This window comes from Telmatherina bonti, assembly GCF_933228915.1.
Source record: "Telmatherina bonti genome assembly, chromosome: 18".
Lineage (NCBI taxonomy): Eukaryota > Metazoa > Chordata > Actinopteri > Atheriniformes > Telmatherinidae > Telmatherina > Telmatherina bonti.
Genome location: NC_136616.1, coordinates 17,925,402 through 17,997,490, shown reverse-complemented (window position 1 = coordinate 17,997,490; position 72,089 = coordinate 17,925,402). Strand labels below are relative to the sequence as shown.

The following is a 72,089-nucleotide window of genomic DNA, read 5'->3' as shown; positions in this document are numbered from 1 at the left end:
GTGTCTCTATGTTGGTCCTGAGATGGGCTGGTGACCTTGCCAGGGTGTACCCCGCCTCTCCACTGTTAATTGCTGGGATAGGCTCCAGCTCCGCCGTGACCCTGAACTGGAATAAGCTGTATAGAAAAGGAATGAATGAATGAACATGTCTGGTCCAAAAGAGTCTTAAATACAACCTTAGATGAACAACAGCCCTTCACATAATATACTCTTGATATTAATTAAACAAAATATAAATAAATAATAATCTTCATTTTCTGCACAACCTTATCTGTGTCTCATGATGTGGGGGATTTTGTCCCACTCTTTACAGTGTTGCTGCGAGGTTTGCAGCATTGTTTTCTGCACAGCTCTCGAAAGGTGCTGTTTACAGAATTTATGCCTTAGACCTTTTCCAGACACTTGCTACTTAAACCTGTTGCTTCGCTGCAGGTCCCAGATTCAGTCAAGTTTTAGTTGTCAGACAGATGGACTCATGTTTGACTCAGGAATACTTTGATATACAGAGCAGGTCCGTCGAGCCGATTACTGTAAACTGTGGATGGAAAACTAAAGTCCCAGTTCTCCACCACCATGCTTGACATCTGGTCTGCAGTAACTTCTTTTTTAAAAAAACGTATTTAATTTCATTCAATAAATCAAAACATATTTAAAAATCCAAACATATCTTCAAGTTAAACTTGGCTGAAAGAAGGAGCAGCAGAAGTAAATTGCCAATCTTCACTGTTTGCCACGTTCTTTGTGAAAAAGAAGACTTTTTTTCTTGAAATCTTTCCACACAAGTCATAATTGTTCAAGCTTTTCCTAAGTGAATTGTCATATATTTGAGCATTTAACATATCACGTATTGTGCAGTTTCTTTGAGCAGCACACTTTCTGAACTTGAGGGAACTTTTGGGAAATAAACTACTGGGAAGATTGGTGACCATCAAGAATGTTTTAGTTGTAAGATGACTTTCCTGCTTGGCTTTTAGTTTACACACTGATGCAGACCAGAAAACTACCAAAACCTTTCCTTTCATTGGGGTGAACAGATTTGCTAATGATGCATAACTTGAGTGTGTGTGATTAGCATTATCTGGCTGCTTCCTTTTCTTTTCTCTTTAGTAAGTAACCAAAACAGACTGAGTCGTGATAAATATTAGTAGACGGTTACTAAATCTAAGCGTATAAAGCAACCCATGCATGCCACGTGCTTTTTGCTGTTTTTGTCATAATACATTGGTTTACACTGTCAGATCACAGCAAGAAGGTTTCTGGTACAAACCTTAACTGCGGTCTTTCTGGTTGAATAGTGAAGGGGCATGTGTTACTTCTCTGCGACTATTACGTGCAGACAGGCTTCCTTTTGTTTTACTGTTTAAAACCAAATGAATAAACATGTAAATTAGGTTAAATTAGGTTGATTCTAAATCAACTGTGGGTCTTATTGGTGGTAGTGTTGGGTTTGTGACAGACTAGTAACCCAACTATGGAGTATCCCACCTTTTGCTTCATAGTTACAACCTGGAGTCGGATTAAATTACCATCGAAAATAGATGGATAAATGATATGCAGTAATTGCCATTCTTTCTCTTTCTCACTCTCTGTGTTTCCATTACATGTAGAATTGCGCAAAAACTAAATATTGCAATAAAAAAATCGCTAATGGAAACACCTATATTTGGGAAAAAATTCTCAAATATCGCTAAAAAGTTTTTGCGCTCTCATGAGGTGGTTTTTCCAGACATTTTGATATAGAAACGTCATTACACAAAGTGTAATGGAAACACTTTCTATTGCATTTGCAAGTCCTCGGACGTGACGGGGCGGGGGGGGGGGGGGGGGGGGGGGGGGGGGGGTCGCGACCAATTCATTTACGGTAAAGATAGCGCTGTGTGGAACAAACAACAGCGAATTTCAGAGTTTTAGAAAAGAAAATGTGGGAGAAAAGCTTAGAAAATCCATCGCAAATTCTTTGCAGCAAATAGAAAACCCCAAAATAATGCTACGTGGCTACTTCGCATTAGCCCCAGTTTACAAAGTTTACTGGGGGGCCTCAGAAATTCAGAGCCAACATGGAAATGGTAAACATTTTCATGTTCTACTGGGTTCCATCAGCCTCAAGTCTTGTAAAATCTCATCAACTGGATGAGATTTTACGAGACTTGAGGCTGATGCGCTAAACTCTGTTCAATGGAAACACCAGCAAATCACAATTGTTGTTTGTCAAAACTTACAAAAACTGCTTTTATTTTGAAAAAAAAAAAAAAAAAATCAATAGGAAGACAGTTTTTTGATTTCTCTTGACACAAACATCAGGTAAGGATAGATCATCGTGGAACATTTTAATGAGCATTTTATTAAATCAGTCAAAGATCTGGGCAAAGTTTTCCAAAGTAAACATAATCATCAAACTCCTGCAGATAAAGAAACGTCTCCCAGTCTTGGACCAATAAATGAGTTACAACAAAGTTCTCTTGTCCATATTTCTAGAGACAAGGATTTCCATGGACTTGATTCCATATTCCTCTGAAAATATATTCAAGAGTGCCAATCATGGTGATAATAATTAGATCATTCCAGGAAAATACTTTCCCCAGGATCCTAAAACAAGCCATTGTACAAGTCAGGAGATAAACAAGTCATTAGCAACTTGGGACCAGTAAGTATCCCTGCTGGCTCGATGCTTGTGGAGAAAGTTGGAGTTTGTAAAAGATCATGTCTGAAAGGCCCTCCTGCATCTCATGCAGTTTGGCTTCAGAACAAATCATTCCACGGAGGCGGCCTGCTGCTTTTTCCTGCAGTCCTGAAAATCCAGTTTAGACAAAGGAGTAATGTCAATAACCTACAAATAACTTACTGTTTTACTGTATTTTAATGTGAAATGTACCTTCCTACTCATGTTTTTATATGTAATGCATCTCTATGTGTTTTAAGGGCTGCAGATGGAAATAAGCTCAGCGCTGCAGTCTGGTATGAAACGTTTTTTTCCTTTGTGATCAGTGCGGCTGTACATGATCCCTGTTCAATAAACCAAACAAACAAATCTAACCGTAAATACAAGCAGCACAACCAGCTTTTCTCTGTGTCAGACTGGTGATTCACATGTTTCGGCCGCGGAGGGGAGTTAAACGAAGAAAGAGAAAACCAGAAACTGTGCTGGAAATGTCTGTCCTGTTTTAAGTCTTGTGTAAGTGAACATCAGATCAGTTCCACTTCAGCTGTTTGTTGTTCCCTCCTTTTTCTTCCCCTTGCTCTCCTTCCACCATCCCTCTGTCCAAACTCATCCGACCCCCCCCCTTCCTCCTCCTTTTGCCGTCTCCTCCCAGAAAGCAGCTCAGCGGCCCATCAGGGGGGCCTCTCTACTAATTAGGCTCACTAATTGGAGGTCGACCAGGGCAGAGACCCCTCCACACCTGCATGGTCATGTGACTATCAAAGAGGTGCGCGGGGTTAAAGGTCATGCAGTTGTGGTGGTGGAGGGGGTGTTGGATTAGTTTAACTGAGCAGATGATAAGAAGGGCTGCAGGGACACAGCGGGCAGCAATTGGAAGAAAAAAACGGTCAAAACTGACTCGCTGTTTGGATTTTGCAATGAATTACTTGACGGAGGCTTTCAGAGAAAAGAAAAACAAAAATACAGAACTGAGATGTAAACAGGAAATATGTTTAACTAACAGATTAATGTTCTTGCCACTGGTGACCCCCCCCCCCCCCCCCCCCCTCCCTCCGATTAACAGGTGTCTGTCGCAATCTGCTCCACAAGCTGCATCAAAACGAAAGCGTTCTGTGCACTAACTTAAAAAGGGTGTAGACGAAGACACATTGAGGAATCAGGGTCTGGTCAAAGGTTAATTGCCAGGTGACCTCAAGGGCAGAGAGCTCAGTGGAGGCCCCAAGCCCGCCTGCCTCTCTCAGCTCTCATGGACTAAGTGACGTCTCCGTATTTTGACACAATTCACACAAGAGTTGGGCCTAAGCTCGTCCGAAAGGTTCACAGCTACATTCCTGAGAATCATGGTGACCCAAAAACCCGGCTGGGAGAGGAGGAGAGACGGGGACGGAAGAGCAACTAAAATGTGTGTGCGCGTGTTGTTTTACTTCTCGTTGAAAGGCAGATGGTTGGTTTTTACAGCCAAGACTCTTCTCAGATGAGACGTTTTATGGCTGTAACGGCGCAGAAGTGATTACATACATGAATCATAGCAGATTATCAGCTGCTCAGCGTCCCGGTGTGTGATGGCTCGTTGTCACACAACGTGTAGCACATCCAGAATTATCTCAGAACCACCTGTGCTTAACCTGCTATCTGATAGATAATTATATTTTTTATGTTATTTTGCAACGTTCAGTCTCTTTTTGTTTTTAAATGGATTTTTTTACTGTCAACACTGGTGACACCCATTACTGGTTATTTTTTAATGTATATTTTAGTAATTCTAATTATGTTTTTTTCATCCTAAAGTTTTTTTTTAAAAATTAATTTTGTTAGTTTTGTGTGTCATTCTGTTTTAATGTCTGTTTTTACAGATACATTTTGTGTCTCATTTGGTAATTTTATTCCCTGTGATCATCTCTCTTTATTATGGATCTCTGGTTGTGGTTTTGTGGTTGTCTAACATTCTGGTCAGTGCTCTCTGCTGCCATTTGTTGTCTCATTTTTGGCCATTTAATATCTCATGGTTGCCATTTTCTCCCATTGTTTCCATTTTACAGCCCGGTATGTATCTCTGTTTTGTGTCTCATGTTATCTATCTTTTTCTGAGGTAATTTTTTATTATGGTGCAAAGGGAAAACCTTGGCCCTGTGACACGTTGTGCTTGGCCATTTCAGTAGAGAAACCTGCCTTTATACGTCGTTTTACTGTAGTAGTAATAAAAAGAAATACATAGTAACATGGTGATAATCAATTATGGTTCTTAAACACAAGGCCTTAAAGCTCTGAGCAATTTTTTTGGATTGCTGAGGAAATAAATTCTGCTTAAAATCTTGTGGTTGTGCAACAGACTCGGCACTATACTATGCTGACCTCTATGTGGGCTTTTTAAAAAAAAAATATATATATGCAAAACAAATCATCTACAAAGAACAATTTCACAGTTTCATTGTGGCTTAACAGTACTCACTTGAATTGAATCTGGAGTTTGATTTAACACAGATTCACTTTATGTCTGTAAAGTAACAGGATAGTAAGCTCACTACAGAAACCAACAGCTGTCGTAATCCTCCGAGAGCAAAGAGTTTTATCGTCAGTATATTAAAGATACCGTTTCAAAAAGCCAGTTTCACAAACTACGAAGGACTTGCTGCACATCGGTGTCATTGCAACAAAAAATTTGGAGTCTAAACACAAGATTCAAGGACTGAGACTATACAGATGAACAACCGAAAGTAGCACAGCAGAAAGTACTTGAAGTTGCAAGAGTGAGAAAAAATGTCTTTCAGTAAAAGAAAAAGACATTTTTCTTCAACTCAAGTTTTAATCCAAAGGTTGGTGAATTGTACAAGGACCCTCCTTGGATACATTGGAAAGACGAACTTGGTAGATAAAGAGTCTCTACAGAAGCCTGAACTGTTATGTATCATAGCAGACAGTAATTTCACATGAGGTCGCTGCTCACAGTGTCAACGCGCAGCTAAGTGGCAAACCTTTTAGCCAACAAATACAGGGGGAAAAAAAAGCTAAATCAGTCTGCAGTGAAAAGCGTCAGCAAAGACAGTCCGATTGCTCTTCATTTAGCGTGTCTCAAACATCATCTGGCCTCATATTTGAACACAGGAAGCGAGAAGGTCCATTTTTTCTTGACTTAGAGGTAACCGGAACGAGATCTGCATAAAATGTGACGAATTTTAGGGTCGCCGAACTGAACACATTCAAACTTTAGGAAATGAATAAAAACTTAAAACTTAGAAAAGTATTTTTATTCAAAGCCATGCTTAGATTTTCTCCTGTGTCAAATCTTTAAACTTATTGCTACAGCTCTTATCAGCACGCAATCAATCAGGTTTTTTCTATAGCACCTTACAAGCACGCAAGCTGACCAAGACGCTTAACATCATAAAACATATCAATGCAAATTCCCATTAAAACAAAAGAAATATCAAGTAAAAGCAAAAAATTGATCATTACTAATAGTTAACACAGAAAGTACTAGAAGTATAAAACACAATAAACAAAATGCTATAAGCTAAAAGCCCTTTTTGAATAAATAAGTCTAAAGTTCGGTTTTGAACAGTTCCTCGTGGGGAAGAGGTTTCTGAAATACTGCACCTGCCACGAAAAAGATCGATCCCTTCCCATCGCTTGCACCTGTAGTGAAGCACCTCAAACTGATTTAAACCAGCAGAAAGTAAAGCTCTGCTTGGCTTCATGAACAAGCAGTAACACTTTATATCCTGTACTGAACCGGATGCCAGTGCAGAGCGAATAGGACAGAGAGTGTGTGCTGGTTAGGAGACGAGCAGTAGAATTTTATACAAGCTGTAATCAGGAGATGGAAGATTTTCTCTTTATCTTCTAACATTTTCATCTAAAGTCTGAACACAATGTTTTTCTTGGATGCGTTTAGTCATTTTGTAATTTATGGGTGGGATAAATGTTGTAAATGTAATCACTTCACACTGATTTGTTTTTGTGAATAAAGCCTCAACTGTTTCAAATGAACCAGTGTAAAGGTAAAAGTATGTCTGGAAATGGTCTATTTATCTTTCAGTGAATATTTGAGTAAATACAGATGGACTGCTTCAAATTAAACCTCGACAATTATGTAGTTTACAATACAGAAACACCACCGTAATGTGTTGAGTCCCACAATTATTTACTTAGTATTTCTTTCCAAATAAAAATCTCAGAGTATTTTCACTGTGAATAAAATGCACTTTTTCATAATCACAGATGGCCAAATCAAATTACCCGTCAAGAAAGCACTGACACAAATTACAAATAATGACGCCACTTCTTTTGTCTAAGTTTCTGCTGCTAGTTTTAATGAAAGTCTTTTTCTATTGTAATTGAAGAAGAACACTTACTAAGACTGTTCATTTTTGCATTTTCCACTCTAAATGAAGAGGAGTGAAAAAAAACACCATCATCATTTCACTCTCCAACAAAACTAGCAATCTGAGAGGGGCGGCGGGTGTCTTTGATATTCAGCTGAACACATTCAGCCGTGTTTTAATGACTGCAGACTTTGCTGCGCATTTGCGGCTTCGTTCACATGCAAAAACAGTTATTGAGCGGTGAAAATTATCCCTGCACAAAACTTTTTCCTGGGTGAAGATTTTCACCCACTCTGACTGAGACATTTATGGACCTACTGGAAAGCTTGCTGCATCAGATCGCCATGTTTAAATCTTCCCAAATGGGTGCTGCTCAGCCCTCTTCGTGGAAATGGTGAACTTTACCAAGACAGCTCTCGAGCTGAACGTACAAAGTGTTTGAACATGAATGTGTGGTTACAAACGGATTATATTTTGGAATAATTCATGGAGGACATTGGTACATGTCATGAGGTTATGTTTTCCTATGTCCTTTGTTCCTGGTTTACTGTTTTATTTGTTCCTGATTTGCCTTGATCTGTGTTCGGTAGTTCACCTTGGTTCATTCAGTTCATTTGTTTCACCTGAGTCTCGTTGTCTTCTGTGTATTTATACCCCTCAGTTTTTGTCTTGAGTTGCTGGATCATTGTGTTTGAGTAGTTTCCTGTGTTAGTCCCTGGAGTTCCTTTGGTTGGAATAAATCCCTCCTAAACCTGCATCCCTGGTTGCTTGTCTCTGCATTTGAGTCCACACCACATCCTCACTGCCACCCTTACAGTACATAAAACAACATTTCTATGTGACTGGATGCTCATAGACTGGGTCAGATGACTGGTTCAGATTGTCACCAGACAGAGGGATGCCTCTCATCGAGGGGCAAATCACCACTGAAACTTTTATGGTTTTCGTGTGGTATTTAGTTCAAGTTTCCTGTTTTATTTAGACGTTTTTCTCCCTTTTGTATTTGGCTTAGCTTCCACTTCCTATTCATTAGTTTATCTGGTTTAATTTAGTCTACCTGTGTCTTATGTTTTCTGTGTATATATACTGCCTGGTTTTAGTTTTCTTTCACTGGTTCATTGTTTGTTCGCAGTTTCCCCGTTGTTTCATCCTCGTTACTTTTTATTAAACTTCTCCGTTAATCCTTCCTCATGGTCTGTGTTTGGGTCCTCACCACCTTTTAATGAAAGAAACATGTCAACTTTAACTCCACCATGCTTCATATAATTGCCTAGGTTGTTTTTTTTTTTTTTGTGTGTGTGTATTTATTTATTTATTTTTAACAGAATAACCAAATTATTAGATGCCAAAAAAATGGAATGAAAAATAACAAAAACAGAGATGCTAAATGATAAAACATAAACCAAAGTGACAAAAAAACCCAAAGATGTGCCACAAATTAAAGATGTGAACAAACCGAAACGAGTCATAAAATTGCCAAAGTGGCATGAAATCAATAAAGAAAAATAAAAGAGAGATAAGCTGATGTAAAACAGCTGAAAGATACGCTACTTAAGACACAAAACAGCCACAAATCATACATATGTTTAGGGTTGTTTGGTTTGCTGTTCAATTTAAGCTGTTAGTCCGCGGTGGAGTCAGGGTTTTCACAAATAAAAGGGGCTTTAATTAAATTCTGGTACATTAAATATGAAAGAGTACATCGCCTTTACAGATCCATTCGTGTTAAACACAACTCAATACTTGGAATAAATGATTATACCCACAAAAATGCTGCTTTCACATTGCCGCATTTTTTTCAATCCACTCTTTGAAGGTTGATTGACGAATTACTGTGCAAAATCAAATAAACACATTTTTACTGAGGGTAAAAGTATTTCATCTGCAGATACTGGAATCAGGGCTTAATGCAGGTTGAAATGTGGAAAAACAGACATTTATGCCGAAGAATACTGGGTGACCCATCATATTTGTATTTTGTGGCATTGTAACATACTTGCACTCTCACACACATAGGGTCCATCACTGCTATGTTACTCTTTCCATTCCAATTTGTCAACCTTTCACAGAGCTGAATGAATCTCCCCCCCTGCATACAAAAAGGGTGCTGAAGATGACTTGAAAAGTTGAGACTAATCATTGTGTTTTGCCCTCCTGCACAATAAACCTCAGCTTAGGTATGACTGGGAGAGAGAGAGGGAGAAAAAAAGGTAATTCCTGCCCACTCTTTTCACCTGTATGATTATTTATTTATTTCTCAAAAGTTAATGTTTTGGTTACAAAAGCCTTTATCAGGTCCTGGGAGAATCTTCCATTTACACTCGCTGCCATGCTAATGCAGGATTCAAGGTTGCTTCCCCCCAATTTCTCCTTTTTATCCATGCACCAAAACACACGGGCAGGCCACATTTTTGCATCACCTCCTCCCCTCTGCTTTTACTTCTCTGATCATTTAGCGTGTATTCAGATAGCCCGACTGTGATCTGATGCGAAACAAGATGTCTGTAACATGGAGACTATTCCAGACGTGTTTTGATACGCTCTTCAAATCATTGAACGGAGCTCAACACTGACTTGATAGATTTAACTCGAGAGTAAAGAACCTTTTTTTTTTAAAAGAAGCAAGTCCTTTGTTTATCTTGTTCTGTTGGGTCAGTGAATTTTAAGAAAGCTATTACACCTCAAGGACACAACACGATTTCCTTCATTTCTTTCCCAGGTGCACAACATACCCAGCATGTGCAGCAGCAAAATCCAACCAAGAAAACCTGAAAAATTCTGCCATTAAATTCACAGTGAAGACTTTCACTTTCCTTCTTTATCTTTAGCCTCCGTGTAACCAGAATAATGCAGCAGAGTGCTTCTGTATCTGGTAAATGCATGTGTTGTGCATAAGGTTATTATATTCTATTATCATGTACTTCAAGACTCAGTCCACTGACGAAGCATTCAAGGAAAACCAATAGTAACAAATTAGGTACTCGGCTGTGCTCTGAAGGAACAAATCACTTTAAATTCAAGGACAGGGAGAGCTTCTAGAAATAATAAGTGAACTGATCATAAACAGAGTAAAGTCTGTGGTGAAAATGCAGCACTTAGCTTAAAAGAAAGAGTAGAACAAAGACAGGATTTAAGGTTGTACACACGGTAGTCTGAAGTAAATATGTACATGTCCTTGTATGACTTTGCGTCTGTCACACATTGACACACTGGACTCACATTCCTTTGAAAGCTGGAGGACATTGATTGAATGTGTGTAAAGTTTTATGTGCATACTACTGTATTTCTCCGTCTATTGAGCAGATAGTAACTTTTCACTAGTTGACTTGTGACCCCATGGTGAGGAACTAAATCTGTTTTCTATTTGTAAGGTGTTAAATGAGTTGCGCGCGCTATTGTAATGTGACTTTATGTTCTGTCCGTATTAACTGTTGCTCCGTGGTAGATATTTTCCAGGAAATATGCTTTTTTTCTGGTAATGTTGCAATGCCTGCGAAGCAGAGTCCTGTGGTGAAGCAGAGGTTTAAATAGATCGAACTGGTGCATTTATCTGTCATTCACACATCAAATGAAGAAGTTTTGTAACAGTGTGGCCTAAATCTGCACTGAGTATTCGTGATGTAGTCCACACTACATTTAGTTTACATGTACGAATACAGTCCGAGAAAACTAATATTCCACAGTTGTACTTTTATTATTGTCTGAACACCAAATAACCAAACACAGACTGGTCTCATTTGCCATTTTAATTAGGATTTATTCACCATACCAGTCACCATACAAAATGGTGACTGGAAAAAGTAAAAGGAAAAAAAAAAGCACGTCCAGTGTGCAAAACAAAAGCAAACAAACAAACAATAACTTTACTTGTGGTGGTTTTTATTGTCTTCAAAGAGGCTTAATGCTTATTAAGGTAAATTAAAACATTTTAAATGCTCGGTGCAGATGTTGGATACAGATGGACATCATGCTGCATCGGTGACGCCTGTAATTTGCTGCGTTTACAAGGGGCTTAGCTAAAACTGAGCAATACCAGTGGAAACTGCAAGGACAGTGTTGATTCACAATCAGTGAAAGGAAAAAACAAAACAAAACACAAATAAAATCCAGGAAAATTTAAGTAAAAAAACCCCAAAACTTTGTGATTTGATTGTACTTTTTCTTCTGGTGTTTTCGGACAGTTGTAAATGACTTTATAGTGATGTATTACCGCTATCAACCGGTGTCAAAATGTAGATGGGAACTCCTAACTCATTAGTGCCCACTGGTAATTGAACTGACTTGACAACTGTGGGAAGATGTTAGATGCATGGAAGTATGAAGGGAGCGATTTGTGAATTGGAGGTCCACATTTACGTCCGTTAAAGCTGGGGTAGATATCATCACTTAGAGACATTTTTATACTTTGGGTAAAGTGGTTCCTTGTCCTGAGAGCAGTCTATACATTTAGTAATCACAAACAATAAGAAATATAGTTAGACCCCTCAGTTTACTGTAAATCTCTAAAAACTCACTGTTACGTCTCCTGGGAGGGGCGCAACCTGACAACCACAGAGGGAGACAAGACAAGTATAGAGGGTTGACACGTTTTTTTACAGGTCTCGGATATGGCAGGATTATGGAACCTGTGGGAGAGGATGGGACAGTTAGGCTGTGCCAAAATCAAAGAAAACAATAAAACAAAACGGGGCCTAACTCAGACTGTATCTGTGAACCAAATGAAAACCAAATAAACTCCTATCTAACTGATCTAATAACCAGCTTGACCAAAACGTTTACAAGGGGTGGCAACAGCCTCTAGCCCTAGTGTGTCTATACAATGTTTTCTACATGTGGAAAATGTAAAGGGCGCCCCAACTTACCTGGTCCTCATGCCTCCCCACATACCTGTTCCATCATGCCATTAACAATCACAAGCAAAAACAAAGAAGAGCCTGATGGCACTCCAGGTGCTGCTCTTTTAAAGGGTGATCTTTAGTGCTGATTGGAGCATCTGAATTTGAACCAGCCAATAGATCCCAGGCTAGGCAGATCTCCACTTCAGCTACTTGGAACCACCTGGAGACAACAGGGATGACAAGTTTGATGATGCACGTAACACTCACCAATCAAAATGTTCGGGCCTGTTTTGGCTCCTCCCCATTGGGCCAGAGGGTGAGGAGCCAAAACGGGGTGCAGTCTAATCTCCCCAACATTACCAAGCGGCAACCTTCGGCGGTTAAAAGTGACGCCAATGCGTAAATGCAGAAAACTGCAGTTCCCCCCTCATCCACTAGGGGCTGGCTCCAATACAGAGCAAATCCCCATAGAGTCCCATGTTAAAAAGACCAACTTCATGGCAGAAATAAACATGTTTACAGCCTGGTTCAAAAATCCATATTTGGTAATAGGTCAGGTTTACCTTCATAACAACTGTGGGGGAAGTGAATTTTTTTCTAACTTGCCCGTTTAAAAGTAATTTAATCTCGAAGTTCGGCATATTTAGGGGCGTGTCCTTTTGATTGACAGGTACCAATCTCCAGCTTCAAGTAAGAAGAATGTAGAACAACCGCGGTTTTTAGCTGGTGAAAAACGTAACTTAGCTTTAGCCCGCTTTCGTCCATTTGCTGGTTAGCTCCTGTTATCTCTGGGTTAGCTCGGTTAGCTCTTAGTTACAGAAAGCTTGTCGTTTGGACGATGTCAATCATCCACCATGATGCTCACAGCCCGCCATTCTGCTCCACCTCTTTGCCCATATTTGTGTTTTCCGGGCGAGACGACATGCATGCCCCTGCCAAGATGGCGATGGTAGGACCCGCCCACTGAGCTTCAATTCAGCTCTTCAGAAACCTATGGATGACGTCCATCTTTTCATATACAGTCTATGAACATTACCTACCCCAGGTTTAAGGGGCCTTAATGTTTGACCTGATATACTGTCCACCAATTGCTTCCTTTCTGAAAAAGGTAAACTCAATGTCCCATATATGATAACTTCATGTATTAAACTAATTTCTTAAGAATATCTCCGGTTGCCTCTCGTGGAAGTCGACTGCATTGCTGACTTTTTCTTTTATGACTTTTATTTTTGCTAACAACTTATCCTGCATTACGTCCCTTAACAGCATAGTCTATACTGCCACCCACGATGCCACATAGTTTATTTGCTTCAAACAAAGGAAATTGGTTTGTAACACATTTATCATTTATCATTTTAAATATATTTTGAAAAGAAATGGAAACTCAGCTATTGTTGAGGAGGGAAAAGTAAGATTTGTGATCATAGCATCTCTCCACAACTTCTGCCTCAAACACTCCTGAGTTTACATGTGGGAAGAAGCGTTGCTATAATTACTGATTATAATTACTGTCTCGATAAAAAAGGTACTTTGTGACAGTTTATGCCTTGATTTCATGTGTCATATTCTGTGAAGTGGAGAAGGTCATGACGACTGTTCACTTTTAACACTTCTTAGCCTGTAACTGTGTGATCCAACCTTTTAGTCCCAGCTGGCCTTGTTTTGCTCTATGCACTGTTTGGTACCATGACAACCAAGGTTGTGTCTCAGGGCAGTATTAATACAGTGGTTTGCCTTAATGATTTCTCTAGTTTCTTTTTATTGTGAAACCTTGATGGCTTCAGAGACCCTTGCTTTGTTAGGGCTGGCTGTACTAAACACACAATAAGATGACTGTTGGATTTCCAGTCTCACTTTATTCAGCACCTCTAAGGAGTTATTTTTTTATTTGCACACTTCTTTTTTTCCCTCCACATCCATTTTAATATTTGTTAAATAATTTTTTTCATACTAAATTTCAACAGTGTGTGATATTGTCACTTCCTGTACTGCTGTGAAGCTGAAAATGAAGTATAAGCTAAAAAGGGAAATGATAATAATAAAAAAGTGAAACATATGCGGAGAACATAATGTTTCCCATACTGAAAGTGATGCTACAACTCGTAGATACTGCAGCTATAATAATTTCTGGCAAATCAGTCAATAAGTATAATCAAAATGCGCATGGCTGGATATGTGGTTTTTTGATAATATTAACAATGTTTAAACCATAAATGAGACCTTTCATACAACACAATAATAATTAAAAAGTAAATTTCTGCCTTCCCTGAGCCGGGTTCTGCCAGAGGTTTTCTTCCTGTTAGGGGGAGTTTTTTCCTTCCCACTGTTGCCGCGTGCATGCTCAGGATGGGGGATCGGATCGAAGTCACGATTCAATGCAATCAGTTGGTTTCTATTATAGGATATATATGAATTGGCTTGAAATGATATGTATGTAATGTCCCCTGAGACAACATTGTTGGGAAGTGGCGATATACAAAAAAAGTTGAATTGAATTAAAGTTACAGAGAAGTTTTTGTTTTCAGTCCCTTTTAGTTTAATGATAACCAAAAACTTTCTAACTGCACTGCTATATATCTCCCCCCCCCCCCCCCCCATTAGTTCTTTAATACGATTGAACCTGTTGCTAAGTAATATAATCTTTTTAAATTGTGTCCACAATGATGTAAAACTTAGCACAGTGACCATCTTTAGTCTTTAAGTGATTTTTTTTTCACATTTGACATTTATGCTCATCAGAGGAGGTAGCATTATTGATGGAGCCATCCCATTACGTGTCCCAGAAAGTCTTGACATTGAACGGCTCCATACAAAAGCCGGATCTTACCCCTTAAAGTATCTAACAAGTTAAAAAAAAGGGCTTTATGAACACTAATAATGCGTCAAAGTGCAGTATGTTCTGATTATTTTCATTTAGTTGGCATCCATTTTTAAAACAGCCCATAATTTATTTCCAAATAACTTCGCTCTGACCGTCAAAGAGAGGTGGCTTGATTCTCTGTATCCCAGGGGTCACTGCGGCTTGCCCTCATTAGTACGAAGGGGTCTCGACCCAGTCCATCACCCTATGTGTGTTCTTCCTAATAAAGCCAATTCGACTGCACATGAACCGAGGTCCCTACCCCGATCGTAACCCATAACCTCAATAACTCTATTTCTGTGCCTCCATTCACACTTCATTCACTTGAGCCCGAGAAATCCGTTTAGTCTGTGAAAAGGAAAAAGACACACATGGACACAAGGGATCACTTCCTCGTTCCGTCCTTTAGTGCAAACCTGGGACACCCACACACAAACAAACACACTTCTGCGTTTTCCAGTGTCCGCGCAGTGCTCTTTTCAGGGCTGGGCCAAAAACAGAGGGAGCTAGAGAGAGAGGGAACAGACTGGGATTATTGGGAATAGAGGAAGAGGAGGAGGAGGGGGTCATAGGGAGAGGAAGGGGCCCCTCTCTGCTTTTCAACGGACGTGTGAACAAAGGCCTGGTCAAACTGTCAGGGCCGCAGCCTAGAGTGTTTAATGCTCTTGTATCTATAACCAACAAATCAAAGATGGCCCCCTCACCACCACTACCACCAAAGTTCAACTCCCCCCGATGCCCTTTTTCTCTTGAGCTGCCTGCCTGGCTTTATTGGGAACAGCAAATTAAGCAACCATCCATCTGGGTGTGATCACCAATTACGGAGGGAAGCTGTCAGCATGCATTAGGGGCTGCAGGGAAGCGGGCGCGTTCGGGCGGCTTCTACGCAAAAAGGCAAGGCAGCAAGTTAAGCAGTGGGAAGTCGTTTAAAAAAGAGATTCAAAAATCAAAACAACTTTTTAAACAAGTTTTTTCCCCCCTTAAAGCCATGCAGGCCATTCTTGTGTCTTGTTTTACGCATCTCAGTTACATTAAGTGCTCCCATAAGTTGCTGTTTGGCTACTCCATATTGTTTCATTAGCACAAATGGAAAAGACTGAATGCACAATCTGACATAACACGTAAGCGATATAAATATGAAAAAAAAAAAAAAATTGGCACAGCTGAATGTCGGCCCCCTTTTGTCGCTGCTCACTGGCTCAGGCGGTGATTCCCTGTAACACTTCTCCTCCGGCCAGCTTTCTCACAAAAACAATAGGGGCGTCATTAACTTTTTGCTCCATCGGAATGCTGAAAGACCTCAACATCCAAACACCCCTTTTCCCTCCCCTTGCTCCTCCGTGCATCCCGCTTTTCTCTCCGCTCACTGGTTTTCCAGGGCTCTAATTTGTGAAGGCCAGGTGTGCACAGCCCCACAGAACAAGGGGGGAGGCGAGGGGTGAGAATGAGTGAGCAAAGGGACGAGAAGGCGGAGGAACTGGTGGGCGGCACACAAAAGGAAATGAGAAATAAGGGGGAATGGGTGCAACTATACCGTTAAGTTTTATTGGTTGAATTCATGTGCTCAATCAGTGGTTCCAAAATTAGTGGTCACAACCTTCACAAGGGGCCTCAAGATGAACCTGAAGGGTCATGAGATGATTAATTGTGACAACAGGAAGAGAACAGTGTTTCATACGATGAATGTTCAGACTTTCTTTTTCCTCAACCACTTAGCTGGATGATCTGGGTTGATTGTGCATGCGACTGCAGAGTTTACTGCTGTTACATAAGAGTCACCTGGCAGATGTGCTCCTTGCAGCCTACACATCCTCTTTCTGTGCTGCTTTAAGTCTCCACAAATCCACCGTAGCTGCTTGAAGCAGTGGAAATCTGACATGCCTGTTAATTGTTTTTAAACATTTTTTATAGCAGAATTATTCAGACCGTACAGATAATTGAAATCTTTGTAAACTCAATTTCAGCCAGTTCTGCAGAATTCTGCACATCCTTGCAGTTTCTTCTAATCAACACAACCTCAGGAGGAAGAGCAGTGGTCTTTCAGTTGGAAGGATTGGGGATTGATTCCAGTTTTCCCCTGAGTACATGCTGAAGTGTCATAGGGCAAAACACTGAGCCCCAAGTCTGAAAAGTAGCATGACAGTATATCTCACACCATACTCAGGCAACCCTCATTTCAATTAAACATTTGTTGTCATTAAATTCTATTTTACTCACACATTATTGAGCTCTGCAATGAACTATATATATATATATATATGTGTGTATATATATATATATATATATATATATAGATATATTTATATATATATATATATATATATATATATATATATATATATATATATATATATATGTGTGTATATATATATATATATATATATATATATATATATATATATATATATGTGTGTGTGTATATATATATATATATATATATATATATATATATATATATATATATATATATATATATGTATATATATATATATATATATATATATATATGTGTGTATATATATATATATATATATATATATATATATATATATATATATATATATATATATATATATATATATATATATATATATATATATATATATATGTGTGTGTGTGTGTGTATATATATATATATAGCGGGTATAGGTGGTACAACAGAGAAGAGCCAGTTCTTCAATTTCAGCCAGTTCTGCAGAATTCTGCACATCCTTGCAGTTTCTTCTAATCAACACAACCTCAGGAGGAAGAGCAGTGGTCTTTCAGTTGGAAGGATTGGGGATTGATTCCAGTTTTCCCCTGAGTACATGCTGAAGTGTCATAGGGCAAAACACTGAGCCCCAAGTCTGAAAAGTAGCATGACAGTATATCTCACACCATACTCAGGCAACCCTCATTTCAATTAAACATTTGTTGTCATTAAATTCTATTTTACTCACACATTATTGAGCTCTGCAATGAACTATATATATATATATATGTGTGTATATATATATATATATATATGTGTGTGTATATATATATATATATATATATATATATATATATATATATATATATATATATATATATATATATATATATATATGTGTGTGTATATATATATATATATATATATATATATATATATATATATATATATATATATATATATATATGTGTGTGTATATATATATATATATATATATATATATATATATATATATATATATATATATATATATATATATATGTGTGTGTGTATATATATATATATATATATATATATATATATATATATATATATATATATATATATATATATGTGTGTGTGTGTGTGTGTATATATATATATATAGCGGGTGTAGGTGGTACGACAGAGAAGAGGGGGCAAGGACCAGGACTAATTGCCACTAATTGAATTGGATGTGCTGATCAGATGGGAGGCTGTGGAAGTAATCTGAGTTGTCACAGTAGATAACGCTGGGCCGTCCCAGAGTGTCCGCCTCATGTGACAGCCTGTAACATAGCCTTTGAGAGAGCACCGGCCCCCTTTGTCACTGGCACAAAAGGAGAGAGAAGCAAAGTTGCCAGTTACAGTGAGCAGCAACAAGCTTAAAGTGACAGGAGGGAACAGAGGAGGGAATCAGGGTGCAGAGAGAAAAGAAGGGGGGGTTGGAGAGGCATGGACACAAGGAACGGAGAGATGAAAGAGGGAAGATTATTAAGGTGAGATGTTCAGTGGCTTGAAAATTTGGGAGGAAGGTGGGTTTGAAGGGGAGGCAGCTTTTATTTAAAAAATGCCAAAAAGTGCTGTATATAAGAGTGATCATGAAAATGAGCAACAATGCTCATCAGGACTGTAAAATAAACAAGTATTAGTGTAAATATTCTTATTCTGGGATACACGCCGGTCCTGTTACTCACACCACTGATGATACCGTCCTACAAAGACTTAATAATGCAGTTATAAGCTCATTTTTGCCATATTTATCTGTATATTCAATGTATTAATGCCTGTAATGACTCCTCTACACTTTCTAGTGATAGTTATGGGCCTTCACTGGGTTCTGGACTGGGATCAATTCACCTTTCTCTAAACATGTTTTTTTTTTTTTTAAACAATATCCTTATGCTGTTGGCATCCAGGTCGGGTGAACTAGAACCCTGGCAGTGATGCTGTTTTAAAGACACAAAGACCTTAAATATGACCAAAATCAGCATCCTGCCCAGGAGGTCCTCTTGACCTTCCCAATGAACATAAAGAGGTTGGTAAGGAGGACTCTCACTCACATCGGCAGAACAAACTGATTTGCTACTTCTCAGAGGGCTACATAGGCCTCAAGTTCAATTTAGAGGGAAATTTAACAGATAAAGCCCTAAATGGTAAATTACTGTTTTCTTCAAGAGCTCTTTGCTCTCTGCTGTTTTCCCCTGAATTTCTTGGACTGAAACAGGAGGCAAAACCTGCAGGATTCAGGATCATTTCTATGCCAAACATCTCAGTCTGGCTGCAAAATACTGACACCTTCTTTATATTTTATTCAGACTTTATTTTACTATTTTTGAGAGCTTGTTGTCCTATGCTTCTTCTTTTTTTAAAAACTCTTTTAAATCTGCTTTTTGTCTTCGGTAAATTCCTTTTATAGCTGTTATTTCAGTGGTATAATTGCTTTATAACTCGATTATTTGTGATTTTGTTTTGCTTTTGCTCTGGGAATGGTTTTGTGGCGCCTTTCTGTTTAAAAAGAAACATATATATGAGGCTAAGCTGGTCTGAGCTCCACCTGCCTTTGAGCTGTCACAAGGCGCTAGAGTCAATGCAAGGTGGGACATGACCCGGACAGGTGGGCAGAGAGGCAGACAAGCAATGTGGCATCACCAGTAAAACCAGCACGAGTCATTTGGATTGTTGGAGGAAAATCTGTGCAGACACAGCGAGAACTGCAGCGAGAGACTCAGGTCAACCACCTGCTCATGCCTTTGCCACAATACCAACCATCACTGGAACTGTGTTTTATATTTAAGCTGTTTTTTTGAGAATGAAAACATAATGAAATAACAAAATCAAGCTGAGCTTGTCAGTACAGTCCTTGTAAAAATGCCTGCCATCCCTTTATCATTAATATTTGCAATAAATGTCTTTAAAGCAGTGATAAATTCTTTTAATTTCTGAAACATTTCAGTCAAAAGTTGTTGAACACAAACAAAAAAGGTTTCGTAAAGTGAAAAAAAACACAAAACCTCTGCAAACACAAAATTCTACCCAGATCTAATTTGTTTTAACTTAATCTGAATTAATATTGTGTTTAAAGCATAAAAGTAAACATATCATGTAAGGTAGACTGAAGTGGTCTTAAAACATAAAAAGGGTTGTAAACAATAAAAAGAAGAAAACTATAAACCATGATTAAAGTAAGTAAAGATGTAGAAATTTCTAGATGCTACAAAAACAGATCAGTCACACACTTAAAAATCTTTTAACACTGCTGCATGCTGCTGCTGCAGTGCAGATTTTCATTACAGCTCCCAGACATGAAAACGTCTCCAGACTGACCAGGAGCAGGACTGCTGACATATGCTGCACTCATGAGTGTGTTAAAAGAACAATAAAGTAAAATAAATTACCTAGAAAACTGCAGAGTAAAAAATGTTTAACTCAGTGTCAGGTAAAGTTTTAGGAAACTTGTTGGAAAAACAAAACTCCAGAATCAGGCATCAAACTGCACAAAATGATGCTGCAGAGGGAGGAGGGGTGAAAAAAAAATCAATTCCCAAAAAAATCCCAAATTCTCCACCAGGCAGGACTGACAGGGAACTTATGTAAAATCTCAAGCTTGATAATTTGCACTTTATTAAACTAAATTAAACTTTTTAGATATTAATATTCTTCACTTTGCTTTCTTTGTCCACAGTGGCCTTAAACAGGCTCTGAAACGCAGATTAGTACTGAATTGCGGATGGATTTTAATTAATACCTCAAATTAAAAAATGTGTTCACATACAATTCTTGCACTAGCTGTCTGAGCCTGAAGGTTCAGGTTATTGAGTTGTGGTCGATTACAGACAGAAGAAGTGATAATTAGTTATCAGGGTTAATATTGCAATGAATATGTATGATGTAATGAAAGTCTTGATTTTGAGGATTTATATGGTAAAATAATTATTATATCAGTCATATATTTGCATAAAAATCTAGATTTTTTTCCATTAACTTGCTGAAGTTGCCTTCAAAATCCTTTTTTCCAACTAAAAAACGGCACAAGAGTGGAAAGTAATTGACTCTAATGAGCGAGACTAACTTTTAGCGCCTGTTTGCTGATGTTGAGCACCGAGACGCAGGACGCTGAGAACAATACAACAGCAGCTGACAAAAAGAGAGAAAAAAGGCGTGAGAAAGCGAGAGTGCGAAGTAGAGAGCGGCTGTGGGTCTTTCCCAAGCCTACAGCAGTCCAATTAAGCAGGATTTCTCCCACTGCACAGTTGACTCTCCCTCACACACACACACACACACACACACACACACACACACACACACACACACACACACACACACACACACACACACACACACACACACACACACACACTTGCAGCCACAGCAGCTGTGCAGTCAGTTGGTGCTACTGAAGGAGGGGTTAAGTCTTGTCCGCATGATGAAAGTGGGCCATAGTTGTGTGCGTGTAAACCTGAGCATGCATGAGAGTGTGTATATCCAAACTTGTGCTTTCCTATGTCAACATGGGTGTGATTGTGTTGTGGAAATGGGGAGTTATGTGCACAGTGGGCATCCTGGGGCACGCAGATGTGTGTGAGCGTGTGGGGCTAAGCACTGGCGAAGCCCACTGTGAGGGGTCAGGACCTTTACAGAATCAGTACCTCTGCATGTCAGGACTAATGGAAGGGCCCCACCAGCTGCATTGTGAGGAGGAGGAGGAGGGAGATGAAGGGGAGAGGTAAGAAAAAAGATGAAAAGTGAATAAACATTGTGGTGGGATGGAAGGGGGGGGGGGGGGGGGGGGAATGGATGGGAAGATCAGGAAGAGATGGTGGGAGGAGAAACAGCGGGCAAAAGGAGAAGTTTGAGGAGCGTTGGGGAGACGGAGGGCAGAAACATCCGGAAGCAAATGTTTTAACTGGAATCCTGAAGGAAGACTGGCCATCAATGCTCATGTAGAAAAGTTGGAGAGGATAAGAAGGAGAAGAGGAAAAGAAAAGCAAAAGGAGTACGGGAGAAATGGACGCTGAGAAGAAACGGCTGAGAGGAAACGCGAGGTAAGGATGAGGAGAGGCGTAGCTCGCATGAGAAATACAGGCAGAGAGGTTTGGTAGGAAGTAAAGAGGGAGGAGTGACGCTGTGATGGAGGGATGAAGATGTGGAGACATGGGTGTGGTCTTGGAGATGACCACTTTATTTTCTCTTTTGCCTCTACGTGGATCACCTCTCATCTCCTTTAGCCTCGCTGTCGTTTCATTCATGAAAAGCATATTTACAACCAAATTATGTATTCAAAGGTTTCATTGTAAACGCTCTTTAATAATATGATAAAAAAAAAAAAAACATTTCAAACTTTGTTGCTTTTTTCACAACATATTTGCTATTTCCTGTTGTAATAACACACAAATTAAACCATTAATAATAAACAATAATATTATTGAGATTAAAAGGTCCCGTAAAAAAGAGAACTACTTTCACAGTAAGTCAGCAGCATGTTTAGCTGGAGAACAGATCACAGACTAATTTAAATGAAAATAAATAATTATGTACAGAATTATTAAGAACTGAATATATCCTTCATAAATCAGTACATCAGCAAGCACTTCTAACGATGTGTAGACATGTTATGAGACATCAACCAGTAATTGGGACATTTTAAAATGCTTTTAATATATTATATCTTATTTTTTCATTCATTTAAATTTAGAAATAAATGTTAAAATGTTCCTATTTTAAAACATAAATCATTACATAATGCTGCCACCACATTTATTATTATAGTAGTCAACAAGAGAATTATATGAAACTATTTTGAAACTAAAAAATATTGTTTTTTTTTGGCAGATGATATTTTAATTCTCTAGAAATTTTCAGGACTTCTACTTAGTGAGTTATTAATATGCAATATTTTCTAAGGTGAAGAACTAGTTAAAGTTTTTTTTAAGGATCAGGGTTAAATGGATGCATTAACGCATCCAAGTGTCTGAATATTTAAATTTCAGGGCAGAATTTCATGTAAAAACACTAAATATGAAAATATTTTTAAAAAATGAGAGAAATCTACAGTGATGGAAAAAAGTGATGTACGATTAAAAATTTGATATATTTCATTTTAATTCGTTCCACTCTTTCCACTTTATGCATCCACTTTACTGGACTCTAGTAGAATATAACATTTTTTCTCCTTTATTACATTCGCTTTACTTTGAACTTTAGCTGCTTCTCATATGAGGAATTGTAAAACTTCAGGATCCATCATTTTAACCACTGTGTCATTAAACAAAAGGGCCACAGAGTTGTTAATAGTTCCATTAAATAGTGTTTTCCATCTCCAAACTTCTTCTGCTCTCCCACTTCATAGCATCCTAAACGTGAATGTCTCCAGATAAAAACTGTGCAAAAAGAAGCTTCTTTAAGACGGATGCTTTACTGGTTACAATTTAAAGTTATCACATGTAATAACATAAAAGTTAATATCTTATTGCTTAATTTTAACTTTGCTTCTCATGTTTTTTTTGTTTGTTTTTTTTTTCTAAAATGTGATTTTTAAATTTTTTAAAATTTTTTTTTTTTTTACGTAGAATGTCCAAATATCTAACATTAAAGTGTTTCCAGATCTGCTCAAAGAAAAAAATATGAATGTTTTTCCATCCCTGTTAATGAAAGTAGAAATTAAATAATTTAGCTTTTCAGAGTGGAAAGTAATGTTAGCTGATTATTACATGCTTTGTTACACTATATAAATGAGCCAAAGATGCATATTCAGCTATACATCTTTTGAAATAGGTTTAATTGGTGTTTTAAACACCAGATAAGCCTGTAGTTCTGTCCAATCTTGACCTTTCCTCTGACTGAATATGCAGGAAGTTGCCTTTTACAGACATTTACTGTAGGCATGTTATTTCCACCGACTGTTGATGATCCACACCGACGAGAGCAAACTCTCTCTGACACTTTTCAAAGACAAAATGAACAGAGGTGAACGCGAGGTGATCAGACAAACAGCAAGATGTTATTTTAAATGAAGAGATGACCAGATATTATAGATTAAATCAGATTTATACTAATTTTTCCCCGTTCCGTTTTCCCACTAATCCCCACCCAGACAGCCAGCTGCCTACAGAGTATGTTCAGTGTTCAGCTGCAGACAGTGTCACTGCATGCCCATCATGACCAGACACTCTGCTTCCTCCTCTGTTACGACCCGCAGACGGTGACGATGACCAGCCATCTGTGCCACTATGTGCCAGGTTCAACAGGCGGCTTCCTCTCTGACATCATCACTGTGAGACAGTGATGCCATTACAGGCGACGGGTCAAACGTCAACGGCGGGGAGCTCTGACAGCGTGTCTGGGAGTTTGTTGGGCAAACAGTAACTTAAGTGTCATTTCTTAAATTACATCACATGTAAACAGAGAATAGAAAATAACTGAATTCACACACCAACTTTAAACTTGTCTTGTCAGCATCAAAGCAAGCAGAATGATGGTCTGTCTGGCTGCTGTGCTGAGAAAACTTTCATTTGTCAGGATATATATTCATATATAAAGATGCCCTGAATAATCTGAATTCTTATTTTATTCATTTTTTTTATTTTGAATAAGTCGTTGTATGACAGAGTTTGTGTAGTACTGCAGGATCTGACTAGGGAGGACAGATAGAGAACAGAAAAGAAAAAGAAAGTAGACGGAGACCAGAGAGGAGACGGAGAAGCACCAACACCAAAAACTATCATAGAAAGACAAAGTCTGCAGCTATCAAAAGTACCAGAGATGAATAAGCTAAATATAAATGATGTGTTTCAGCTAAAAACAGAAATACACACAAAGAAAAAGGATTGAAAATGATCAATATGTGAGTAAACCTGCAGAACACAGTGACTGTCTGCATGCAGAATATATTATTGCACAACTCTAACAAACGTGGAAGAATCCAGGTTATGTTTAACAAAAGCTAAAACACTTTTTGTTTTACACCACAAAGTGAAACTTCCTGCAGATTTAGAAGTCAGCAGAGAGAAAAAAAAACCTGTTGAGACAAGAAGAAGCAAAGCAACAAGTGGTAGATCACAGAGCTGGAGCGACACCTACAGAGCTCTGAGGGCACGACAGAAACACACATCCTATTTAGATCTGAGCATTGGTGCAGAAGGGCAACTAAAACATGCACATATATAACCCTCTAAAATCTAATATACATATCTATATACATACATACATGCAGTTTGGTGTTTGATAAATCTAACGCATCTAAAAAAAAAATTGCATTGGTTTTTGACATGATATACAAAAAAACATATTAAGACGTTTCTTTTCAATGTCTCTGTGTATTTAAAAGAGAGACGCCAGGAATAATGTTGAAATCATAGTGAATAATTTTTTGACAAACGGTTGAATTAAATGTGTAATTTTGCAGTCTGTGCACATGATTTAATGCTGGAGTAAAATCTGCTTACTTCAGTTTTCTAATAAAACAAAGAGTAGCATACGAATTGTAATGAGATAAACTACAATCAAAAATAGCAGCAACTGAAATATTATCTTTTTTTGGAGGTAACTCAATACAAAGAAACACTTAATATATAAAAATATAAATCATGTACGTCAAAAATATTTGAAAAATTATGGCAAAATGTTTTTTGCAGGGTTTAATGATACAATGGAAAAAGATGTTTGATAAGGATGTTTAAAAAATAGTTTTTTTAAAATTAATTTCCTAACTCATTACTTTAAAATAAATTAATTATTTTCTAAGCCAAAGAAGATAAAACAAACAAACAAACAAACAAAACAAAAAAAAAACAAAAACAAAACAAACAAACAAAAAAAAAATTATTATTATTATTATTATTATTAATAAACAAAAAAAACCCCAAACAAACCATAAAAATAGTTATAAATAAGATTTTTATTGGAGGAAAGTATTCAGGATCATCAGTGTCGTCAGTAACACTTTTCATGGATATTTCCTCTCAGATTCACTGATCTGTAAGAGTGGATCAGCTCCTGTTTGTGTGCTGCGAGCAATCACAGGGGAATATTGTCACTTACGCACTCCAACAGACTTGGACATCGTCCTCTGATCTAAACTAATGCAGAGACAAATACCCCCGCAGTGGACGGGATAATCAGACTGCTATTCTCAGTCTGGACTCATTCATTTACACCTGCTGCCTGCGATGTTTATGTATGCATTATAAAACACGATTTAAAGCTGTGACTTCATGATATAATATCAAGTGGTCCTCACAACACACATATTAAACATTCCACTAAGTGGATATTAAAAATAACCACATAGTTTCTGAATTGTGGGGCAAAAAAACCCAAAAAAAATCCTTCAGCTTTGAGGCAAACACATAAAAGTGATAATGGTTGTTTGGATGAAACAAAATGGTTCTGAAGTGGCATTTTTGATAGAAAACGGGGTTTTGTGAGGAAACAAAAAAGAAGGAGGGTTTAACGTGAAGTTGGATGAGGCTGGCAGGAGTGGCCTTGTTTGTTTGTATTTGCCCCGTTACAGTGGAGTCACCAGGAGGCCAGCAGTGTCTGCAAGGCTTTTCTGTCATAACACATCCCATCTCCTTCTTCTAAGACACTATCTGTTTTGCTCCTCCTAAATTAAAGCCCTTCTGAATTTCCCAAAAAAACAAACATGTCACCATTGAGCGAAGAAAAAAAATTGATAAAACAAAAAAAAACCCCAACTCCCTCCTCTTGTGATTTGTCCCTTAAAATCTTTCATTTCCTCTCTGTTCTGCTGTACCGCCGATGGCGTCGTCTCTTGCAAAGGTCGTGGCCTTGCTGGCCTCTTGTTGACCCCACTCTGACCTAAGCAGGATAGCTTCCCTGTCAGCTGCAGCTGTAGTGCTGCTAAAAGCCTGGATAATCCAATCACACAGTCATTAGTGCTGAGTATGCCAGAGCCGGAACAGGTGAGTGTACTTTTGCGTGTCTATATATGTATATACATATATATATATATATATATATATATATATATATATATATATATATATATATATATATATATATATATATATATATATATATATATATGTGTGTGTGTGTGTGTGTGTGTTTATGTGTATTCTCTGTCTCATAATCTTTCTCTCTTACCCAGATTTTGCTAATTTTCCAACACTGTATGTACACTCGGCACATAATCACAGCCCTCCCTCTGCTGAAAAAGCTATCAGATCAGTGGTGGTAAAAATCCAATGATCTGTCACCTCAACCCCAATTCTGCTGCGAGTATTATTAAACAAGTTAATGCTGCTGCAGCATCAGTCCTCAAAGCTTCATTAAACCTCTGCTTTTTCAACAGAATCGGATGAGTGCGTGCAGATGAGGGGTAGAGGGAGGTTGCCAGGATTGAGATCGTCAGGACGGCAGGCATGTAGTGCCCAGACGAATCATTGGAGATTTACGACAGGAGGAATCCAACTATGATGCTTTAGGAATATGATATGTTTAATTGGGTCCTCCTTAGTGCTTTTTACCACAGCAGTGCGTCCCTTTAAAACTTAGTCTGATTAATGAAATATTAAGCAAGAAGACTCACTGCAGTACTGTGGCCTAGATGTGAAGCATGATTTAACATAAACATTGCAAAAAAAAAAAAAAAAAAAAAAAGAAAAGGGGGGAGGGGGGGGGGGGGGGGGGGTGTTATTTATATTTTATACAGCTTTGTAGCTGCTTAACTTTTGAACTTTCGGATTTGTATTTGATTTTGTTTCATTTGAAGCTGAAACCTTTTTATGAATTTAATTTATGTAAAGGACTTTTTATTTAAAGTAATGTAATTTTTTTACATAACACTCCATGAAATTGTGAGGGAAACAGCAAGAGGAAACATTAACATATGTATATATATATATATATATATATATATATATATATATATATATATATATATATATATATATATATATATATATATATATATATAAACAGAGAGAAAAACAAACAAATAAAGGAACAAATAAAGAAGACAAAATACGGGATCAGCGACTAAAATAACCACCAAGTGAACCCTGGGATTTACTAAAGGTCAGTGTGGTCCTACAAATTTATCCTACAGTCCTTAAACCCGCCATGATAAACATGGGCTTGGAGCGTTTGTCCAGATTATTTCATTTAGTGTAAACATCACGTGACTGCAGACAGAAACTAGAATTGATAACCTTCAATGTGACTCAGAGGAACAGCTGCAGCTTTCAGGATTTTACAGGGTTGCTTTGTCCTCGGACGGTCTCCAAAACTTGAACTTTTACCACCAGCTTTCGCTTCTCTTCGGTGAACTGAACAAATGCCGGATTAAAACATTGAAATGTCATCAGAGGCACTTACGCCATGCGAGGCGCGCGCTATGCTCGTTGTTACAATTTGTATTTAGAGGCTTACAAATAAATATGACAGCAACTAGTTTCCACGAATTCCGTGGAGCAACATGACTGAGACTAAGTACGTTTCACTTATCAAACGTAACCATATAATTCATAATATTGACGCTGCTGCTGCTAATGCTGATAATAATATTAATAATATCAGTAATATTAAAGTTTTGCCAAACAAAATGTTCCCGTTAGCAGCAGAAGATGTCGCACTGAAATGTTAGATGAATAAAAACACTTACATAACACGATGTACTGGTGTGTTTTGACATGGATTGCATTTACAGGCTGCCGGGGGTCAGGGTGGCCGATCGGTTCAGTCTCCCCTAGAGTCAAGGGTTCGAGTCCCCCTCCAGCCAGAGGCACTTTTAGTAAACATGCTTATGCATCTACTTGAACGCTTGCAGTTCTCTGCATGATGTAATCCCCCATGATTTTTCTTTTGCAAAAACATGCACGCTCGACCTTTCCGTGACCCCCGATAGAAAGGCGCTCCGCAGCTGCAGCGAGTCGTCAGCTTCCTGCATGCAGACTGAAGATCACAGCGGACTTCTGGCTTCTGCTGCATGAAATCCTGGAGGTGCAGAAAGACGATCATCAGCATGCTGGGAAACTGAAGAAAATAACTGGAAAATGTTGACAAAGTAGCCTGTTGTCAACAACTTAAAACAAACGTACTTTTAAAGCCATTTTCTAGTGATTTTTTTTTAAATTGGGTTTTTGCACATTTTAAGAAGTTATGTTTTTTTTAAAATCCTTTTTCTTTTTGTTTAATTAAAAAAATGTAATAAAATGTGCGTCCTAATTACCATTTTGCCTATGTAAAATAGATGCATAAAGCAAAAGGTTTATGTTATCAGTGTCTCTATCTATCTATCTATCTATCTATCTATCTATCTATCTATCTATCTATACTAAATGTTGATCCATAGGTCCTCCAAGGCCTACTTATAACACAACTGTTAACCCCTTAACTCCTGAATTTATTCACAGTTTCTGATATTTATATAAAAAATGTACAAGAAAAAATATCATAAAAAAAGGACTAGAATAAAATAAAATACAAATAAATTTTACACAAAAAATTTAATTATTTAAAATTAAATAATACAAGGTTTAAAAATTCATTAAGGAAAAAAAGGAAAGGAAATAAATAAAGGCAAGAACTGGTTTGACTGGTTTGGCTTTGAGAGGTAAAATACCACCATCTATATTGTGCTTTATGTCAAATCACTTATGTAAAGTTTACATTGTGCTAAGTTCTGTGTAGTGAGACTTGTAATACATTAAAATATTATAATTATTATAAACTATGAATTGTGAACTTTCACCAGTTTTCTATATGAAAAATTGTATCATACATAAAAATACATAAATTAATACAACCAAATTATAGCCTGTGTTTTATAGTGTTTTTGATTAAAAAAAAAAGTACAGCAAATTTAAAGGTTTATTTCTTGTAGAAGTCGTGTACACAAGAGCAGTCTTTATTTAAATTAAATGCCAACATGATGTGTGCCTGACTTACAAAGAACAACTCTGCAACCATTTAGTGAATTAACCCACTAAGAAAAAAAATGTTTACCAGAATAAAATAAAACACCCCTCCCAAAAAACAGAAACAAATATTTTTAACAATATGATCCCCAGAAACAAACAAACAACAAAAAAAAACAACACCAACAAAAGGCTGATGTTGATTTATGTTTTCACCTTCAATGTGGTGGTGAGGAATCATCAGTAAAGGTCAAGATGATGGGCTGCAGGAGGTTTTGGTGCTCAGGTGGAGCATAAAAGAGCATCAGGGAGTGAAAAAAGTCTGGTTAAATCACAAGGATGCCACTGCTTTCAATCACAGCAGTGATTTATCTTTTCACCTCCCGGTACAGCCATATGTACACTGGAAGTGATTGAAAAGAACTAAATTTGAACCTGGGCTTGTGATTATCTTAGATTGCCTATTTTCATCAGGAATTAAAATATTTCATTGTCCAGTGTTTGAAGCAAATATGATCTTTGGAATTTTCCTTTGGAAATGGATGAATGGATGGATTGATGGATGGATGGATTGATGGATGGATGGATTGATGGATGGATGGATGGACACAACAGACATAAAGATGGCCTCTGTGTTAACCTAATGAAGAAAACTAAGAGTCTGCAGTCATATGTTTTATCTTTAGGTTTTTCTCCTCATTTGTCACCTTTCTTAACACTGACCCAGTAAGTTCATTCAGGTCAAGCTCTGCAATTTGATTTCTTTAGTTCTTTTTTCCCTGAAAATTGTGTCTAATGAAGAGACTGTTTAACACCCAAAAATTACTCTGTTGGTAATTTATTCACACAGGCAATAATGGCCAACAATAATATCCAAAGAATATAAAACTATAATGATCATTAAAGATGACATTAGCATTAATGATGCCATAATAGTGCTAATTATTTATTTATTCATTTATTTATTTGTTTGTTTATTTATTCGTTTATTTATTTATTCGTTTATTTAATCAATGTGAAGAATCATAAAATACCAGGACAATGGTCATTCATTCATTCATTCATTTTCCGAACCGCTTATTCCAATTCAGGGTTGCGGGGAAGCTGGAGCCTATCCCAGCTGGCTTTGGGCGACAGGCAGGGTACACCCTGGACAGCTCGCCAGTCCATTGCAGGGCCACACACAGAGAGACGAACAACCACGCTCACACTCACTCCTAGGAGCAATTTAGAGTGACCAATTAACCTATCATGCATGTCTTTGGATGGTGGGAGGAAGCCGGAGTACCCGGAGAGAACCCACGCATACACGGGGAGAACATGCAAACTCCACACAGAAAGGCCACTGGCCAAACCAGCCAAGGATTGAACCAGCAACCTTCTTGCTGTGAGGCTACAGTGCTAACCACTGCGCCACCGTGCGACAATGGTCATTATTTTATTTATTTATTTATTTTATTTATTCATTTATTCACATAGCCAAGCTTTTTTTTAAATGTAAAAACTTAATTAATATGATCTCTAAAGCTCAACTAGGAAACCATAAAGTGTCATGTCATGTTATGATCATCTGTGACCATGGCAACTAGAAAATGTTGCTCATTATGGTGATGATGGTGTTTGTAAAACGAATCTATTTTAGCATTAGCTGTCTTCTCGCCCTGATGAAGTTGTGTTGTTTTCCTTAAAGCAACATTACAGAACATTTTTAATCCTTCTGATGATACAGTGACATTTAACATGCACATTACTTACTGCACTGTGACTTCCAGACACTCACAAACTGCACTTTAAAACTATTTTTCTTGTCCGAGTATCATTTTAAATGCACAAAGAAAGACAAGAGGATATCATTGGAGGAAGTGAAGAAAAGAGTAAGAAGGTGACAGAGTGAACAATATCAGACTAACTTTTACTGGCTACAGAGAGCTCAGAGAAGAGACAAAATGCAAGACAGATGTTGCATTAGCTTTCAGTGGTGGGAACCATAATGTAAACTGGTAGAGCAGGTTGTCCAGTGGCAGACAGGTTAATGGTTGGATTTCCACCCAGTCATCTGTCGATGTATGAATGTCTTGATGGTTGGAAAGGCTGCGCATAGGCGGCCAGATTTCTACACATGTTGCTTACCATCACCATGTGGGTAAATGGATCCAATAGGTGCTTTAAGTGCCATTTTATATATATATCTACATATATATATAGATATAGATATATCTATATCTATATCTATGTCTATATATATATATATATATATATATATATATATATATATATATATATATATATATATATATATATATATATATATATATGGTGTATTATAAATCAAATTAATTGTTATTAAAATCTACTTGAGTAGCTTTAAAGTTCCACTACGTAACCTTAAAGTTTATCTGATTGCACAGAGACATTCATCATGAAGATTTGTGGAGATGTCACAAGGCTGAGAAACTGCACTTCACGACTTTAGTTTCATAACACAGTAGCAAGCGGATATCAGCACATTGGCTATTTTGAAAGCACACAGTGGCTGATTCAGTAAAGAAACAAGAGGTCAGGAAGAGAGGGAAAGAAAGGGAGAAAGTGAAGGCGGAAGACACAAGGGTCAACATAGGACTGAAAAATCTGTCAAAGTTCTGAAGTGCTTTTGGGAACTTTTGGGATGTAAAATTATCACAAGGGGGCAGAGTTTTACCAGACAAAGTGGACGTTGTGATCTTTATTAAGATTCATTTACAAGTTTCTCTGAATTTTTTTTTTTTTTTAGCTTAGCAGGTGACAACAAAGTAGAAAAATTCTTCTTCATTTGAATAGTGATTTGTCAATTTATTGCAAACTTGTTTAATTTTAACAGATAAATCAACATGAAAATTAGAAAACAAATAATAACTAATAAAAAAAAAACAACAAATAGGAATATGTAGATTTCAATCTTGTACTTTTCTCGCTCTTTATGAAAAATCACAAGATAATTCAGATTTTAACATAAACATTAGTTTTGTAAGTTGTTGCCTTTTGCCTTGTTGATGCAAAAACAAACAAGCAAAAAGTATCATTCTTAACCTACCTGTACTGTAATTGTCATTGTATGCAGTTAATAGTTTTGGTTGAGAAGTTATAGAAACATTCAAGCATCAGCGATCCATTCCACTGTAAATTGCATGGCAACATCTGGATCAGGCCTCCAGGTACTACAACATCAGTACACATAACATATTTGTTCGTGCTCTCAGGCAGAGATCTCCTGTCTTGGAGATGCTGCAGTCAATTGTCCTGAAATTTTTACACTGCAGTTTTTGCTCTGTGAATAAAGTGCAAAAGTCGCCCCAATAAAAATTCACCGCATGTCAGAAATGACTCTTACTTAAGCGGAGGTGATTCCAAATTCATGTCTTGAGCTGTGTGTGAAGGATGGATGTGGCTTTACCACAGATGGCCACTAGCTGCTGCCTCCAGGAAATAAACACACACATTTCAAATGTTCAGAAAACCACAACCGAATGCATGCAGGCAGCTTTTTAACTCACCAACTATTCGATCAATCAAACTGCAAACCAATAGCTTGTTGAAGATAAACTCAAGCATCAAGTTTGGAAGGAAACTGATCTTTTCCCGTTTCGGTTCACACAGTGGGGAGTCCTGAGCACAGATGCTAATAGAGGAGTGAAAGCAGCTTTTGCTTTGCCCTGGCTGCTTGAGTGACATTGATCTTGCAGCAGAGAGACAGTGACGTCTCTCAGAGACCCCATGCTTGGAGAAAAGCTACACTTTCCTTTTTTCACTAATACTGACTGGTTTTCCCTTCTTTTCCTTTTCATCCCAAAATGTTTTTGCAAACCATTAAAGCATCATTTTGGGTTTATAAAATTAAATGCCTGATAAGATTAAGAAACAACTGATACAGACTAATACTTCAAATCTGTACACATAGCAGGATGGTTTGCGGCAAATGCATGATTTAAACAACCTACCTAAACAACCTTATGTCGTCCTTTTGTCAATATAGTTCATTTTTAAAAAAAAAGTAATTAAAATTAATATAAAGCATGAAATATACCTTGGCAGATATTATGCTAACTCTTCTGTCTGATACAGATTCTCATTCAAGAAATGACATATTAAAATTTTATATTTATTTTGTATAAATAGATATATGTTGAAATATGGTGCAAAATATAGCCATCCCTAAATCTTACATGGAATATTTCAAGAGGAAAAATCAGTGTTTTATGTCACAGTAGCTGTACTATTTATTATATTTTTTCACATTCTTTATTGTTGATCATACTATAAATATTAATAAATATTAATATATAGTTTGTATTAATATATAGATGAAAAATACCCCCTCCCCCAAATATTTTTCCCCATGTTTAAATTCTTTAAATGGAAGTAAGGCCATGTGATGGACTGGCGAGCTGTCCACGGTGCACCCTGCCTCTCGCCCAGTGATTACTGGGATAGGCTCCAGCTTCCCCGTGACCCTGAATTGGACAAAGCGGTTAAGAAAATGGATGGAAAACAATGTAGCGACCATCTGTTCAAGGATAATTATATAAAACATTAGCCTTAGTGAGAGGGGGAAAAAAAAGCACATAATAACATATATTATCCTTCAAGATTCAAATCTCCATCTGGGACTGAAGCATCAGATTCATACGAGACGTGATCCAAGCTAAATGAAAAGCTGAGAATTAAATGGAGGTGGTACTTTATCCTGACTGGACTCTGGCTGTACTACTACAAATAAACTCCTGAAAGGCAGATGAATAAATAAAAAGGGAGCGAAGATCAGGAATTAGAAGCCTCTAAATTATTCACAGTGGAGGAATATGTGTCACCAGCGTCATCGCTGCCATCCCTCGTTGTCATCTGCTGAACTGTCACACAGAAATGTGGCTCCTATGGTAGGTGACTGGTGTTTCACAGGTCATGAACTCTAGCACAGATGCTAATAGAGGAGTGAAAGCAGCTTTTGCTTTGCCCTGGCTGCTTGAGTGACATTGATCTTGCAGCAGAGAGACAGTGACGTCTCTCAGAGACCCCATGCTTGGAGAAAAGCTACACTTTCCTTTTTTCACTCTGAAAAGGGGGGAGAAGTTCAGACAGCCTCTGTCAGTGACAACAGAAGCAAAACTCTGCAAATATTAGCCGCGGAAAATGAATCCTCAAAACAACAGCAGTGCAAATAAGTTTTATAAAGAGGAGTGACAAGTCAGTTCCTCATTTTCCTCCTAGTTTAGCAGCAGGGGAGGGTTTAAGCACAAATTCCAACCGTTTCTTTCAGTCTAATCTGAAAGCTGTTAGGACAGAAATTAAGATTTTGTTTGTGCTTTTTAAAGCTAGATCTGTAAAACGCTAACACTCATACACACATCAGGATGTGGCTGCAAGACGAGGACAATGCTGCCACAGGTAAGGCGAATATGAAGCGACGGATTATCAATGCCGGTGATTCAGTTTATGAAGAAAGTTTTAGAAGAGCTTCGCATTAAACACTAATGCCTTTTATTTTAAGCAGCTGTTAAATATGGAGATTTTTCAGCTTTTTAAAAATTTTCTCTGCCAATGACTTTAAAATCTTTCCAGATATGTTATACCGAAACATCTGCAGGAAAATGTACCTGCAGTTATAACAAGAATCCATTAGAATAGAATAAAATCCACCAGGTGAGTGTGTTTCAGTGGATGAATGTTGTATGCCATCTATTAGGCTTAATTGTTTTTTTTTTTTTTTCATCTTAACTTTACTTTATTTCTTTGCATCATCAGGTTCAGTTTTTCATTGGTTTGGCTGAGATTCAGGCCAAAACAGGTTCATTAACATTAGCCGCATGACAGAATAACCTGGGGGTGAATTCCTCCTTTGCACATTTTAACACTAATGCACATTCATTTTAATTTAACTGCTTATTTGCTTTTGCACCAATCCAGCTCGTGCGGCTGCTTCGCCACGACTCAGTTTTAGCTTCAGTTTCTCAACTGTGTGTTACTAGTTATCCTTCCATGGCATTATATGACCCGCCGTCTGCACAAAATTAAGGCGAAACAGTGACAAGAATACATATTTTCTGCTGCGAGGTTATAGACAGGATGAAGGTGAAACACTGACTCACAAGCATGTGATTAACTTCCTTCTCTTATTTAATGCATGGCTTTCCGACTACATCAGAGATACTTGAAAAACCTCTTGGTTATCACATTTTACCAAACACACAGTGATATTTATTTTGCTACAAAATGCTTCGCTGACATCTTTCACATTGCCATGGTGATGTCCGATACAGCTGTGATGTCAGGGGTGTCTAAAGTCAGTCTTCACTGGCCGTTGTACTGCAGGTTTTCAATGTATCCCCGCTCCAACACAGCTGGCCTCCATTACATGGATCCAACAGTCTACTGATTCTTTTGAGTCAGGTGTGTTGGAGCAGGGTAACATGGAAAACCTGCAGGACTGAGGACTGGAACTGGACACTCCTGTGTTACATTATCAGGTCTGTTAAAATAGTGGTGTAGGAAGCATCAGGTTTTAGGAAACTGCAGTTTTATGGATCCGCATTTGGATTTACAGAAAAAAAACATCCTTGATGAAATTGGAATTGGAATTGTCCCACTTATTAATTATGGATGAGGCTTGTTTGATGAACTGAACCAATTTGACGACATGTGCTCACATTAAATCTGATGTTTATACTCCTAGAAGTGGAAGTTTAGCCACTCAAATGTAAACTTCATTCTTTGAGATACCTAAAAAAAAAAAAAAAGACACACAGATAGTAATGTAATGAGATTTAAAGCTGCTGGTAGAAAAAAGGGTTTTCATCAGTAACCACGTCCAGTGTCTCGTGATGAGTCAGAGAAAGTGAAACCTGCTCGTAGGATACAGCCACAATTTCATTTCCTTTATTTCTCTCACCAAAAGGCTTCTGAAACTTCCTCTTCCAGTCACGCTGGCAGTGTGTGAGGATCCGTGGTCGTCTTCCCTTCCACTCAGCAATGAACAGTTTCTAGTTTAAGATGCCACAACACATTTCACAATCTGTCTGTTACGTGCAGATAAAATGTTTTGCTTCCCCCCGCAGACTCAGATGGAGAGAGTTATTTATCCTCCGACGATGGAGGAGATATTCAGGTATTGCTGTTACTCTGCATTAGAGGCAATCTGCCCCGGAGGAAACACTGAATCTTACTTAAAAAGATGTAATTATACCTTGTTTTGTCCCTTTCGTTGAAAAAATATATAAAAAAATTATAAATATAATTTTATTCAAAACAAAAAGTAAAACATGAAAGAATATAAAATGTACAAACATGAATATATTAATGAGGACTAAAGATGTTTTTGGACTTTTGCTGTCTGTGGTCCTAAAACATCTTAAATGTGAATAAAATTGAGCATTTGCTGATAGAAGGGTGATGTTTTTTCTATTTGGTTTGTTGGATTTGCTTGTTAGTGCGAGATCCTGGAGAAGCAGAGAGATGAAGCCAATGAGAGACTGACTGAACTGGAGGATGGTGAGAATTCACTTTACTTATACATGATCTTCAAGTCGTTTTTTTCGACAGATGTTGTGCAAAACACAGCAACACATAAAAAAAACACAACACTAGGGAAATCAGGACAAAACTCCATCCGTCGCTTCATATATCCACCCATTTCATTCCTCTTATTCTGGGTTTTGTCAGAGAAGCAACAGGTTTAGGACAGAAACCCAAACATCCTTCTTTAAGCAACATTCTCCGGCTACTCCAGGGGATTACTGGGTTGTTCCTGGATAATTCCTCCAGCCAATTCTTCCTGGATGTGCTTGAAATGCTTTCAGAAGAAGGTAACCAGTAGGCATCCAAGTAGGATAGGAGCTCTACTTCCAGCCTCATGTGGATGATCAAGGTCAGCACCTTATCTGCAAGGCTGATCCCAGCCACCCCCCCCAAAGGAAACACATATGTTATATCTTGTATCAGGGATCTTTTTCCTTTGGTCACTGCCCACATTGTAGAAAATACAGAGCAGTGAGTCAACAGCTTTGCCTTTTGGTTCAGCTCACGTTTTACAGCAATGTGCAACACCCCATAACTTACGTCCCAGCCCCAGTTCATCTGTCCCTCTCTTCTTCAGAAGTTATAATGGGGAGTTAAAGAGGGTCTTTAACTCCTCCATTTGAGGCAGTTACTCATCCCTGACCTGGAGGGAGCAGTCCACAGTTTTCCAGTTGAAAACCACGGCCTCAGATTATGGTGCTGATTTTCCTCTTGGCCACTTTCACTGGACTGTGAACCACTGCAGAGCTCACAGAGCTCACAGAGCCCGGCAGATAAAGTCTCTAATGGACAAAAAGTCCAAAGATGAAACATTTAGATGTGTTAATCTCAAAGAAATGAGTTGAAATGCAGTTTTTCTTTCTATCAATGACAAATCTCTTCTTTTCATAATCAGTTTCCAATCAGCTCCTGAAAGAGATTAATGTACTAGAATTGCAGTTCCAGATTGAGCGGTCATGTAGGGAGAGCGCTGAGGCACTGGCTCTTAAGGTAAATCATTTCGACGCAGTTCTTTCCTTTCCTTTCCTTTCCTCACTGCTTTTCTTTCCTCCAAGTAATCGATCTCCCCTCTGAACATCATCTCTTCTGTTGCTAAGGTAAGCAAAGAGAACAAAGTATTGAAAAGGAGGAGCCAGATGATGCTACCGCTGATCCACGAGCTGCCAGATAACCTGGCTGCTGAGGCCCTTGATGAAGAAACTGACTCCGTGAGTGACGGTGACGTAGTTGATGCCGGCAAAGACAACAGCGAAAATGCGCTGCTGCTCGAAAGTCAAGCCAAGATCACAGGTTAGTCACTAATGACATGAACCCAACTTGATTTAAAATGAAAATGACATGTTTATTATTTCAATCTTTTGCTTAAGGACAGTTTCAGAGCTCCTGATTCCTTCCAGATGAATATCCAAACGCTGAGCAGCCCAGCCAGGAGCAGCCTGATTACCTTTAGTTTTAAGTTAAAGCAAAAACCGTCCAGAAATAACCTGCATTTAACCGTCAGGTTGCATTTAGGCTCATAGGAGGTCAGGAGTTCAGCTATATATTCCTGAACCAACAGTCCATGAGGCTTAAAAGTGTTTATTAATTTTTTAAGATCTAGTTCTATCTATATCTTTCTGCAGGAAGCCAGTGAAGTGATTTCTGAAGGAGGGCGACGTATTGCTTCTCCTGTTGTACTTCATAAGCCGGATGATTTCATGCATTACAATTCTGTTGACATGATTACCATTTCTAGGTTGCAGGCAAATTAAAATGACATTTTTTTAAATGTCTTCTGCTGGAATTAGATCAGCTTGCTGAAATTAATTAACTTGTCAAAAAAAGACACTGAAATTTCTGGAAGAGTTGGATGAGGCGTCCAAAAATGGAGGAAATGCTGATTCTGTGAAATTATACTCATAAAACTGAGTTTGATACAGAAATGTGTTTTTATCCACTTTGTGATATTTACAATGAGTGTGTACAGGTGTTAAATCATCTCTGAAGAAGTCAGATCATCTGCATGTTTTCCACACAGAAAGCCAAAGCCTGTGTGAAACCAGCCTTATGAGGTTTATGTCAGTGTCTCAGTGAGACCACTGATGGTGAGGTACTGTAGGTGGAAATGAGAAGAAGAATCATGTAAATCACAAAGTAAGGTTAAACCCGTGCCTCTGTCTGTGCGTTAGCTTTGCAGGCCTCAGTGGACGGCCTGCTGGCTGAGAAGCTGCAGCTGGAGCAACAAGTGGAGGAACTGACCAGAGAGCAAGTCCAACTCAGAGAACAGGTAATGTTAAAAATAAATAAAAAGAAAGACTGTAATTTTTCAGCCTCTGGGGAATGTTTCAAACATTGATTGTTCGGGGTATTAATTCTAAGCTTTGTCTCAATTAGGGCCGAAAAAAGAAAAAAAAATTCTAAAGTTCTGGTTAGAGTGAAGATGTGGTTTCTATCCTTTTTATTGGAAGCAGGATGCTTGTTCAGACAAGCAGGATAAACTATTGAAACCATATGTACTGTCGACAGGACAAGACAAACAGAAGGGGCAATTCCTGGTCCGGAAAGTAAAAGTCCTGTCCGGCAGCTGTTCCGACCAGTCACCAAATAAGCTGAATTTAATGAGCAGAGTTTATTTGCCAGGTAAAAGAGTCTGTTAGTGAAAACACCTGATCTAAATGTACAAGTAGAGCCAAAAACACGGCAGGACTTTTACTTTCTGGACCAGGAATTTCCACCTCTGCAATTAAATATGTATTTTACTCAAGTGTCCGATCTACTTACCTTCACCTGAAATATACACTATTGGAAAACTGAGATTCTTAAAGTTTGGATGATGAAGGTCATTTCAGGCCGCAGTCATGACGGTACAGTCAGTAAAAACTTATTACTGCAACAATAGTGATCCTGCTAGATCAGCAAGGGCCAAGTAAAAGAGAATATAAGAAAACAGGATTTTAAAGGGTTAAATATCTTCAATGCCAGTAACCGGATAGCAGAAAAATGTATAGATCACTTGTAGCCCACAGCACACTTACTGTAACCTAAATCCTGGCCCATGTGTTGCTTGCTAGTGCCGTAACTGAGCCAGAAGTACCAAAAGTAGTCTGGATTAGGGGTTGATGTGTCTGCTGTCGGAGTAGCGTGTTATCATTAGTGCTCTGGAAGCCTCAATCTGTTCTGAAATGATCCAGAGAACGCCTCACACAGCGACAGCATGAAGGAGGATTGTTTTTTAATCTTTATAATTAGGCTAATTTATTGCTTTTGACTGGACTGCAGACATCTTCCCCGCACAGTGGGGCTGAAAATAAGCTACAAGCTGACAGATGAAAACTGATCAGCCTCGTGTCTTTTTGGCTGAGTCACAGCTGTCGGTGTCACAACCACCTTGTAGGTCAGTAAATATGTGTTTCTGCAAAGAAAAAGAGCCATTACACTCAAAAGCCAGATGTTACTGGTTATAAGTGGGTTTTTGATCAATGTAAAAAGGTTATTTTCCTTCCTGGGCATGTTCATATGAGTAATTCAGTGCAGAAAGATGCATTCATGTTACCGGCAGACTGTTTCATCTGAAGTGGAAATTGTTGTGGCTCCTGAACACTGATGTTTTTCTCTCAGCTTGCTCTAGAGGTTGAGGAGAAAGAGGCACTTCTGCGGAAAATGAGCAAACAGAGCAAGACCATGAATAAAATCAAACGAGGTACACACCCATTATGATGAGTCTGTCATTACTTTAATTATTGATTCATTTGTTGACTTTTTTGTTGTTAACAGAAATGTCCTTCATGTATTCTCTGTGCGATGATGTCTTTTATCCGTCTGTAAATTGCTTTTAGTATTTTAGTTCAAATTTGACCCTAATTACAGACGTCTTGCCATACAATTTTTTTTTCATGTCGAAGTCAATAGATGACATGTCAAATATGAATAAAATGATGATTTATACTTCTCATAAATCAATATTTTATTCACAACAGAACTTTGAAAACATCAGATGTTGAAATCACAACATTTAGCAATTTCTTGAATAAAGTATTGGTTTGAATTCGAAGGCAACAACACATCTAACATAATAAAGAAAAAAGGGTAGTGACAGAGTCATGTTTATCATTGTGTTTCAGCTTCTCTTTTAAAAAGAAAGTCCTTAACATCTGTGAATTGAAGAGATCAGCAGTTTGATGTTTTAGAGCAAAATATCCCATTTTCATCCAATAGATCGATCTGGTCTGGTTTCAGTAAGCGACAGATCAGCCCAGCGCCCTAAATCGTTAAAGACAAAACAAAATATTCAAATTAACAGTTTACAGGAAATCTTAAAAGTAATTTTTTACAAGTTTTTGTAGGTCCAGCAAATCGGGAGATCGGTGCACTGGCACCACCACCGCATTTGTTCTTGCTCTTTATTTAGTCAAAAAAAAAAAAAAAAAAAATAGACAGAAATGACAAACTATGAATAGTATGCATGCACTTGACAAAGTTCATGAGGAAAAAAGTTATAATTTCTGGGTAAGCTATGGAAGCTTTGCTCTTTAATAGCATAATTTTGTCTGTGTGTGTGTCAATTTACCATCCTTCTACTGTATTGTATTGTATTGTATTGTATTGTATTGTATTGTATTGTATTGTATTGTATTCTGCAGTCGTGACTCACATCTGAGAGTGAGAGCAACACAAGCAAGAAATCACACAGTGGGGGAATCATAGATAGGTACTAGTCAAACTGCTGCAAGTTGGATGCAGGTGTTGCAATGTAGTGTTTGAGGAAGTACATTTTTTTATGTTCCCGTCCCTCCCTGCAATAGTCCCTTTGTTAAAATATGAGAAATGATTTATTGCACAATATAGTCGTGGGTGCAGCTTATTCAGTGCTGAATTGTTGCAAAGAGCTGGAGAAATCTTTCCAGCCCAACCTGACAAATAGAACTAAATGTGGAAATGAGTCTTTAGCTTGTTCTTAAAAATAGATAAGGACTCTATGGATCCGAAAGAGTTGGTAGGTCATTCTACCATCACAGAACAATAGAGGAAAAGAGTAAAGCTACTGATATAGCCTGATGTAGTGGTGGTAAATCTGGGCGTCTTTCAGTGGAAGAGCGTAACTGTTGAGAGAGAGCTCAACAGATTAGCTCTAGCTCTAGATTAAAGAGTGAAGGTCGACAGCAGCCATTTGAGTGATTGCTTTGCAAGCTAAAAGCAAGGCTTTGAATTTGATGTGTGCTGCAACTGGAAGCCATTGAATTGTAATTAGCAGCGGACAAACATGAGCTCTTTTGGGCTGGTTGAAGACAAGACGTGCTTCTGGATTATTTGCAGGAGTTTAAGGGAGCATGCAGGCAGATTTTCCAGTATGGAATTGCAGTAGTCAATGCATGAAATGATCAGAGTCAGAAGTAGGACATTTCTCCCAGCTTGTCTGGCCAGCTCTCCCAGTTCATCTGAGCGGCTCCTGGAGCATTCCAATGCTGGCTGAGAGAGTATTTCCTCCAACCCATTCTGTTTTTTCCACTGACCATCCTCCCAGTTGGATGTGGAACACTTCAGCAGGGAGATGTCCAGGAGGCATCCTAACCAGATGTCACTACGCCACCCAAATATATGTATATTATACAAGCTTTACAGTCATAATCAACAGAAAATATGATGCTATATTGCATTTTACATGAAAATCTCCCCGCTTTAGGCTGTTCTAGGAGTTTTTTCTTTTACTTTATTCCTTTCCTATAGAATTCTCTTGTTATTGATCATAGACATCACGCAAAGCCAAAATTTATGTAACAGTTGGGTAGAATATCTTAATTTGACCCATATACTGAAATAGCCTTTTGCAGACTGTGGAGGTTCCACACATTTTTACTACTGACAGCATCGTCCTCTCTGAGACTCTCTTTTCAGTCTAAGTTACGTAGTTAACCAGCTAATCTAAATAGTTACAGCATGTTCTCTAGCTGTTACTTGTTAAGGCCAATGTGCTGTACCAACTTTCTAAAACACATTGCTGCAATTAAGCTCAAGTAACCTTTAAGTTTTCATGAAACTGCTTAAACATTTGACATGTTTTCATTGTAAATGAATTATCATTTTATGAAAGGTCTTAATTGTTCTCCCCTTTCATGTAAATGTTACACAGCTTCTAGTTTTTTGGCATTAGGGTTGCATCTGGTAGAAAGCACTGCTTTGGTCATGAACATCATGCACGGCATGTTTTTAACCATATTTAAAGGTTTCCTTCTGTATGTTTTCTGTGCAGTCTCCCAGCTTGTCACGGAGGAGTTCACAGAAATCTCTCAGAAACTGGAGCTGGAGCAGGGCCTCCGGCAACATGCTGAAGTCTTTGCCCACCAGGTGTGTGCTTGTGTGTGCACACGTGTGTGTTTTCGGCATTTCACAAAATATTTCTGTCACACATTCACACCTATAGATACTGAGGGTGACAGGTCGTGCCACAGGAAGGCGGAAGAAGTGTTGGCACTGACCTTCAGGCAGCTGCGGTGGACGAGTGGACGTACGGACAGAGGGGAGGGACAGGAATACACAACTAGACACACACAGCAGAGCAGCAGAGGTGGCAGGACGTCATAGGGGGTCTTCGTGAGGTCTATTTTCTTACTGAAGGTCAGTCTCAATGAGACTGGCATTCACACACAAGACAAAAGCACAAACACACACTTGTACACAAACAGGGAAAACATCAATTCACTTAAATCCTCATACCCAAACAAACACACACACAGAGGACACATTTTGCTGTCCCAGCTGCTCCTTTAATGAGGGGCTTTTCTTTCAAAGCATCTCTGTTCCTTTCCCATTTAGCCCCTCCCTCCACCATAATTAGTGGTCATCATTGCTGCTGTCGGAGAATAGTGGTCTTTAAGCACAACCTGTCTTTGCCTGACACCTTTATGTTTTTTCCTGAGCATATAGCAATTGTCGCCTTTGTGCGCAGTGTCCTCCATTTACCGGACAGGCACACAATGGGCTGCTTCGCAGGGGTCCTTACCTGTGAAAAGGACCCCCAACTCTTCACACAATTCTGCCCCTTTACTCTCAATTCATGGTAAAATACCCCCCCCCCCCCCCCCCCCCCCCCCCACCAGTGCTGAATGCCTCTTGTGTGCACTGCTATTTGTGTGTTTTCATGTGTTTTGAAAACAACAACCATTCACACCTCTTCTCCGTGATGCATGGTGGTATAATGATGCAGATCCTCAAACAGGAAGCAATTTGGAGCTTTTGTGTGTGTGTGTGTCTTTGTTTCTTTTTTTCCTTGTCTGTGTGTTTGAATCTGGGTGTGTATGAAATAACTGTGCTAATTGCTGTGTGAAAACTGCTCTCTGCTGAAGAGGGACCACAGATCAGAGCGGTGCAATTTGCAGTGTGAAGCTGGTGTGCTGCATGTTACTGACACAGAGCTCACAGGGCCTGCAAAAAAAAAAAAAAGAAAGAAACTGAAGTGAAAGCCACTTTCTCTCACATTTCCTCATCTTTTTATCACAAATCTACTCATGTTCACACAACCGAGAATACTTTACGGATCCGACATGACCAGAGTGCAGCAGCGTTATTTTCTCAGTGCTGTCTGTGAATTAGTGGATATCAGAGACAATGATGCTTATAGACTTGAAAATGTGTTCACAAAGCAAAGCAAAATAATTTCTATAGCACATTTCATGTTCAAGACAATTCAAAGTGCTTTGTATAAAACGTTAGAAGCATTCAATCAGGGCGAAGAGGAAGAATTGAAAAGTAAATGGAACAATGTAAAGGCATAAAGTTGCTTTCAGTAAAAGGTCTGATCAATTCAACCAGGACAGAATTAAATCAAAATTAATGATAACATTGAAGTTTAAGAACAAAAATGAATATCTTTAACACAAGTCCAACTTAGCCAATTTTCCCATTGGACAACATCAAGGCTAAACTCATTCATTATTCTAACCGCTTTATACGATGAAGGGTCGCGGGGAAGCTGGAACCTATCCCAGCAGACTTTCGGGCGAAAGGCAGGGTACACCTTGAACAGCTCGCCAGTCCAACGCAGGGCCACACGAAGACAAACAACCACACACTCACTCTAAAGAGCAATTTAGAGTAACCAATTAACACAACATACAAGTCTTTGGACGGTGGGAGGAAGCCGGAGTACCTGGAGAGAAGCCAAACATACACGGGGGGAACATGCAAACTCCACACATAAAGGCCACTGTCCAAACCTCGCCCCAGCTGAGGATCGAACCAGCTGTGAGGCCACAGTGCTACCCACTATGCCACCATGCAGCCCATGAAGCTGAACTGAAGATACAAAATGAAATCCATCAGTTTGTTGTTAGTCAGAGAATGAATCTCTACAGTAAAACATGGGGGAGGTTGTATCATGCTTGATGGTTTAAAGGCATCAAAGCAGTGATCAAATCGGACGCTCAACCAGGTATTTTTAGACAAAATATGTTCTGTACCCTGAGATTTAAAGCTAGGTTTAAGGATAAGGTTGTAGTCTTGAACATGTCAATAGCCCAGAGCAAACATTATTGGTGGAACCAATAATAAGCCTGGTCCAAGGCCAGCACACTTCTTTTCACTGTAAAAATGATGAAGAATGAATGAATATTATCTCATGATAGAGTGTTTATAACCGTGTTGGTCCACATGACAAAACATCCACATTACCGATATTTTCCTTCCTTTGTAATCTGCTGCTTCCATGGCTTAAAACCGATGACTTTTCGACTCTTTCTACTCGACTCTCACCTGTTCTCATGCAACAGTGTGGGAGTTTATAGTTCTGTCCTTGCTTCACTGTCCTGCAGGTTTTTAGATGCTTTGCTGCTTCAACGCACTTGAATCAAATGAATGGGTCTTTGTGCAGAACTGGTTACCTTTCCATGGTGTACACTGCCTCTAGCCCAGTGATTACTGGGATTGCCACCAGCTTCCTGGCAACACTTAAATTAGGCGAAGTGGTTAAGAAAATAAATGAATGAATGAATGTGCAGAAATTGACAAGAAGCTGTTGGATCAATTTTATTTGAATCAAATGTATTGAAGCTGAAGAACCTTTAAATCCTGCAGACCAGCAGCCATTGAGACGCCTGGTTTGGTGGATTGTGTTGAACCACAAACTCTGAAATGCTGCTGGGATAGGCTTAACTGGAACAAGTGGTTAAGGAAATAGATAGATAGCTGGATAGTTATTTAGTTATATCCTTACTTACATGATAGATCTGTCAAATACATAATTTTATTTTAATAAAAACAGAAACATAAGCACTTGACAAAACATCATGAAAAAGATCAAAAGGTTTATTTACGACAGTGTTTTTTATTAAGGAGCTTTACTAATTAACTGCAACTGGTATTTTCATCTGTCACACCACTGAGGACCAAATCCCATTTGCAGTGAAGAGAGGCAAAGCTCCCCTCTTTTTTCCATAATGGAGGGATAATGATGCTCTTTGCATTTCTACCACTCTAAGTACAAGCTGATGAGTAATGATCGTGTCCAAGTTATTGCTCAGTCAGACACTGAAAACATTTTGTGTGCATTGTGACAACCTCCCGGGGAGACTCACTTCATTTGTCCGCTAAAATGATCATTGTATTGGATGTATTTCTTTCCCTTTGTTTTCTTAGAAGCGGATGTTTAAATAAGACTTAGTGGAAATGTTAGAGATGAAGGATTTATTTTGTCTCATCAGATACTGGTGGAGCAGAAGGCTGACAAGAGACAGAGCGTGATGGAGCGGTCGAGCCTTGATACCAGTATGCAGCTACAGCTGCAGCAGGCGCTGGAGCAGATTTCCCACATTAACACAGTGCTGCGTGATATACAGCTCCACTACCAGGATCAGGTGCGCAAATGTGCCAAGACAGAGCAAGACGTATATTCTGTTCATATTCCGCATCATGTCCCAGTTTGTTTTCCCCCCTTGATCAGGTAAAACCCAGTAAGGAAGCTACAGAGGAGAGCAGTGTCCTGTCTGAGCTGCAGAACCTGAGAGAGCAGCTGCAGGCGAGTGAAGAGGAGAGGAAGACTTTGGAAATTCACCTGTCTGAAGCTAACACGTCTGTCACACAGCTGCAGGAAGAAGGTAGCAACAATATCAGACAGAATTACCTGCGGGTCCAGACAATCCGTGGGCGGGATGTGACAAATAAATATTTAGTTTACGCAGTCTAAGTACTGTCACATGTTGTACACCACTGGAAAGATAAAAGATTCTCAAGATTTGAATGATGAATACTATTTTAGGCCATAATCACAAGGCTGAAATGGTATTAACAGGGTTATGAATAAGTCATAAACACATATTTTAGACCAGCAAAAAAATGCAATTTATCTTCAAGCCACACTGTACAAAACCTGTTACATAAGCAAGTAAATGCAGTCTAGTAAAATAGTTGCTCCATAATAAGTCTTTTATCCATAAAAACCTGTTTTAGGCAGGAAAATCTGGATTTTAATTGGTTAATAGGAATTTATCATGGCATCCACTGTATGGAATCAGATTTGTTTGAGAATCTCCAAGCAAAACTTTTTAAAACTCAAACAAAAAAAAACAAAACAATTACAACCAAAACTTTCTAAAACTTAAGTAAAATAAATGATCTCAAAATCAAAAATGATCAATAATCATGAAAACTATTAGGCCTTTATTTAGTTAAATTGAGTAGCTTTGTTTGCAGTTTCCTCTTCCTCTTTCTCTGTTCTGTCTATTTGGTTGCCCTTCACAGTATTTGGTTTTGATTCTCGATTGTTTGGTTTAAATTCTGACACAAAGCTTTCATGGACGGACTCTTTTCAGGGGCGCGTTCCGATTAGCTGGTGAGTTTTTGAGTGACACAGCTGTAGCCCAATGAGATGTACAAACACTTTCATCAGAAATTAAACCAAAACAATCGAGAATCAAAACCAAAGACTGTGAAGCCCAACCAATAGAGAGAAGAGAGAAAGAAGAGGAAACTGCAAACAAAACTACTCAATTTAACTAAATAAAAGCCTAATAGTTTTCATGATGAATGATCATTTTTAAGTTTGAGATCATTTATTTTACTTAAGTTTTAGAAAGTTTTGGTTTTCATTGTTGTTTTTTGCTTGAGTTTTAAAAAGTTTTGCTTGGAGATTCTGAAACAAATGTGAGACCCACTGTAGGGTCTCAGTCATGGATGGATGATGAAACATTGGGTCATTCAAGCACAGATGAGTAAAAAGGCGCCGCGCTCTTCCTCCTCAAAACTTAGAAACAGAACAACCAAAACCATTCAGATTCAGATTAGGCCTGCATGTAGTTTGCATTTGCTTGCGCTCACTTTATAAATTTCATTTTATAGCTGGTTCAGCTTTTTCTTGCTTTATCTAATTAAAGGTACTTCTCTATTAAGTAGTTTTTTTTTTTTTTTTTTTAAACAAGTGTGTTTCATAACTTATTGGTTGTTTTAAATCTGATTTTGGCCAGTTTGCATTTTGTGTTTCTTGCTTACATCTTGATGGCTATACCAATTCTTTGTCTCTTGATTTAATTAAATTTTGTCATGATTGTGTTCAGTTTTTTTTATGTTTTGGTTTAGGGATTTTTCACCTTCATTGTTGGCACTTTGGCTTTAAATTTCCTTCATGCTCATTTTGTTTTTCATGTTGTGGTTTTTGCATAATTTTCTCACAGTTCAAGCCCGTTATTTTTGGCATTTTTGTGTTTAAATGTCATTTTTTGTGTTTTTTTTCTGCTATTTTGGTCATTTTATTCAGTAATTTTTATTTTGTGTCTCCATGTTTTTCTCTCCCCAAACAATTGGATGGTGTAAACTTACATAAAAGGGCTAAAATTTATTTCAGAAAAAACTACATGGGGCGGGCTTATCAGAAATATACTTTTTATGCTGTGCTACAAATGTTATCTGTTCACATTCATATCATCACCTTTTAGAAACATGTTTTTACTGTCAATCTGTGTTCAGATTGTTCAAAAGTGGGCTAAATGTTTCTTTCCCTTTAAGTGATACAGGTACGAGAAAAACTGAACAAAGAGGATAAAATTAATGAGTCGGTGGCTGAATCCACTCCTGCTCCTGCTCCTACTCAAGCTCCTGCTCCGCCACCACCTCCACCTCCACCACCACCTCCACCCACTCCTGCCCTGAAGTACGTCTAATACCAGATATTTCTCTTTGCTAAAATACCTGAAACTTTAAATACTTTTTCCAGAGATTTTCTTCTTGTACTGGCCAGAAAAACACTCATGAACATTTGAAATGAGTTTGTTTGTTTATTGAAGTGGGAAAAGTTCAACGCTGTAAAGTAATTCCTGTCGCATTTTTCTCCATCTCCGTCTAGTTTACAGGACTTTCTGAAAAGCAGGAAGAAAGATGGAGTCAGAGCAGCTGATCAAAACAGTGAATCCACTTCATTTTATATCATTCCATTTGAATCCAGTGTAAATTTTAAACTTAGTGAGGTTTAAACAGGTATTCATTTTTTTTTTTTGTATTTGTCTTGTTTTTGAGAGTCAGCACCTTTGTCTGACATGAAGGCAAAAGCAGTGGATGAAATGATGGAGAGGATAAAGAAAGGCATCATCCTGAGGCCCATCAAAAGAATACAGGTGAAAAAAATCTCCTATTTACTCACATCTAAAGTCATTAGAGGATAATTTCATCAAAAGAGGCTCCCATAACCACAATGACCACTTTATTTTGCACGATAACAACATTCTGACTTTGTGGCTTGCAGGAAGACGACAGCTCCTGGAAGGTGAATTATCATTGTCTTTTTTTTTTTTTTTTTAAAGAAATATAATAGGACACATTTTCAGGTGTTATAACAAAACATTTAATCTAACCAAATCTTGTCACAGGATCAAAAAAGTGAAAACAGAAAATCAGCCATTGTGGAGCTGAAAGGAATGCTGGTAAAACTTATGAGATCACATTTAATGTTAGATGTAAACCAGATAGTTATTTATCTGAATCTGTAGATGGGTTGCTATCTAAACGGTTTTACCATTTGCACATCAGGACAACATGAAACGCCAGCACCACTGCAGAGTACCGTCCAGGAGGGGACTCAATCGACATGTTGCCGAGGCAGAGCTCCTGTCGGTGCTGCAGAGGCGGAGGCGAGCGATGGGGGAACACAATGACCAAACGCCATCAACTCAAACATTTGGTACGTTGATGTTACATGTTGCCAGTTTAGAGATAATATGTCTAACTGACACAAAAGACTGATCAAGATACAAATTACACTTACTAAATGTGCCTATTGAGGCAGTAAAATAATAGAATATCTCCACACAAGGCTTAGAAAATACTACAGCTCCACAGTGATCATCACGGACAGCAGACAAGCTAGGTCAACAACAACAATAACAAAAAGATCCCAGGCACATCACAGACAGCAGCTGTATAATTACAAGCTGACAGATGTCAAGATGGCCAAAAAGACAATGATTAGAAAAAGAACAGGCATCAGGGAGAAAGTCATTTATGTCAGCAGAACTTGTGCAGAACCGACTCAGTGTGCTCCCAACGTTTGATGATGATTGCTGTCTTGTTTACAGTACGTAACGTTTGTCACTACGTAGGAGTGTTGCTAATGTCTGCTGTAAAATCTGGAGTAATAAACAGGAGAAAAAAAACACCTAATGTAAGAGCTTCGAGGCCATCATTTTTATCATATGCTGTTTAATGCGCAATTATGCTTTTACAGTTCCTCAAATGTGGGAGTTAGCGCGTAAGCAAAGGTCAAGGCAGGAATGAAAGATCAACTATTAATTTAGCAACTACTGGAAAGGAAGACTGACGGTGCATAGTTCTCTTTTCTGCTGACACGTTTCTGTCATTGACTACATGACAGAAAGTATGATCTACTTTCAGACTCACACAGCTCTGCTGGCTTTAAAGGTAGAGTATGTAAGATTTTCAATATTTAAAAAAAAAAAAAATTAACTAAAAAATAACTACAATCATAATTAGATAGTTTTTTTTTTAAACATGGAGGTTCCAGTCTGTTCATATTTGATGTGTTATTAAATTACAAGTTTAATTAATGACAAAGACCCTTCTTAAATGTTTGCCTACCAGTAAAAAAAAGGTGCTTTTTGTCATTTGTCATTAATTAAACTTATAATTTAATAACGCATCAAATATGAACAGACTGGAACCTACATGTTCAAAAACCTTTCTAATTATGATTGTAGTTATTTTATCAGTTAATTTATTTTGAAAATATTGAAAATCTTACATACTCCACCTTTAACATCCCATCTGGACCTCTATCAAATATCTGGGCACATTGTCCCATGTGCCGAACGTAATAACCTTTTTGTTAACAGATGGCACAGCACAGCTTCTCCCACCCAGGCAGAAAATATAGCGTTTTTAGGTCACAAAAACTTTGGCCTCTGTGTCCTGAAAGGCATGTATTTGTGGAGCCTCAACAGTGATGAAACACTCAACGTAAGATTGGCTAACCTCATCGCAAATGCTTACCATGACCTGTGTAGCAGAGAAATTTGAAGTGGCGGTAGCCTGGATGTGATATGAGATGAAAAAAGAAGTGAATATCCAGAAGGCCAGAAACGTCCTACCATCCTGTATTTTTTGACTGCAGTAAAGATCTTTATTCTAACCTGTTATATCTAATCACTTAGTTCTTACATTTGGGTTTGTGCTTAACACGAATATGTGCTGATGTTTTGGTCAGATCTGCACCCAGGGCAGCAGTGTGTCCCAGCAGGCAGTGGTCCCTGGGCAGGAGAGAGCGGAAGTGCTCCTGTGCTCCGAAGGCTAAAACAGAACAGGGAGAAGCGAGACTCTCGCATCAGAGCATCGGCGCTGATCATCAGCAATCAAGCCTGACAGGAGGAAGAAGAAGAAGAAAAAGCCTTTTTTCGCTATTTGTATCTGCCTTTGTGGTCTGTTATTATTACATGTCAGAAAACTGCAGGCTGATTTTGGTCTTTATTGAGAAGTTCTAATAAAAGCTATTGTGTGTTTGTTTTATCCACATGGTAGTGCCAGGCAGAGGGATCATAATGCAAACAAACAATAAACCCCTCTTTTAAAACTAGAGGAAATGAAAGCAGAGCATTTTCAAGTGTCATTTAACCGAGGTCTGCAAAAAGCCAGCGCTCCACACGTGTCAAAGGAAACTGAGCTCTTTCAGACATATTTAATGTCCAGCATCACGCCACAGAAAAGAGAAGAAAAATAGGCAGAGGCATTAAAAAAAAACCATCACTTTGAACACCTTTACCCACTTCTCTTAAAACTCGGTCCGGCACCGGGATGGGAGCTGCTTTTTATTTTGGCCCATTAAAGCTGTCACACCCAGAGCCCAGAGGCGTTGCTGAGATAAGAGCCTCAGGTGATCTGTGGCCCCTTTCTTGAAAGTTTTTGAAACGCATCCGGCCGCCTTTTGTTTTCTCACCTCTGCACAGATACGGCAGATATGGGCATGCATGAATGAGCACACACACCTTCACACAATGCTATCTATCGGCACATTTACCTTTGTTAAAAGCTTTTGAAATGGGGATGAAATTACTCTCACCTTTCACTCTGACACCATTTTAGTGTCTTCACACTGTTTCACATTATATATTTAGTTTATTTAGCACTTTAATAGAAGGTCTGCCTTTTCACTCCCAAGCATACATTTTTCATTGTTGTTGCCCTCAATCTCGAAGGTGTCAGCTTTGGAAATACACTGTAGTACTATATGTTGTCCTCTTTTTGTTGTTGACTCATGCACATGTGTGTGTGTGTGTGTGTTTGTGTGTGAGAGGGAGAAAGTGGAGGTTCAAAGCACAATCTTCATTATTACAGATACTAATATTAGGAAAATATGTCTCTGACCTACCAAAGGATCACACATGTTTTCCTAGACCTCAATAGGCGTAGTTTTGAACCTTGTTAACAGATCTGGATCAGGTTTTAATGAGGTATGTTGATGGGGAGTCCTGCGATGGACTGGCGAGCTGTCCAGGGGGTACCCTGCCTTTCGCCCAAATGACTGCTGGGATAGGCTCCAGCTTCCCCGCGACTCTTCTTTGGACTAAGTGGTTAGGATAATGAATGAATAAATGAATGTTGATGGGGCACAAATCCCCCATCAACAATGTGGTGAAGGATGTTACTCTCCCCAGATCATCAACTAAAGTCTCCAAAAGGCACGGTCAGGCTGCTTGTACACTCCAGGTAGAAGATGGGAGGAAGCAAATCTGACACCTTGCTGGGTGAAAGGACCTTTTGCATGTGCTTTGAAGAGCAGATGTAATGAGAAGCCGTCACGCACTCAGAGGAGAGGACATTAAAGGCAAGGCCAGGTGAGGAGGCATGGCTCTTGGCCACGAGCAAGCCGGGACAGTGGCAAAAGTTAGGAAACTGCAAGAGCCAGAAGAGACACTCAGACCATGAGACCTGTGACCAGTCTGAGATGGCCAAGAGCAAACTGGCAAACGGTGTGTTTCTAATAGAGAAAGAACATAAATGCATCATCTCTACTTCCAGATGCTACTTCTAGATGTTTTTCTAACCAAGCTTCCTCTTTTTAAAGTCACTGTTTTGTTCAAACATGGCTGAATTACTCCACTGATATGAAGGCAGTATAGACCAGTTGGATGAGTGGGACGGGCAGCTTCATCTGCTGGTATGTGTAGATGTGGCCTGAGCATATTTATGCATTTTCTTTATCTTATTTGCTAAATGAGAGAAAAAAAACATTAGACATACCCCAAGCCACTTTAAGAAAATGAGCTTTTCTTTTCATGACAAAAACCTTGAAATGTACACAGATGCGTTTTTGGTGATTAATACTGTATTTCTTGAAATCAGAATGACTTTAATAGAAGAACAGCAACAACACATGACATTTAACAGCAAATTAATACCTTAAAAGAGCACCAAGCCAATGTGAAGCACGGTGAGAATATCAGTAATATGTTGTGTATTTACACACACAGAGCTGAGGAGCAATCAAAATGTCCTTCACTTACCTGATCATGACACCAAGATGATATGACCATGACTGTCACATTTTTATTTTGATGATGTATTTTTCACATTGACTCTGCTATTCAATCTGCTTTTGGATAATTCGCTTGACAGAAACTCACCTAATGTGGTAATATGTTTATTAAATGGGCATTTTGTTAAATAAAATGTAGTTGATATTTATTTAATTTGAACAATAATTTATTTGAACTTATTGCTTAACATGATACAGCTTGTAAAATATTAGGAAATAGTACATAAGTGAACATTTGGCTCTTAACTTTTATATAATACGGTCTTGCTGCAGTAACCAAGATTGATCACACAATTTTGACATAAAAATAAAGACATTTGCACCATCCTGAAAGTGCTTAAATCATTACTGGATGAGGTCGATGCTGCTTACGGTGGCTTGCTCTTGCTAGTTATGGTCTACTGACTGAGGTGCAGAAAGATTTTGCAGAAATTTATTGACCTGCTGTCTGCGATTCTCTCCTTTATCGTTACACGCAAGGAGAGACAGCAGGATGACAAACTGTGTGAACTGTCAGACCATCTACAATTTCTTGATTTGGGATTTCTTTCAACCATAAACTGCAAGGTGAAGACAAAGACGTGTTTTAAATACTTTAAAAGCTAAAGTATGCAGCAGAATTATAGTGATACATAAAATTACTGGCACATTACATGATAGAGCCTCTTCCTGAATATCTTTTTACATCTTGTTTTACGTAAAGCAGCAGCTTAATTTCACCAGCTGCAGGGCACAAACTACAACCAAACAGATTGTGTTAGCTTGCAGTTTGCTAGTTAGCTTGATAGCTTTACACTAGAATGAACATTAAAATAGTTTAAATATAATGAAGTGCAAGACAGGATGGCTTGTATAAGAACACTGATGTCTATTTCTATATCTTTTTTAAATGACTTTTTAACAACAGAGAACACTCTTTACACACATGTTCATTTCAAAAGTGTTATTAATACAAGCCAGTTAACAATTACATTGATTGACAAACAATGTGACCATCATATATGACATATGAACAAGATTAACTCCTGACATGCTGATACACTGCTGCCCCTGGGAGAATAGAAGTGTGTCCATCTTACACAGCATTGTATAGAGTCACAGCCATCACACTCATTTGACTAATGTAGCATATTTTAGTCTTTTGCTTAAAGCTCATTTTTAAAATGAAGGGTGTTTTATTTCTGTTTTTACTATCTCTGACCTTTAAATACAGTCTACGTCTCCGACAGAACAGACAGACACAGGGTAGTTGTGTGCAGCTTGGTTTTCCAGCAGCATATTTCAGGATTTGTGAAGGCTAAGTAATATAAACTTATCCCAAAATGAAGGGAAATTTGTATTTGACCGATTGTTTCTCTTCTTTAATTAAACCACTTAGCATTATACATTGTTTTAAATCCTTTGGCACCTTTACCACACAGGATAGCTCGTAATGACCATGCCTCTGTGGAATGAAACAGCTAAATGTGTGTGTGGGTAGTGTCCCTGCAATGTTCTCCTGTTGGTCTTCTTATTTTATTTGTATCAATTCTTTAAGTTGTTTGGTGGATTAAATGATGGAACTTTTCCAAAGTACAAAAGTAAAAACAACACATTTTTATGCTTGATTTATTTTACACTGTCAGTAGCCTGTGTGGGATCCATGTGCAGCCAAAACAGCTCGACATCTCCTCCTCATACTGGACATCAGTCTGGTCACATTTGGAGTGGCGTTCCACTCCTCAACCAGGAGTTGTTGAAGTTAACCAGCATACACATGCAGCCTTACACATACAAGCTGATTTAATAAATGTTCAATTGGGAAGAGTTCTGAGCCCACAGCAGGCCTTTCCATCCTTCCACTACCAAATTCTGGAGATATTTGGTCATGATTCTGGTTCTGAGTGGGAGAGCACTTTCATTTTGGAGGAGGAGTTAGATATAGGATTACCATAAGTCATTACACCAGACTCCAGAAACGCATTCTGACATGCCTGTCAATCAGTTTGGTGCCAGTCATACATCTGTGACTGTCACACACAAGTGATACAATTTCACACAACAAGAAGTGATACCAATAATACTAAAAGGGATTTGGCATGTTATTGAGCACTATCTATAAATTTAACTAAGTTGCTCATTACACAAATGCACAATCCTTACAATTTATATTTTGTAAAGGTGACTAATTAGGCTTTCAAATAATATATTATTATACATCAATTTTACTGAAGTGTAACAATGTTTGGCAAACTTGAGTCTCTTTGTTTTTACTGCAAATATATTTAAAAGTTTTTATCTATCTATCTATCTATCTATCTATCTATCTATCTATCTATCTATCTATCTATCTATCTATCTATCTATCTATCTATCTATCTATCTATCTATCTATCTATCTATCTCTCTGTCTGTCTGTCTGTCTGTCTATCTGTCTATCTATAGTTGTGCTCATATGTATTCATACCCTTTCATTAAAGAAAAGGCTAAATTTCGAACAGTCACTCAAGTAACTGGAGAGTTGAAAAAGGAACAAAAACTGAAAATTTACAACTTTTTTTTTTTTTTTTTAAGTAATATAAGACACGGTTTTTCATTTAATTGAGTTGAAGAAAAAAAACAAACAAACAAACAAAAGGGTCTTGGACAAATAAGAGCATGTTTCTGTTGAACAGTGGGACAAAATACCTGTCAGCAGATGCAGAAGTCTGACTGAGAGGAACAGAAAACACCTGACATTAAAGGATTGTTCAACTAACTATTAGTTTATGAGTGATGTATTATGCAATAAATGATCTTATTTGTTTACTTTAAAAAAAAAGAAAAACATTTCTATCAAACCGGAATTAGAAAATAAGGTAATAATTTCCATAATTTTTATTTTTTATTTTTTATTATTATTACTTTCGTGAATTACAGCTTTTTTCCCCCCAGGCAACTGTTTTTTTTTTTTCTTTAATGAAAGGGTATGAATAAATATGAGCAAAATTGCATCTCTTTGATTTATTTTTCTTCATCCCTTTATTTCCATATCAACAAAAATGATAAATTTTGACAATGCAAGTAAAGCTATCTAAACAAACAAAAAAACAAACAATAATACCCACATGTGGACGTGTGAGAAATACTACATTTCTCCTCCCACCACAGGTGGCGCTACAAAGGAAACAACACCTCACTTCCTGCCGTCGAGACCTTCTTTTCTTGCTCTCTTTAGCTGGTACTGGAACACAGCGGAAGGAGCTTTGACCAGCCCTAGTTAGCAGCCGGCTAGCTATTTTCTGTCTTATTTTTCTTATTTTTTTGTGTGTGTGTGAGTTGTGGCTTATGCAGAGAGATGTGGTTTATTTATTTACTAAGTTGGCTTTCGTTGGTCATCCAGATATCTTTTGTCACTCTAGCTATAGGTAAGTGCTCACAAAAAAAGCATTGCTGGTGCTAACGGGTTGGCTAAAACTTACTCGCTAATGTTACCCATAGACTATACGGTCTATAGTGTTAACATAATCAGTCGAGAAATCAGCAATCAGAAACATTAATATATGTCAGCTAGACAAACATTGACTGTATAGGATTAATCTCCAGTAACTAAATGTGAAAAATAATCACTGGGACCTGCTGATGGTTTGATGTCAGCTCAATAAGACAACTTTAAAGCACGATTTAGTTTATAAAACCAGGACAAGATTACATTTTTTCCACGATTACTGGACTTAGAGGTAAACATAGAAATTGTACAATGTTTTATCTTTTTAAAACTATTAAAGTTTTCTTTGGATTAGGTAACGTTTTTGCCTTGAATAGCTAAAAGTTTGCTGATTAGCATGTAGATTTACCCACCTCAAAAGGTTTATTGTTTAGTGACTTATCAAAAATTATATTGATAAACAAACCATAGAATCGTTGTGTTTGACACCCGATAAAGATTAACCAAAGTAGAATTAAAATGCCCTGCTAAGTGCAAGAGTTATAATGTAAGCTATTGTGAACTTGCTAGTAATTTATGTAAGAAAAGTGTGTTTATTTACTTCTGCTAAAGCTGTATTTAGGTTCAACTGGATCTCTGTTGTGCGGTTTGGCTTCAAGCTCAGTTAACGACAGAGACAAGAGGAGAGAAATCTGCAGAGAGATCATGCCTGTCCACATTGACAGTTTCAGGGTCCTGCAGCTGTCAGGTGTGCCAGTCACACCCAAAGCTGCTTTTCTTGTTTTAATTTCTGGACTCAGATCAAATATTGCCTGTAGTACAGTGTTTGCAGGAAGAAAAAGTAATCACAAGGCATCCTCATCTGTACTCTTAGTATTAATGAGTTCTGAATGTTTTCCTTTTTTCCAGCTTTTTTATATTTATGATCATAAGTCCTCCTGGAAGTCAGCCTAGCAGCACTACTGACAGTGAAGCTTACGTTTTCTCTTGTTTAAAGTTAACTTTGGCCAGTGTTGCAGCTCCTCTGCTTTGTGATTTAACATGACTTTTGAAGATGTTACTCAAAACTGCCAACACAACCAATATAGCACTATTGGTGGTGGTGGTATTAGAGTGTCTGACCTTGTGATAACGTCTTTCATTCACAAGGATTGTCTTTAATACATCTTTAAAATCACCTATCGCCTTTAATAAATGTCCTCATAGTAACACTAAATGTTGATTTTTACACTAGAATCTACCAGAAGTTCATTTTGATTTCAGCAGCAATGACAGAAAATACTGGATGGATCCAGTATTCTGAACTAATGTTATTTGTTATGCTAAATTAGTATGTGAGATTTTTGTAACCGATTCAAACGCAGTATAACACAGTGTGCACACTCTTTCCTGTTGTCTGTGCGCAAGCACTGGATTCTATGCTGATATATTTAGAAAACATTAATAGGTCAGGTTTAATACCAATAACAACTCCAATGTTTATATATTTATTTAATCCTCTTAAAGTTCATTTCTGTTACAACAGTGTACGTAGATGCATGGTGGATGGATTACCACCATCTAACTATAATGCTGTAAGAGAAATAATACATGATATGAAGTGCAAACAAAATGATGAACACTATAATTATTCAGTAATGAGTGTAATAGCAGTAATAGCAGACACATTAAGTTTGCAATTCAGAGAATGGATTTTTGGTCACACTCATCTCTGCTTTTCTTGATTTCCTGTTTGTATACTCATCACCTTTTGTCTTCATCCAGCCGCTGGCCTGTATTACCTGGCTGAACTAATAGAAGAATACACAGTAGCCACCAGTCGAATAATAAAATACATGATTCTGGTGAGTAAGTGGGTGTTTAGAGAGATGAGCCTGTTTTAAGCTTATCCTTGTATAAAATGCATGCTTCAGACTCACCAATGCCAGTCTGCTGTCTGACTATGAGTGAATGTGTCCAGTTCTCGACAGGTGTGCTGGGATGTCTCTATCTTTTTGAAGGCTTCCCATTGTTGATGGTGGGAGTCGGCCTCTTCACAAACCTGGTGTATTTCGGCCTCCTACAGACCTTTCCCTACATACTGCTGAGCTCTCCAAACTTCATCCTGTCTTGTGGTAAATGTGACACAAATGAGCTTTTTAACTGTTTATGAGAGGAAAAACAAGCTGCTACATTCAGGATTACGAAGAAAACCAATGGAAGCTGGATTTATATGCATATATTATGCATATATATATATATATATATATATATATATATATATATATATATATATATATATGCACAACATCTAATGGGGGTTATCACTTGTCCAGCTAAATTACTTTTTTTATATATATTTTCTTTTGCAAATATCTCTCTTTTTCACTTTTGCAGTGTTGGTGGTGGTGAACCATTACATGGCCTTCCAGTACTTCGCACAAGAGTATTACCCATTCTCAGAGGTGATGTCATCTCACATTTATTCCATGTATACTTTTATATAAAGTACTCTGTAAGGCTGAGACCAGATGCTTCTGTCCCGATTCAATTAGATTCCGATTTTTTTGGGTGCCGATTTGATTTAAATTGCGATATCTTCAATATTACTGATTTTTGTAGAGTAAAAAAAAAAAAAATGTACAAAACTTTTATTTTGCTTGTCATTTTTCTTGATTTTATTCAGGAAAAAGCAACACAGTAGCCAGACCATTATTCTGCTGCCATAACGGCCTAAAAGACAAGTAAAAAGATCAATGAAACCAATAAAAAATAAGAAGAAATTTATAATGTATAAAATTTTAACATATAAAAAATTTTATTTACTTGAAAAAAAATTTTCAACAAAAAAAAAATTGATTTTAAAATTGTGAAGGAAAAATTCCAGATTTTCGATTTTTAATTTTTTTTTTTTTTTTTTTTTAAATTCAATTTTCCCACCCCTGGTGTTTTGTGAGTGGTAGGAGATTTCCTTCCATGAATTTAGTTTCTTGTCTAATGTTTTTCCATATATCAACAACTACTCTCAGGTGCTGGCGTACTTCACCATTTGCCTGTGGGTGATTCCCTTCGCCTTCTTTGTGTCACTGTCAGCGGGAGAAAATGTACTTCCATCCACCATGCAGCAAGGAGGCAAGTCACACTGACATTGTGCTTTATGTTGCTTGTGATGAACAGGTGCTAAGGGTTAACTGTATTCAAATGCAGGGGCTTGACACAGGGGGTCCTGATTTGGACAGAACAAAATCAACCATGTGCTTCATGTATTATTAGATACCAACTTTTTTTTTTTTTTAAATCTGTTTCAAATCAACCAGCATGTGTCTCTAAAGCTCAGGTGCTCCCACCAGTCCAGCTCAGTCTGTCGGTAGAACATTAAACTCCTAACTCTGTGTCATCACTTTGAGCTCCATAGGGCGCTCCCTTTTCCTGTACCACTTCCCCATACCGCATGGTTTACATGTGCCTCTATTTTTCTGATTTCACTGGATTCTGAAATAACTCTTATCATTTTTTCCCTTTAGATGACGTGGTGTCAAACTATTTCACTAAGGGCAAACGGGGGAAGAGGTCTGGGATCCTCCTCGTGTTCTCTTTCCTCAAGGAGGCGGTGCTGCCCAGCCGACAGAAAATGTACTGAGGCACTTGGATTTGGGGCGCAGCCTGGGCCAGGGCTGGGGGTACGTGAATCAATAGATTGATGGGAGCCAGGAAGGACAGTGGAAATAGTTTGTGGACTGGACTAAAACAGTGGTCAAAAGGGGAAGGAAAGCCACACGTCCAGGATGGACCAATGAACGGAGCAGAGCTTCCTGCTGGAATTGCAGATGAGTTTACACAGCCCATGTTCGTCTTTGCGTTTTTACTGACTGCCAACATCTACCAGAGACCTCTGTTTGGGGATCTTGTCTGTAGCGTAATGCTTTCATATCTTCATTTTGGACTTCAATCTTTCTTTTTTATTATTATTTTTTTTTTAAAGCTTTAGTAATAAAGTATGTATGAGCAAAGTTTGAAATTAACAACCAAAAAAGTGTACGTTTAGTCCTGAGCAGATAAATAGAACTTTTCTTGATGAAGCCTTTTTCTTTCATATGTAAATTGTAAGCCTCACCTTTGTCTAGCTAAATATACACAGTAAATCCAGGTAATGTGGCAACGGGGCCCTTAAAAACGTCCCGTTCCTCACTTGTGATTGGTTTTGAGATATATGAGACAGATTACTTGTACAATACAGAAAGAAAGTTACAGACAATATTTGAATAACAAGTCAGGAGCTGAGGGGAAAAAAATCATGCTACAGGTCACCACACAAACACTTATTTGGATTAAGTTGAATGAGAAAGGTCTGTAAAGCATTTTGTTCCCACTTCCAGGTGTAATGGAGTATAAATACACAACCATGTAACATCACAGAGCTGAAAAGCAGGTAAAAAAAAGACACTTCTAACCCTCAGGGTGGTTCATTTTTTTACCCTGGATCATCTCCATGTGGCTCCTACAACGATTCATTTTGTGAAATTAGTTTAGATCTGCTTCAGCACATTCAGTCACCAGCATCCTAGAGTGGCTTCCTGCCTGTCTAGTTTTTCAACTGTTTGTAATAATTCAAGGAGAGAATCTGATTTTTTTTTTGTAATTTAATCTAAGATTAAGCTCAGCATCGAAGACAAATGTAAATTCTGAAGATCAAACCTGTGCAATGACTTTTAAAAAAAAAAAAAAAAAAGATTACTGGTGTGGAGAGGACTGAAACCTGCTCGGTGTGGTTTTATGAAAGCAAAAATTGAAGATGCCAAAATTCTTTTACCGATTACTAAATGTGATTCATCATGGGCTGGTATGCACACAACTGTGAAATAAAAGATTTTCTTTCAAGAAACTTGCAAACGTTTTTTTTTTTTTTTTTTTTTACATGTTAACAGTTGATGTTTTAATGGAATAAGGCAGAAATGGTCATGTTCAATTTAATAAGGTCAGTGTGACCGGTCAACTTTATTTTTTAACCTCTGCTCTGTCAAGGATTTGAGTTTGTGTGTGAGACAGTCAAACTGGATGTCATGAAGTTATCCCAGTCCCATGTGGCTTTTTCACAGAGGGAGTAGCAGGTTCATGCCAGTGTGGACTTTGACCCCCACTGAGGTGTGAAGTGCTTCATGAAGTAAAAGGAAAAAAAAAAAATACAAAACCACGATGTGTGCATACACACACATGCACATATCTTCATCTGACAGGCCACAGCTCGTGGTTCGCACTCGCATGCTGTTGACAAGCCCTCACCTGGATCCCAATTCATTTCCCTGGGGGAGATCTGTGAAAGTGCAGAGATACATCTGTGACAGGTGACCCAGTTCACTGAGGTTTTCTCACCTTTCACTCACCCCTGTGCTAACCCTGCTTCTGTCGCCACAGCATCTGGAGTGTGCGGCATTTTTGATGTTGCTTTGAACAGAGCTTGTGGCATGGCTGGTTGTTGTAGAGGGGAAAGGTTTCATTTCTTTTTTATGGCTCTAAAATTTCATAAGACCACATTGACACCAGGAGATCTTTTGGTCTATTTGGAATTTTAGCTTAAAGCACTTGTGGTTCGGGTTTCATCCAGCAGCACACAGTACAGATGTTTTAACAGATTAAAGTCTAGGACTCTTTGGTTTGTTGTTCAGATTTTCCTGAGGAGTTCTTATAGTTTGATGGGATGCGTCATTCTGTTCAGATTTACATGCTTCGTTTATAAAAGTTATGTCCATATGAAGACCCAGTTTTCCTACATAATGTGGTTGTAACTAACTCATTAAGTTTATATTTAGTTTTAATGCCATCAGTCAGATGAAACTTGCTCAGTAGTGTCCAGGCTCCAGCACCTCAGCCAGGTGCATAGCCACCTCTGTCCAAGGGGAGGTGCTCCGCCCCCGAGGACGTCCTAGATGATGGACCTTGTCGATATTTTGTGGCTCAAACTGCCGTAGTGTTGCAATCCTAGATGGGAATGCTCTTGGGAACAACACCCTCTCAACCACATCCATAGGCAGTTTAGGGATGGGATGAGGCACTTCATCCCACTTAGAGCTGTACTGCAGCTGTCTGCTGTTTGCGTCCCTCCACAATGTGACGCTGTCTCTGAGGTCTGGCTCTGCAGGGGGTTTCTCTGGCTGGAGGCCCATGAAAATACTCCAGGGGCTGGTAGAAGAGGCTGCAGGTTGGGTGCTCCTTTCTTTCTGAGGGTTATCTGGCTGGCCTTTGCTTTGTTTTGGTTTATACCTGGTCTGGTCTGGTAACAGACATCGTGCATGGTACTGGCTCACTCTCTGCACTCTGGAGGAGAAATCCTTCACGAGTGGCAAGCCTTTCTTGTTTGCCCACTCTGCCGTCTTCTCATTGACAAGTGCCTAAGAATTGGAGAAATCACACAGTATTGTAATGTTTGCATGTAAAAAATACTTTAAAATGATTATTTTTAAAAAATGCAAGAGCAAAATATTCCCACCATCATAAGAAAATAAATCAAATCAAACTTTGTTTATATAGCACTTTTCATACAAAAGCATATCAAAGTGCTTAACATTTAAAAATGAAAAACAATTTCACATTTAAACACACACACACACACACGTGTTACCCACACATGCACACAACCCAACCCTAACCCTGACCATTGATGCCAAAATAAAAACTAATAACTTTAGGATTCTGTCATCTTTATCTGGCTTGGCACTGCTGTGAGGAAACGACATCTGGGGAATCCGTTCATGTCAGGAGCTGCCCCCAGGAGTGACCAACAGATAACGCCCAGGCCGGGGTCCTCATCACAGCCATATGGCTGCGGTGCAGAACCCCTACCAACACCCCCAGCAGGATGACCCCGCCACAACGGCCCCGTCAGTTAAACAGATGCAGCCCATGACACTGAGGATCCCAATGAGGAAGAAGAAAACAACATAGTAGTTTGACTTATTTTCTAATCCTCATATGTTCGTTTGCGTATGCCTTTTCTCATTCTATTCACATTTAGCAGCGAAATCATTGATCCAGAATGTTGATCAAACCAGTTTCCACATGGTGCAAACTCACCTTTCTGTCATTAGTGGTCTGTTTGACAGTATTCACAAGATCTCTGTATAATCCTTGAACCAGTTTTCTCTCCTCCATTTCTCTCTTTTTATCTTCTTGCCACAAACAGTTTCTCAGATACCTGCAAACACACAAGTGATCCAGTCCAAATGTATTTATGAAGCGTGTTTAAAATCAATAGTTAACCAAAGTGATGCATATAAAGAGAAAAAAATATTAAATCAATGAAACAGACATGAAACACTGGTGGAAAAATGAACCAGAACTCTGACAAAAACAATTCAGTTTGTTGAATCCCATGGAGACAAGATGGGTCTTTAAATTAGATTTAAGAGAAGGCGTTTATAATTGTGGGGCCACAATCAAAATGCTTTGTATAAAAATCATCTGCTTTGTGTAATTCGTTAAATATGAACTCAAATGGTTTATAGAATATTTTATTTTGGTGTGAACCTTTCATTTGATACCTTGCTACTTTCCTGTGGCACCATATGCAGGCCAAGTCCAGAGGTGTGTGTCCCATGCTGTCCTCCGTCATCACGTCTGCTCCAGCCTTCACCAGGATCTCTGCACAGTTGAGGAGGCCCTTGGAGGCAGCCAGGTGCAGTGGGGTCTGCCCTGAGTGTGTGGTGCTGGTTGATAAAGAAAAAAAAAAACATCTCATCTTGTGTGCCACTGCTGCAGCTGGCCTACAACTGGCATCATAGCTGTCACACTCAGCACTCTGAGTCTATCGGAGTAAAAATACAACAACCTGAATCAAAACCAGACATAAATGAATGAATGATGACTGTTTCACAGAAAAAGGCCCCTACGCATTGACATCAGCTTCATGCTCGAGTAAGTATGTGAGACAGGCTGAAGTGTTGGGGGAGATCCTGGAGAACAAGACCATGTGAAGTGGGCGGTGACCTTGAGAATCGCTGCTGTTAATCCACCATGGCCTGGCCTCCACCAGGTTCTTAACAGAAACTAGCTCCCCATAAAGGCAGGCCACATGAAGAGCCGGCAGATCCTGAAGGACAGAGCACACAAAGTAAAACTTCTCCTTCCCATCAGTCAGAAGATAAGCAACAATAATCCGTAATGTTCCTGTTAGGCGAACCACTATGGGCCCTTGAGCAAGAGCTGAATGTTCCAGTTGGGAATAATAAAGAAAAAATTATTAAATTCCCAGGCCTGATTACATATATTAATGACAGCTGCATTCCATTTAGATGCTTCAGATTCAAGGCTATCCCATTAGGCAAAGTTTCTAATCGAGACTGGCCAGTAAGTGTAGATAGATTTAATTAATTGCTATATTTTAAGTCTTATGAAAGTCTTTTTTGCCGTCAGTGGACAGTCAGACTAAGGTAGGAATACTTAAAACTCAGTCAACTAAACATAATGGGGTGTTACTGTAAGTCAAAAATAGATTTTATCGTATGAAATATAAAATATATTTATTATTCTAGAGGTAGTACCTTAATACTAAACCTGAATTATGTGGTAAAGTTAAATTAAGTGAAATCTGGCCGAATTTGGACTACCTCACACAGGCCCTGGGCCCAAATGGGTCAGTGGACCATGTTGACTTGCAAAATGTCTTAGAAAGAATACAACAAAGAAAGAAACACTATGCAAGCAGATTGTGCAAAAGAACAACAAATGACCTTGAAAAAAATGTCAGATACAAGGATATGAAGATTGGCTTCAACAACAAGAGTCACAGATGTAACAAAATAATTATGCAGACATTACATGACTACAAAGAGCCACCAGTAATGCTAAATGAGCCAAGACAATCAAATGGACTGAAAAAATTAAGTAACAACAAACTTAAAGTAACTGCAGATATGTAGAGCTGAGCAAAAGGCCACAGATCCGATTAAAACAGGCATATTCATTTCTAAAGTCAATAAGAAAGAAAGATCAGTCTAAGTGGTAGCTTATATGTTGTCAGTGTTTTAAAGTTTTACAAATGTGAGCCAGGACTCATTATTTCCTGCAGCTGTTTTCCTTGGCATTCACGTGATTACCATTAAGATTTCTATATAATATAATCATAATTTTCTTTATAGTCCATTATTTGTCAACCCCACCTGTTTATTTTCCGGCCTTTCTGGACTCTTAGCAGCAACATCTGGCAACATCTGCCCACCAGAAGACGGAGCTCTGCGGGACCGGTTCCTGCAGAACAAAACCCACTTACTAACTGCGATAGGTGCTTGTCTATGGAGCAAGTAACCAAACAAATAACAATAAATAAATAAAGTTTAACACGCGTCCATTAATACTTACAAAAAAAATAGACAAAACGTCATGAAGGCGCTGAAATGAAAACTCGAGTTTAAAGCGCAACTAAAGTGTAATAAAAGTGTAGCCAATGAGCACAAAAAGACAAAAACCTTCTCCTTTTATAATACTATTAATTTACCTGACTTTACATTTTCCACGTTTTCCACGTCTTCCGGTTTTGTTGATAGCCTCCATGGTTGCCATGGAAACGCCATAACAAGGAAACGACACGTTCACACAAGTTAACACATACTAGCCTTTAGTCTCATTATTCACAGCTGATGTAGATAAAAGTTAAGCTAAATGTTGATTTTAACAATCTCATAATTGTTAGTTATAGCTTAGATAACTTGTTCAAATTGGCACATTTAAAAAGAAGAAGGAAATTTTGCCCACTGGATTGTAATAAAATAGTAAAATGCAATATTGTTGGTGACTGCAAAATTGTTCATAATTTGAGTAACTGAATAAAATCTAATGGTTGCAATCTTATTTGTTCATAAATCATATAAAGAAAAAGGCCATGAATCAGGTTATAGACAAATAAATGCTTTTAAAGGTATGCTGCCCCATTTATTCATGTCTTATACAGATATTTAACTGTTCTACGGTTTCCTGTCTTTAGAAACAAACAAACAGTCAAAAAAGCTTACTTATGCAATATATTCTGTATCATACTTTATTTGGATAGTAGTCTTTGTATAAGCTTGAAATGGATTAATTTAAATGACTTGCAGGCAGGCAGAAATGGATACTTCCTCCCTCCACCAGTGCTCTCTTTGCCTATGCTGCATCCCTCACATGCTCATATTGACAATGTATTAGGATTGCCTGCTCGCACTTGGACTAAATAAAGCAGATCGATCCTGCCAATGCCATGGAGGCCTCTGCAGGTCCATTTGTTCCCCTGTGTCTCAGACCTGCTGCCACACATGAAGCTGATGTGAACTGGAACATTTATAATCTCCACTGGGTGGAGGAGCGTCGATATTCTCACCAGGTAGCAGAACTCCCTGATCACAGCTATTGACCAGTCAACCCTAGACTGAACTGTATGTGATGGACTGTGTCTCAGTAAAGAATGGTATGCCATGACAGAAATACAATGCTGAACTTTTTAGAAAGCAGTCCAAATACTCATTGTATGTAAATTTGGTTTAACATTGAAATGGAGATTATTCTATTCTCTTCTACAGTCATTTGGCAGATGCTTTTATCCAAAGTAACTTACACGTGAGACGTGATCAATTAACCTGTCACACATGTCTTGTGGGTGGGAGGAAGCTGGAGTACCCACATATTAACAAAATACTTAACAGACAGTACACATGTACAAGATTAGTTTATAATCTTTTCATGGGATTTGTTGACTTTGGGGTAGATTGGTTTGAATTAAGTATTTCCATACATTAATTTTGATTTTATAATGATGTAAACAAGGATACTATTCTTAATTTTTTTTAATGCAAACTGACCAAAACACTGTAGTTAAATTGCAAATGACCCAACACTAAGGTTTGATGATGCCCAACCTTTGAAGATGGTAGAAAAAAAACTATCTTCTTGTTTGGTTTACTAGCTAATCTAGAGATTGCTCAAAAGTTATATTGTTGTTACATGTTGTTTATTATGACCTTTTTAAAATATTTTGCTTTAAAATACTTTTACAAATATGATGATTATGATATGAATGATATGATTATGATACAAAAATGATTATGCAGATGATGGAGGATTCTTCACACCCTCTCCACAACACACAACGTTAGGGTAAGGAACACTTATACATGTGCATTATAACAATATTACATTTTCATGTCATGTCATCACATCAAGTACCCAGACAAGAGAGATGTCACTTAATGTTTTCATTAAACTTCTGGCAAACCGTTATGTTCTTACAAGCTTTTTTTTTTTCAGGGCTTCACAAGCTTAACAAATTATTAAGCTGAATATTTCATGACTCAGTCATCATGGATCACTTTAATTTTCACTTTTTGCTCTCAACACCCCCTATCAATGTCCTGACCTCTGTTAATTGGCTTAAAAGAGTCATATTTGATTTAGTTCTTCAAATTGTGTCCTCGCCTTTCACTCTCTATCATTCTCTGAGTCCAGTGTGGGGTCAAGGACAGGCCACAAACCCCTGGCTTCCTGTTATGAGCTGCAACACCCCCCCCGACCACCGTCCCACCTCAGGGCCTCCGTCTCTGTCACTACACAGCCTTGCAACTGATGACGCGCAGGGGTATGTGTACAGAAACGGTGAGTACAAGTGCACCTAGTGTTTGTGTGTGTGTTAATGTGTATACAGTCTCTGTGTGTGTGTGTGTGTGTGTGTGTGTGTGTGTGTGTGTGTGTGTGTGTGCAAGGGTATATCACTTAATAATAGAGCAGAGTAAGGGAGCAGCACAACCCCGTCGTGACCTAAGCAACTTCCTTTGACATCGGTCACTTCCCACGAGGGTTCTGGGGACCCTTTCTTGTAGAGCTCTTTCGTGTTTGAATTTCAGCACAAATCCCAAAACAAAGACCCTTGGTGTGACCTCTTTTTGAGAATGTGTTGTGTTTACATGTTCTGTCAAATTCAAAGTATAAGCATTTTTGTGCTCTTTTAAGAGCCCTTAAAGGTTTTATGGTTTGGAGTCTTGCCAGGAATTTTAATCAGGACAGTTTATTTGAAGGTTATACTGTTACAGAGAGCCCTCTAAAATTATTCTTGTTGGTATCGAAGGTGTATAATATGTAGTAATTCATCGAAGCAGATACAGGGGGAGAATGCATCAGCTGCAAGTCATCCCATTTGTACAATACTGATTAGCAACAGGCTAATCAGAGCAATATAAGCCCGCTTAGGGCACAAATGAGATCATATCCCAACACCCTTGCGGCAGGCTCTCTCATTGGTTCATTTAATCATCCACTCACACACCATCTGTTTTTATTGGCTTTGCAATAAAAGCGCTTGCTCAGTAAGTGGCACCTGACCAATTGGCTATCAAGCTGCAGTAATGGGATTGTTGGGAACTACAGTCTGTAGGTTTAAGCACTGTCTGTTTGAAAACATGCAGGAAAAATGAATGATATAGTTTACAGATTGCTTTAATAAGTTATTTTCATTTTGGGTTATTTAATCAATTTTTATTGGTCGTCTGGGTATCGTAGCCTTTTTTAAAAATGGGAGAAATAAGTTGCATTCTTGAGGTAATGAGTTGACAGATATATAGATATGTATAAGTGTTTGATATGCATTTCTGCTCTTTTTTTGTGCTGAAATCGTGCTACTTTTGTCATTTTTTCCATATTTTCTTCCACAATTTTTAATTTGATTGTATTTGCTCATGTTTTTTTGTTATTACTTTAAAGATTCATCGTGTCTTGTAACATTCCTATCATTCCATACAATGTGTTTTCCTGGTGAAAAAAAACACCAGCTTGGGGAAATATATCTCTGGGTGAGTCTTTCAAAAGAAGAAGCCGTGAGCAAGAACGTGTCAGAGAAAGAAAGAGGAGAAAAATGGATAAGAAGGAAAGAGAAGATGAGCAGCGCTGTACATTCCAGAGCAAATACACACTCGATGTGCCTTCATATTTGATGAGCCATCTTACAAGCACCCTGAGCCCCTGGAGCCTCTGAACTCCACTTGTGTAAGTGCGCTGATGTCCTCACTCTTCCCTCCTCTCTGTCCTTCCTCTCTCCTTGTTGTCTCCTTTCTGCTTCTTCCTCCTCTGGACCTCCTCTTCCTTTTATCTCCCCTTATTGCTGTCTTTTGCTTCATCCTTCAACTCCTCCTTCACTCACCTTTCCTCCTTTTCTCCTCCTCCTCTCTCTTTGCCTCATGCTCGGCCAGGCGGCAGCGCGCTAATGCACCATGGCACATTCTGCAGCTTCGAGTCACAATGCGACTAGGCTTTACGCAGTGACCGAACGGCGACCTCCCTCAGCATCGCTGCACACGGGCACTGTGCTGTACCAGGGCCTGCTCCTGAATGAGGATGGAAGCAGTGAGTGGAGGGTAAGGAGCGCAGGGGAGGGATCTGCCACTCACAGGTATCAGATCAAAGATGAATAATTAGCAACAGAAAAGGGCTGAGTCATGCTGACATCCCCATCTAGAAAATATTTCTGTGCCACATGTGACCTATTAGTGTCAAAGTAACTAGAGGAGGTAAGCGCTTATGTGTGCAGTTGTAGCACATGGCGTTTGCAAAAGACAAATGCCTCCATGACGAAATTCTCCAAAATCACGTTTACACTTTCCACTTTCATCCAGAAAGCACATAATTGCACCTGTTGGTGATCAAACTGCCGAGCCACAGCTCCCTCTGGACATGTAGATTCTTTCAGGCGTTATTGATGGTGTGACTGCACAAATGTGAAGATCAGGATGAAGATAAGAGGTTTATTTGACCTCTTTCCCTTTGTCGGCCCTTGATTTTTTTTTTTTTTGTCCGAGAGGTTCTGGCAGACATCCGGCAATAACACCTTCCTATAATCCCGGGTTTTTCCCACATTCCTGAAACACCTTGTCTTCAGTCCTCACAGCTCAGCAGAAACGACCAGAGGGAAGGAGACCGAGATAAAAGGACTGTGATAGAGAGAAAAAGAGGGAGGCCTCAAAGGTCAATGTGATGCAGGAAGTGGAAATGGGAGAAGAAACGAACAGATGTATGTATATATCAGTTGTGCATGCAAGGAGAAGAGTAAAACTCAAGCTTGCTCATGATAGACCTGTCCTTTTTTGTTTATTTGTTTCCCATGATAGCTCCCTGTCAAACCTGCAGAAGAATTCTGCCCATCTGTTGGTTGTCACATCTTCTTAGCCTGTACTCCTGACAGCATCAAGCTGCACTCTACTGGAATTCACTCACCAATCTTCAGCAGCTCTTCAATTAAAACAGATACCAAAGATTTAATTTAAATGAGCTACTCTGGTTCAAGCTGGACATTAATTTACTTGTTTTTGAACCACTTTTATTTTCAACTCTTCACAAAAACAGCTTCAGACTTTCAACGGCATCAGTAAACGCTCTGAAAAAAGC

The 72,089-nt window shown here is 38.4% G+C and overlaps 3 protein-coding genes across 3 annotated transcripts; 2 read left to right on the top strand and 1 right to left on the bottom strand.

The window, feature by feature from the left end:
- Nucleotides 1-35,045: 35,045 nt before the first annotated feature.
- Nucleotides 35,046-52,143, top strand: shtn2 (shootin 2; the record flags this gene model as incomplete). Its single annotated transcript, XM_079258095.1, has 17 exons — nt 35,046-35,187; nt 36,855-36,904; nt 37,227-37,287; nt 38,210-38,304; nt 38,412-38,604; nt 39,483-39,580; nt 40,912-40,993; nt 43,541-43,635; nt 46,986-47,138; nt 47,225-47,378; nt 49,282-49,426; nt 49,619-49,677; nt 49,789-49,886; nt 50,015-50,035; nt 50,139-50,192; nt 50,299-50,449; nt 51,989-52,143. Exons 1-17 carry the CDS (start codon nt 35,154-35,156, stop codon nt 52,141-52,143), a joined length of 1,698 nt encoding a protein of 565 aa, XP_079114221.1. The 5' UTR covers nt 35,046-35,153.
- A 5,386-nt stretch (nt 52,144-57,529) lies between these two features.
- On the top strand, nt 57,530-62,566 carry tex261 (testis expressed 261). The gene is made up of 6 exons (XM_079257669.1): nt 57,530-57,699; nt 59,484-59,563; nt 59,680-59,833; nt 60,096-60,163; nt 60,728-60,830; nt 61,223-62,566. The coding sequence occupies exons 1-6, from the start codon at nt 57,630-57,632 to the stop codon at nt 61,336-61,338; spliced, it is 591 nt and encodes a 196-aa protein (XP_079113795.1). The 5' UTR covers nt 57,530-57,629; the 3' UTR covers nt 61,339-62,566.
- A 969-nt stretch (nt 62,567-63,535) lies between these two features.
- On the bottom strand, nt 63,536-70,887 carry ankrd53 (ankyrin repeat domain 53; the record flags this gene model as incomplete). The annotated part of the gene is made up of 5 exons (XM_079257771.1): nt 63,536-64,084; nt 64,767-64,887; nt 65,234-65,398; nt 65,582-65,781; nt 70,849-70,887. The coding sequence occupies 5 exons, from the start codon at nt 70,885-70,887 to the stop codon at nt 63,536-63,538; spliced, it is 1,074 nt and encodes a 357-aa protein (XP_079113897.1).
- Nucleotides 70,888-72,089: the final 1,202 nt, after the last annotated feature.

Excerpts from the sequence above, each read along its gene's own strand:
- tex261 (XM_079257669.1), top strand. The coding sequence starts at position 57,630 with ATGTGGTTTATTTATTTACTAAGTTGGCTTTCGTTGGTCATCCAGATA. Across the intron at positions 60,164-60,727 it reads AGTATTACCCATTCTCAGAG|GTGCTGGCGTACTTCACCAT; the intron begins GTGATGTCATCT and ends AACTACTCTCAG. Across the intron at positions 60,831-61,222 it reads ATCCACCATGCAGCAAGGAG|ATGACGTGGTGTCAAACTAT; the intron begins GCAAGTCACACT and ends TTTTCCCTTTAG.